Source organism: Tachypleus tridentatus, chromosome 1 (assembly GCF_004210375.1).
Source record: "Tachypleus tridentatus isolate NWPU-2018 chromosome 1, ASM421037v1, whole genome shotgun sequence".
In the NCBI taxonomy this organism is placed as follows: domain Eukaryota; kingdom Metazoa; phylum Arthropoda; class Merostomata; order Xiphosura; family Limulidae; genus Tachypleus; species Tachypleus tridentatus.
In genome coordinates, this window is record NC_134825.1 from 143936763 (window position 1) to 144008851 (window position 72089).

Below are 72089 nucleotides of genomic sequence, written 5' to 3' on the forward strand. Positions count from 1 at the left end.
GTAATCATCACCACTCACCGCCAACTCTTGGGCTACTCTTTTACCAACGAATAGTGGGATTGACCGTCACATATGACGCCTCCACGACTGAAACGACGTGCATGTGCCACCGGAATTCGAACCCACGACCCTCGGATTAGGAGTCGAATGCTTTAACACACTTGGCCATGCCGGGCCGTGCATCACAAGAAAGTATTAATGTTAGTGTACACTTCAGACCTTTCCTTCAGAGGGTATGTGAAGCTGGGTGGAATGAATTCAAGCTTAAAATTCACAAAATGGTAAACACTGTATTATAATTAAGATACCTGACTCCAGAAATAACAGTGATATATTTTGTTATTATTGGTTACGATACTTAAAGGTAATTTTTACGAATTAACACTGGCCCGGCATGGCGCTCGACTCGTAATCTGAGGGTTCGAATCCATGTCGTTCCAAATATGCTTGTCCTTTCAGCCGTGGGTGTGTCATAATGAGATGGTCAATTCCACTATTTGTTGGTAAAAGAGTAGCCCAAGAGTCGGCAGAGAGTGGTGATGACAAGCTGCCTTCCCTCTAGTCTTACACTGCTAAATTAGGAACGGCTAGCGCAGATAGCCCTCATGTAGCTTTACGCAAAATTCAAAGAGCAAACAAATAAAAACAAACTACTTGACAAAATTATAAAAAAAATTCTAAAAATACATTCGGCTACTTTTAGAAAAAACGAATGCATCTTGCTTTTATTCCGTGCGTATTAGACGATAACCCCTGACAACAAGGTGTCTGAAAGTACCCTAGGACCCTCGACAGTAATATACACGCAGCTTTGAAGCGTGTCTTAGCCCACCCACTTTCTTAGCTTATTTAAAATACAATTCATGCCGCTGAAAGAATGCTCAACTCCAGCATTCGAAACCAGCACCACCATTAAGCATTCAGTTATTTATCAGATTATCCTAGCCAATGTTTGTTTTCCACATGTGATCTAAAACTGTTTATTTTGATCTTCTTTTTCCCTCGCAACGTACTTAAAGAAGCTCAAGTCAGTCTACAAGTCATCAGAATCCAGTCCATCAAAGAAGCAATATCCTCTCTTCACATTGTAATACGTCAAACTGCAGGTTGATTGGACTATTTGGAAGGCCTCGCATGCGTTGATGAGGTAGATTGCTTGGTCATAGAATCGATGTTGCACTTGTTCTATCATAATGTCAACAAATGTTTTTTAAGGTTTTGATATGTTTGACTTTCTGGCTCATTTTCAAGAAACAGCCGATGACCATGTGTCTTCGTTTTGAAACCTATGACAACTACAGCAATAATCCCTATATCATTCAAATGTGCACTCGTTGACCTCGAGAAACTAAGACAGGTTTAGATTTTCTTTTTTTTTTAAATCTTTGTTGAGATTACATAGTACAAATAAAGCCTCATACAAAAGTTTTCTCTCCATTTCTAGCAAGGTATCTCCTGCTAACGATACTAAAAATGTACCATCTTTGTATACGTACCACAGGCCATTATAATTTACCTCTGATCTGAACCTCGTGCAAAGCTTTGATGATATGAATAACCCTATTTACAAACATGGTTTTATTTCTTGCGTTGTCTCAGCATGGCCAGTAGGTTAAGACAATCGACTCGTAATCTGAGGTTGCATATTTGGATCCCCGTCACACCAAGTCAAACATGCTAGCCCTCTCAGCCGTGAGAGCGTTAGTGATGACCAATCTCATTATTCATTGTTAGAAGAGCAGCCCAAGAATTGACAGGGGATGATGATGATGACTAGTTGTCTTCCCTCTAGTCTTACACTGCTAAATTACGGACGGCTAGTGCAATTAGCCCTCGTGTAGCTTTTAACCAGGGCTAGAAACTGTTTGTTGCCCTGGTTAAGGCTAAAGATAAAAGACGGGCCCTGCAATGTTCTCTTTCATCAGCAGCATAAATCATCCCCGTGATTAAGAGCCAATCTCATGCCAACAAATATGGAACATACTTCAGCTAATCCAGTGTTTGGCAGCCTGAATGGATCACTGCTTATATTCGTAGCTTAGTTCATACTATAGTGGTCTCTTCTAAAGAAAGCTCACACACAACAATCCCAGTAATCCAAGCAACCAAGTGAATAACTTAGTAATTCTATTTAGCGATTTTATAAACGAAAAATAGACCTTCAGCACGAAAAAATAAATACGTTATCTATCAGATCTGGGATACAAGACGTATGATACATTCACATGTCACACCTGGTTTTTCAGTGATTGTTTAAATAAACAGCGCCTTGATGACTTTGAGGCTATATACTGAAACTTATTATTCAAGCTCCAATGAACAATAGATACAAATTATTTTTAATAATTATGTAATCCTTGATTATGTTCTGTCAGATTAGTTCATATTTTTATGATGAGAAGAAAAGAAAATACCACATATAAAGACAATACTTAAACGAATACTTCAAACATTGTACGTTGTTTTAATTTCCTTTATACTTACGTGATTCTACGTTAAAGGCATTCGTAGTAGCAGACTGTTAACATCAGTTTTATAAACTGAATGTTGTTAGTTTGAATCCTGTTTTCCTATTTCTTATTTCAAATATGCATAATTCAGTTTTACCCAATAATGAGAGCTTTTGAATCGAATATGTACTTCTTGAAATTGGTCCCTTTACTTTCTTATATTATCATGGGGATAACATCCTAAAATTGTTTAGAGATACTGATTTTAGAGGTTACACTTATTTTCGTTTTTGGAAAACAGATGAAGCTTGGAAAACAATCCATTTTAAAACATGTAAATCAAACTAGAACTGAACCCGCCCCCCGCTACTACAGCGGTATGTCTCCGGATTTACAACGCTGAAATCAGGGGTTCGATTCCCCTCGGTGGGCTGAGCAGATAGTCCTTGGTGGCTTTGCTATATAAAAAACACACAGAACTGAACCTGGGCTTGGCATGATGTAGTGCTCAGGAATATCGATTCTCTCTTTTCGAATCGTGGTATAAAAATTTGTAGCCACATATGTTCGCCATTTCAGCAGTGGGGTTATTATAGCTCCAACGTCAGGGATAACTTGTTAAATTTGTTCTCGAGTAGCTTTGCATAAATCTGAACAAAACAAATAGAATTGCGCTTAAATTAAATCACAAAATGTATTAACATCAAAAACGTTTTAATAGTTTTATCATGTGTGCAGAGTTCTAAATATTAAGAAAGAAAAAAGTATATTTTCAGATATACTTAAAAAACATAGACAACTTTTTGTGAGAACATATTACATTTATTTGAAGTTGTTGCTTGGTAAATACATTAATTTGTGTCACTTGACTTACACAAGGAACTGTCTTGTTTTTTGGTAGATGGTGGTTTCTTTCTTAGAAAATAATTTAGATAAATATTGATGACCAAGACCCTATACATTAACTATCGTGCTTTTGAATCATCTGAAAAGTTGGACATTATATTTAACAGTGTATTTTTTACTTGGAATTATGTTTGTTTTGTACATTTGGTAGTTCAGAGGTGTTTAATTAAAATACAACTTACGTAAGTCGTGATTATATGTCATACACTTTTTAAATATAAAAATAAACCCAGTTTGGAAAATTCAGTAAACCATGGTATTGTTTGCTGTATACAGGCTATAATATAGCACTGGAACCCCTGAAAGCTACTACTTTGTTGATCCATTAGTCTTAAAGACACCTCAGTCAGGGAATGATTGAAATGTAACGATTGATATTTTCTGGCCATGGTCACAGCCCCACGACCAAGATGTAAATGTACACACATAAAAAAAAAGATCTAGACCATATCCTAAAGCAGTTCAGGCACATAACTGTATGGAATGTCTTGACTTCAAAACAGGATGTTCATAGCCTGGTCTTGACTTTAGATATTTTGGCTGTAGGCTTCATTCTGTACTTGGATAAAAAGCAACTTTGGAACTGTAAGAGAGTCATAACTAAGCTGTTTCAGAGGTTTAACCCAGTGGAAAACGGAACAATCTATCAAAATAAATTCAAAACTTGGAAGGGGATGTTTGAAAAAACTTAACTGTTTATGCAAATCATATGTGTTACTTTAATATTAGAGCTTATTCGGTAATAATCTTAGCAGATCACAAGGATATACTCGTGGACACGTTTGTGGACGAGATACTGGGCAAAGTAAGGTGTCACCACCTGGGTGTGAGAAACCTTCTCACCACTATGGAGGCAGTTTCTATAATAATAAAGTACGATATAGTTTATTTGATTTGGTTATCAGGGAGGAAGAATGACTGTTGCATGAAATTACTACCTTACCCAAACACACATGTGATACTACTCTGAAGTCTAATTAACAGTTAACTAACCATAAAACATCCATACTGGTGTCTAGTGAATGGTCAGGGCCATTGCAATTTTCAATGAAGACTTCTTGATGTTTTGAGACTAAATGTTGAGGAATCTACAGTACGGAAAGAACATTTTAAAAACAGAAAATAACAATAAATTTTCATATGAGAGTTATTGTTGTACAGGTTTATTTGAATAAGTCATTTATAACATCTTCTAGGTGGGTTACTTTGTAGCAAGGCATTTAAATACCAGCCAAAGTGGGTTAATTTTCAGTTTCTTGCAATAGAAGGCAAACATGAGCTAAAATGGTTTCCTTTTCAGTATCCTGCTAAAGAGAGCAAACATCAAACCAGTGTGCTACCAGTTGTTCATACTTACTTGTGGCATGTACTTTCTATGATATTAATACCACATTATTTGTAGTTGCCATTATTTTAATAGCGTTATAATTTATAGTCAGAGTAACACTTTAGTACTAAATGTACAATATCAAACTGATCAGCTATGTAGGTGTCATAATTACATAGTCATGTGATTAACGTCATCATTCAATGTTCTGTCAATAAAGGGGTTTATCTAATCTAACTTGTTCAGTGTCATACGTGAAAAATAAAGTTTGTAGTAAATGGGCTAGTTTTTGGAGTTATATATATGTGTCCAAACTGCATTGTTTGCATATATTTTTATCTTACGTTTATTTTTGAATGTTAGAATATCTCTCACTAATAAGAAATGAGCTATTTTGATAATTTGTTCATAGCTAAATGTACAGTCACATATTAGTCTTTTTATTGTGTTATGATAAATTGGAATGAATTGAATAAACAGTTTCTATCACCTTTTATATAGCTAATTGTATGTGGGTCTAGCGGTGTTAGATTAATATTTGGTTTACTTGGTATTTGATTTTATATTAAGAGTAGAATACGCATTGTGCTGTAATTTTTCAACTGACTAAAATCTTGTCTATATATTTTCCTTAAACGATTTATTTTTTTAAGGGTACTTCTACTAACTTTAATAGATTGAGGATCAAATGCAATTAAATAAACTATTGATAGTAATCTCACCCTTAACAATGTTACACATGCCATTCCTTCACTGAACATTTTATCTAAAAGGTCTCCTATCACATGGTTTATGGATATGCTTTAGTGTTTGTGAATGGTGACAGAAAATGCTACAATCACTCAAAATTACTTCCTGTAAATGTAATGTTTCTATAAGCATAAATCTACTTTTGCCTCTTTCTACGTAGCTTATAGTGATTGTAAGTTCACTACCAATGGTTCCATTATTATTTCCATTATCACACAATATTATGGTGTAGCATGATAAGTACCGCTACAACTAGTGAAATTCTGGCTTCTAGTGTTGCTGTCATGATGCATTCACTGTTATGTTTTTCTAATTGTTCAGTTGTATTTAATTCATTTACACACACTTATTTCAACTACTGAATAACTGCAGGTAATTTTATGTATTTCGGTAGATAGGCTTTTTGAGAATTTCCTTGTTAAAGCCAACATATGCTTTTCTAGTTGAAAATAAGCAAATGTTCTCTCCTGATTGCTAAAGCTCACAAAATTTTCTATTGCAGATGCATCAGTAACACGTTTTAGAAGTGTTTCAAGAGTTCGATAAATTGGATAGACATGTTTCACACAATCCAACATTATTTTTCTGTTGCTCACTGAAAAAAAGAGTTCATCATAGACTGCTCTGTTTCGCTTTTTTCTTAGCATCCACTGTGAATCTTAGTTCATAAATAACTTTTGAGCAATTCGCTTATGGATAAGAAAATTATTAATTAAAGAAAGTCACTAAGAAAAAGCATGTTCCTGGAACCAAATCATGCCTTTCTTTCTCTTCAAATATTTCTCTTACTATTACATGAATGTATAGCAAATTCAGACTGGACACACGGATACTTCATCTACAACTATTATTTTGACATTACGAAAAGCTTTTATCAATTTGTTTTTCGTAAACGATGTGCAGAGACAAATAATCCACTGGCTTACTGTCGTGTTTCATATGAAATTTAAGGATTCTACATTAAAAATCATCTAAGCTTGTTGGTGCTGCAATGGCACAGGCGAGGTAATCTGATAGCCGCATAGTATTAAATGAAACCTTGACTACTTCAAATAAGAATAATTTAATAGCACAACCTCCATCACTAAGAAACATTCTAAGAGGCTTACGTTTGTTGCACTGACATACATCTTTTCATGCATTTGTTGATGATGAAGGCGAGCACTTATTTTGTGAAAGACACACCTCTGATCAGTATTAATATTTCGCCCTTCAATTGTGAATCGTTATTATCTTCTTTGACACTGAGCCTGCCAGACTTCAATGACTGACTTAAGATTAGATGAGTTGCCAACATTTTCTACATTTTGTCACGATAAACAAACAGCAAAAATTTATTGTCAATAGTTGGTGGAATGCTTCTTCAGCTGTTTCCATGTAAAGAAGTAAGTTACAATAATCTGTAACAGAAACAAAGAGAAGTAAGAGAGAGTAGTAGTTGTTTGCTCTCTCACTTTCCTTTTCAGGATTGAAGAGCTTGTGATTGCGTAAGTGTAGTTTGTTAAGTTTTCTGTAATCTAACTCCTTTATAATCACGTTCATACAAATCGTATTTAGTTACAAAATCGAACAAATAAACAGTTTTTAACAAACCTCAAGATGACCTAAAAAGATTGAAACGTTGTTCTGTACTTTATTTTAATTAAAGTACTAATACCCATACCAGCAGCCTTGAGAATAGATTTTTACTTCAAGTGGATTTCGAGTCATTACGAATAGAATAAAGTTATAAATGTCGTCAAATGCCTTCCATTCTTTAACAATTGAATACTGTTGAAATTCTGTAGATTTTAGTCTCCCAGGGTTTTTCCACAACTGTTCTCCTGATCCTGATATATGTGTTCTATTTCACCTTAGTTAAATTAAAACATTGATAAGCATAGATTAAGAAAACTTTCCATTCAGCTCTCTAAGTGTGACCTCCATTAGACACTACAGATTGCCAGGAAGCATAGTTTGAGTTTCCTCTAACAAACAAATTCTTCTCTTAGTTATCCCTTCGGCTCTTCTTTCAACAACATACTTCCAAGAATGATCCTGGTGAATGACATTTAGCTTGAATCGCCTATCCTGCTCTGTAGACTATTGCCTATGTACATAATATTCTTATTAAGTCAATATTCAAACAACACAAAAAAATTCTCTTTGAGTTGAGCAATACCTCCTTTCTACAGCATTTATTGCCTTACTGTTTTCAGTTATATGTTCTTTATCATGTTGTAATTGAGAAAAACATTTTTCTTTGTAAAATCATTAGCATCTCTTTACAAAATGTGTGAATATTCCAGAGTTAGGTATGCTCAGTCTGTTAAATGTATCTTCACAGTTAGTAGTCAAAGAAATTTTTTTTGGTTATTCAAGTAATGATATATGTAAACAAAAAACGAGACATTATAAAATTACGATAGTAAGGCCCCCCGCTAGTACAGCAGAAAGGCTGAGCAGATAGCCTTTGTGGCTTTGCTAAAAGAAAACACACACGATAGTAAGAGCTTAGTACTTTTATCTCACACCGTTTCAGGTGTTGGCTTACTCTAGCCAAAGTCAATATTGAATGAGTAGATTGAAAAATACCATGAATACAGATCTTCTTGGTGATTGGTATATTTCTCTCTCTCTAACGAGTTTTACCATGTGCTAACTTTAAATAAATACTTTAAATTACCAAGAAACGAGGGTAAAATGTAAGAACAATTAATTAAAAATTAATTATGACCAACAGATTTCTAATTCGAAAAATTGCTTCCATATACATATATGTATTAAAAGGTGAAATGATTTAATAAGATGAATACATATATGTATATGGAAGCAATTTTTCGAATGTTACAATAATGAGCAAGTTAAGTAGAACCGTGACATTTGCGATTCGGTGTGACTGACATTTTGATGCATCTAGTAAAACTGGGGTGCTTTGTTCATCCGATAACTTCTTGGAATAGTTGAAAAAATACCAATTAATAAGATTATCCTGACAAAAACAGGACATTTGGCCACCCTAAGGCAAATTATGTTTATATTTTTACTATTCTTAGCTTATTAAATAGAACAGAATATTTTTCATCATCAAAATATTTTGTGAATAAAGCCCTAGTTTCACTCTCGTTTTTCATAATAAAACTTCTCATGATGCGTTTAGAACAAAAGTATATATTATATCCACTGGAAAATGTTTTTTATACTCATTATGAGTTCAGTAATTACCAGACTATTACATACTTTTGTAAACTTTGATGTATACCCAGTACTTCCTTTGAATATCGTTTTATGGAGAAACAATTTGACATATTGAACATTATTGTTTTTACCTTCCATTAGTTTGTCTTTAGCTAAGCCCATAGTTCTACAATGGGCTAACTTGTTTCGAGTACCACGCGTATTGAAACATAGTTCCTAGCATATATAACTCCGCAGACATAATGCTATGGCACAAAGGCTCCTTTCCGTTAGTTTAACTTACTATTATATATATAGTTAATATAAGTTATAAAACATTTTCATGTATTCTATGACATTGAGCTGTTAGTTTTCTTAAACTGTGTTTTAAGATTGTTTTCTTTATCACTCGAACGAGTGTTGTAACTTTATTTCCTATATTATTATTTAAATTTGTTACTTGTTGTAACAGTTGATCGTTGTTTTTGTCTTTAATTAAGCAGAAAGCTACACGAGTATTGAAACCCGATTTCTAGTGGTAGAAATCTGGAGACATGGCGCTGTGCCACTAGAGGACTTAAACAGTTGACAGTTATAGTGAGAATGCTAAAGATTTCAGACATACCACGTGTTATGTTTAGCATGTTTTATTTTTATTATCATTGTTTTCTGTACTACATTTGACACTGTTATGTTTTCAAGAACAGTTTAGGCGTTATTTTATCATTTACTTATTATTCTGTATATTCATAAACATTTTTACTACGTTAAAATTAATCTTAATAAGTCGACACATTTTTAACTATAATGTGTGTTTTAAATTGTCACATATGTAATTAACGTTTGACATTTTACTATAGGGGTGATTTAGTGTATAATTTATGGAAAGTCCAAGGGTTAGTGTATAGATTTACAACTGTAAAATCAGGGGTTAGATTCCTCTAGGTGGACACATTACATAGCCCGTTGTGGTTTTGTTATAAGCAAAACAACACAAACATATCTAGGGAGAAAAATTATGCATGAGGTAATAAGGTTATGGTTTCGACACGTTTTCGTTTTTTAAATAGTTTCAGTCGACAGGGTTATTTAAGTACTTTTATTTATTGTCACTTTCTTTCATTGCGTTTGCTATGCAAATTAATATAGCAAGTGTCATTAACTGATTATTATTATTATCTAAATTATTTTGGATTGTTAGCTTAATACATGTATTTAGAACTAACCTAAATCTCGTAAGATGCCCAAACCTCAAGAGATATTATTGGTATTACGGCCGAAAATATCCTTAAAAACAACGATATTCAATTAATGAAACAATATTTTCTAACTTTGCATGTAAAAACGTAAAAATAGTATATGTAATTCACTTACACTGATGGCCAGATTCGTGTGGAATTTCGCTCCAGTATGTAATTTTCTCTGATAGGAAGCTGTTATAATTTTTTAAGAAATGGTTTAACAGATTCACGATATTTCACTTTCATATGAAGTGTAGTTACCAAGAGCACTAACATAAAAAATTAGTATTTCAGTTAAATTATGATATATCCTCAGTCAGTTTCTCAAAGAACTGTTTCCACAACATACTTAGTGTCCTTAGTCAGTTGATAACATGCAACTTATCATTTAGACTATCCCATACATGGCTGATAGGACTGAAGTCTGAGAGCATGCACTTCATTGCTAATCTCTCTCTCTTCAAAGAATACACTAATCAGTGTAGATGGCGAAGGTGAGTGTTATCAATCACTCAGTTAAAATCAAAGCCAGCTATATCACATAAAACAGGCTGTAGGATGTGGTTCCTCTGAAGCATTTTTATCACCATTCCATAGGATGTAAATGTCAATACACCCACTACTGCTTATTCTTACCTTTACCATACTTCTAGTATATGGATAACATCACTGTACAAAAAATAATGACGTTGTTCCAGGTTATCTCTGAATTAGTTTATTTGATTCTAGGATTATAATATACTCATCTGTAAAATAAGTTGTTTTTTTTCTGTATCATTCGTCTCAGAGTTGTGAGTAAACTGTGTTGTGCTTTGCAGGAATTAATATTTGCATTACTGAGCGTCTAGCGTAAGAGTCTATGAAGCTTCTTTCTGAAATAACGTGTTTTGGCTGTCAAAATTTAATTCAGTGTCAGAAAATGTTTATTATAGTTGTAGAAAATCACAGTCAAGAGTTAGTACTCTTTCCTTGTGTTGTAGATGAAAGTTTCCTTTATTTAAAAATTCACATCATTTGTTTGGAAGTAGTTTTTCATTTGATAATAACACTTAAAAGTCTGGCAAATCCACAGTTGATTGCAATCAATAGCCAGCATTCTCTCATCTTATTGATTTATAGGCTTCAGAGACTCCACTGGCTAATGTGACAGTGAATGTAGCTTATTTATTTACTTTTCAAATGAATTTCAACTTCAAATATGAGTTTTTTATACAAGGTTTTCTGGTATTCCTACGATCTTCCAAGTAGTGTACACAACTACCTGATTGTACATCTGACATAAATGTGTTTTTCTTTGATCATTTCCTAATTCTCAAAACCAGAACCCAAACAACTGTTCATTGGCTACAGATAAAGCCAGTAAATCAGCAGCCTTCTTACTTATACCTTTAAACACTCTTTTCATATTGATACCACATAAAAGTTCTGACCTGTTTCTTTCTTGGTAAGTTTGTATGAGACAATTTAAACATTTCACCTAGCTTTATCGATGCTGTAGTGGTGCCAGTCTGTAGATAATTTAAAAATTCCACCTAGCTTTACCAATGCTGTAATTCTCTTTTAGTCCCCTGTATTATATCTCTTGTTGAGTCATTTATATCCTCCACCTGTGCTCTTGGGTAACATAATCTAATTATTTTCTCTCTATTTACCCCACAGATTATTCTAGCCACACTTCTCATCAAAGAATCATCTACAACGGTAACCTTATCATCCCACATTCTTTTCTGACCAATCTAGGTTTTTCCTCTGGAGGTTCTTCTCCAGAAGCCAAGGGCTGAAATTTGTTGCTCAACAGAATAGGTTAATTACAACTAAATTAATTACTTTTACCCCATTAGTACTCTTTCTTTCTAATATCATTGTAAGCAAATGTATCACTTGTATATAAAAGCTTAAGCTCCACCTAAAATCCTGCTTCCATTTCCTTATCTTTATACATTGTCTCTACTATAATTGTGATAGCCTCCAATCTTGAAAAGTAGAAACTATACACAAATTGTACATCTTCATTACTAGATTCAGTAAAAGTACTTAACACTGAAGTTGACAAAAATACACCAGTGAATACCAGAAGACTATTGTCAAAACTGTTACTGTTAAGGTGGCATTTAAAAACAATTTCTTTTATAACGAATTTTTCACTTTAAATAATGTTTACCTTCAGTTGTATAGAACGTGATTAGAAGTGACAATAACTAGTCTTTGATGTACACCCGCCGTTAAATAAGAGTACAATGTATTTGGCAAGTTTTACTATTTACCAGTAGACATAAGCCTAAAGTTCCGATGCACGTACTGTTTTTTAAAGTACAAGTAAAATTTACATTATCAAACTCTGACTTAAAACTATAACCGTATTACATTCATTTACTGATCTTTTCACTTCTAGTTAGTCCTGGGCTATTTAACCCAAATTCCTACAAATTATAGCATTAATATTAAATAAAGTTTCGAAATATGTAAAAGCTTAACTTTTCTATATCTTCTCTCTTCTGTAGTGCCCTTGAAGTCGCACATTAGACAATTATGAACAGATTAAAATAAACCCCAAGTGAGGTACTTGTCAACACGTTAGATCAGTTTGTTTGTTTGTTTTTGAATTTCGCACAAAGCTACTCGAGGGCTATCTGTGCTAGCTGCCCCTAATTTAGCAGTGTAAGACTAGAGGGAGGCAGCTAGTCATCACCACCCACCGCCAACTCTTGGGCTACTCTTTAACCCCCGAATAGTGGGATTGACCGTCACATTATAACGCCCCCATGGCTGAAAGGGCTAGTATGTTTGGCGCGATGGGGATGCGAACCCGCGACTCACAGATTACGAATCGCGCGCCTTAACACGCTTGGCCATGCCGGGCCCAGATCAGTCAAAGGACTTATATGCATGAAGACATTATACACAACCACAGGTTCAACACTTCTGAAGAGAATGTGATGAGTTACAGGTCAAACATCTGTAAAGAGATTTGGATGAGCAGTATATATCTAAAAATGTAAGATTCCATTACAGTTAAGATAGAGGTGGGGATAATGTTATTAACTACAAGTTACACACGTGTGAAGTGTTTGATATTATTCACAGTTCACACTCATGGAATATATGGTGGTCTCTAGAGGTGAGATATACTTATGTATAAATTACATTAAGGTGCACGTCAGACAAGTGAGAAGAATATGGCATTAGCGACAGGTTAAAACGCGAGAAAAGAAAGGAAAAACTAAAGGTCAGACACGTGTGAACAGAATGGGAACGTACATTATTTAATAGAATCTGATGAAACATAATTAAGACGCACATGAAGAAGCTGGGAATAGCCACAGGACACTTAGATGTATAGTAAATTGGATGAGCCACAGATAAGATACATGTTAAGATTACGATTAGTCACACGTCACTCAAGTGTAAAGACCATTGTATAATTCTAAGTTCAAGTTAGTGTTGAGAGAATGGGATAAACTACAGGTTAGACACGCATAAAAAGAAAAGAATCAGTGAAAGGTGAGTGACACGTGAAAAGAAATACATAAGTTATACCTCAGACATATGTGGTAGAAATGGGATGAGCCATACTTCAGACATTAGTTTAGGCACTGGAATCCACCCCAGTTGAAGATTGTGTAAGAAGAAAGGATCATTCTACTTCAGACATATGTTGTACAAATCAGGACAGGTTAATAGTAGAATGACTAATATTTGAACTCATCAAGCTTCTGCCCTTTGATATAAATATATTCATCATACATATTAAATCTATTATAATTTGATCTTCTTGAACGTTTTTGGGTAATATGAACTACATACTACAGGAGAATAGGATATGTGTTCATAACTTTTTGAGCGAAATAACATCAATTACAATCACATTTAACAATAGTGTGCAGATTACTAGCAACATTTTATATTAGAAATGATGAAATTACATTAAAAACTGTGTGCTGTTAATTCTAATTTTGGGCTGTGTGTACAGTGGAGCAAGGACTGATCTTGTAGAACTATATTACATAAATGAAAGCAATAGTAACTGTTTAATTTCGACTGTGGTTTAGAATGATAAACCAAATCTGCTCGTCTATAAAATTCTTGTATCAGCAGGTGATACTGTCTAGCTGCGTCCATTTTGTTCAGTAGTTCAAAATTAGGGACGGTTGTAACTGAATCATAGTCTCTGGTCTGGCTATTTAGTCCATTCAAGTTGAAAATTCCAAATCAGTGTTATTTCCATTCCCATTGTTATCCTAATTTTGTTACAATTGTGATAAACTATATTATTTTCAAAATGTAAAACTATATATATATATATATATATCAGACACGTATTCATGGAGGTTCAAGGGGTTTAAACGAACCCCCTATCTTTGTTATATAAGATATATATGTATATAGTTATGAGTAGCACAGCTACTTATTGTACTTAATATTTTCTACTGTGACGGATTTAATGTTATTTTAATATGTATATTAGTTGCAGTTTAATATATATGGTATTTAGAAATTTATGTAACTTTTATTGTTAAATGTGTATTGTGGAAGTCGTGCCTGTTCTGTACATTTGTAGAAGATTCTCGAGAATAAGAAACAACTATATATATTTTACGATGTACCAGCGTATTTCTAATATTGTTGGGTCAAGTAAACTATTCGTTTAACGTTTTTGCGAAGCATAAAAAGTTAAACAATTTTCTAATACACTTAACAAACAACTCCCTTCTAAAAAATTCAACGTAAAAGAATGTCAGTATACATTGACCATATATAGGCTTTTCTATGAGTATTTTAAAGGTCACCCACACTGACATCTGCATACATTGGAAATCAGCTCACCCAACTAAAAAACAAACAAACCCATGCACTTAAAATAATAATTATTTTTAATGCTACAGCCATTTGTAATTTCTAAGATATTCTGAGTTCAAGAACCCAACATCTTAAACCCTTTTTTCTTTGCATATATATATTTCCTACAACTATCACCAAAAACACAATTACCAACATTTACAAACATTCACTGTATTTTTCATCCATTGGAAATATTATGGTTTCGTCTACGTAAAATTCACAGTTTTAATATAAATGTTAAATTTGTATTTACTCCTGGCACAAAACTGGGACAGTGTTTTACCAAATAAATTCTAAGTATAAGAACTTGTGGATGAAAGTAAAGAGGAATCTCATAATGTGTCAACCACACAATATCCACCATATGAATAACGACGAGGCCTTTTCTACATCACTAGAGTCCGTCAGAACAACTTTGTTAGTAATGTTGTTTATTAATACAAATATCAGTGTAGTAGAAAAAGCCACATGAGAGAAACAGGGAGAAAAATGAATACCTGTATAAACGAGCACAAAAATAAACCTTGCATTGCTCAATATAAACAAAACTCTGGTCACAGCATTCCCTTTCATTCATTTCACACCTTATTCATAAGGACCCTTTGTAAACGAATATGTTGGTGTTTTTTATAATACTTGTTTACCAACGATATTTCAACTAATTTATGACGGATTCACTTAAGCTTTTATATTTCAAATGTAGTTTTCAAACAATCACTCGTACATTGGACGTCATACACTGCAGACGTGGAGTGGTAAATATTTTAACTGTCTCTTATGAATATTTCAAAAAAGTGTATTAAATCTTATTAATGGCAAAACTACGTTATAAATAATTTCCTGCACCAACTAAATTAGAAGTTCCCCGCTGGAACAGCGATAAATTTTCGGATTTACAATGCTGCAATTAGGAGATCGAATCCCCTCGGTGAACTCAGAAGATAACCCGATGTGGCTTTACGACAAGAAGAAACATCCCCACACACTTAATTAGAAATAACTTTACCTATATCGTGCACATAAAGACGTGTATATGTAGGGTGTTATTATCCGATGCAGCATGAGAAATCGACATGTGGTGTCCGATGAACCAAACAGATACTTTAGAGCTTTAATAAATAAATCAAGGAGAAAAGGAAGTGAATTAAAAGTATTGTTATCACTTGTGACTTGAGTACGATGGTGTTACCGAGCTTCTAATTCACATCAACTCTCACAACTCCACTGAAGTCATGAATGTTTTAATGTTTACTAATGTTTGAAACTATAACTATATTTTAAAAACTACAAAAGTCTTTACCTGCAACCAGAGTCAATATCTTCTAAAAACACGACTTTCAATTTTTCCTTCCTCTAAATTACTCCTCAATGAAGAATTAAAATAATATGTTACGTAAAATTTTCTTTGTATAAGATTCGTAATTATCAAAGTTAAGAATTAGTTTTATAGGCTGAATAATAAAATATTTTCTACTCCTACATTGTTTGTTAACGTAAGTCTCAGCTAGTAAATGGTTTTATAGTTTTAGCTTGAAAATTTCGTTCATTCTGTTGAATTACTTAAAACAAATCAAAGTTCGACATGAAGACAATTAGTACTTTCATAGAACTGTTCTATTTAAACTGTTGAGCTGCAATAGTTTCAAGTAGCTGTGCTTTTAACGTGTTCAAAGTGTTGGCTGTGATACTTTCACATCGGTAGGAATAAAATAATTCTGCAGGCATAAGTCTTTAGTCATTGTCGACAAAAGTACAGATAGACAGTATATATTGACATTTTCGAACCCTAATCTTTGTCTCTGATGTAATGTTTAACACCAAAGTAATTAAATTAATGATAAACCTTATTCACAGTTGTGTATGTAGCCTTAAAATAAATTTGAGAATAGATACTGTTAGTTACTAACAAAGAAGGATAAGCTAAATTTGGAAACACTAGTGACACATTTATGTAGGACAACATTTTTACTAAAGGTTCTAGATAGTTATGTGAAGAAGAATATACTCCAGAGTGTGGAAACAGGACATTTTATAAACGAAATCATAATTCTATTCTTTTGCATATATTATCAACGTCATTGTTGGTCATTCCATTCAAAGCATCATTGGTAGTAATAACCTCGAGGTTTCGCCTCACCTCAGAATGGAAAATTTCACAGTCTACCTTTGTAGAATTTGTTTTCAGTGATAGGACGCACATGATACTGTAGGTTTGACCCACAACAAGAGATAAGACATAATTAGGACGAAACGACGTTTGTTGTTTTCTTAACCAACAATATATAATCAAAACTACACACATGCCATGGAAAATTTCGACCCATAAAATTGAAAGAACGATAAAATATTCTCTTGTCCTAACAGTTTTCTTCAATACTATACGCTGATTAGCAAATGTATGGAAGCTCTGTCTCAAGCTCATTAGATCATAGTTCTATGAGATGACTCTCAATATACCACGTATCTTGTGCACTTAAGTTGATCTTTATGGAAGTAACGTGATCAGGGTTATGAGTATACCAGTTGTTAAAAGTTTTTCTTCTCAGTCTATAGCCACACTATGATAGAAGTCATAGAACATTAATAACTAACAAAAGTTTAATTTTTATGAAAATACTTTCTGAAGCCCCACAACTTTCTCAAACAGTTATTTACCCCTAGTGACTATCTCTTCATTCTGGTCACAAGTCTAACATATATTATTCTTAAATACAAAACCTTAAACTTAATAGAATAAAGAGCATTTGTCAGAACAAATATACATAACCCTACGCAAACAAATTACATGCATTTGGCACTAAACTTTTCTGCTAGTAACGTACTCTGTAGTATTTTCAGTAATCTGAGGTACATTATTTTCACTTGAGAGTAATTAAACAGGTTCAGTAGTGCAGCTGGATATTATACATATTCTTTGGACTTGAATAAATTGTTAAGAATGAAAGAGACTGAATCCAGTTTTTTACAACACAGAAAAATATTTATTAAACAAACAATCAGATGCAATGAGTGTGATGAAAGACACCACTTTTACAGGAACTTTCAGACGTCTCTGTGAAAAAAGAATCTATTAATTCTATAGCATAATATAAATTAAACGATACTGTTATTTTTTTTAAGGGTTCTTGTCATTTTACATCTCATGATGCACTTATAGAAAGTGCAGACTAATGATTACACAGTTATAACTTTAATTGTAATAGTTATCATTTTCGAGACGAGTTTTTAAATCGAAGTTTTTTTCATTAATCGAAGATTAGGTGGCTTCACAAAATGTATGGTTGGTTTTGAAAGAGAGAAAAAATAATGGTAATAAAATATAGGACGATTTTAGTTTGACTTATAGTGGAAACATCCCTTTATCAATTTAAATAAAAATAATAAATTAGTGTTAAAAGATCCTTTGTTTCTGCTATTAAAATATTTTATTCACACCAATAAAAAACATAAATTAAATAATATATTTTTGTTTTTGTACGTTAATTTAGTTATCTCGTTTTGGGTAAACTTCATCACGAGATTTGTTCCAGTCACGTGCTATATGTTCTATTTTTAATTTCGACTACAAACTATTCTAATAACGGTTTAAAGCTCGCTGGAGACTGGGTGGGTGTTTTTGGATGAAGCCTTTTCTCTTTAGGCTATTAGACTATTTTTATATATTACAATTTCATTTTCCATTTAATTGGTTTATTATTCTAACTGATATTGTTCGTTGATATACTGAAATTTTAAAAATAGTAAAATTAAATATCATCACAGCGAAACTGAAAACAAATGCGTTTACTGTGTTGGTTAAAAAAGGTTTGTTTTATGTAAATATTTTAAAGAATTGTGCGTGTAGCAGTGAAGAAGCTGAATTGAAAACAAATTTAGTTTTAAAATTTCTAATTTTATTTTTGGAAAACTATGCACTTTGGTTTAGGCTTTGTAAATTGCAATCCTACATAACGTCTTCACTTTAGGCTCAAGTACGATGAAAGTAATACTGTAGGCTCACTTTACTCGTTGTGACAAAGTTAACACTTTTATATTTATATTTTTTATAGTTGTTTGATGTAGTCTTTTGAGACTTGTTGATCTTGAAAAGTAAATATTACCAATTGAAAAGTATTAAGAAGGGAAACAGCTGATAAAAAACATTGGTTCAGTGATTAGAAAGAGAAAAACGAAGTGAAGGATGATCTGACAAATCGAGAAAGATCGGGAAAAATTTTACACAGGTGACCAAAAATGCATATTAATTTTAATTTAGATTTTCTAAAAAGTATTATATTAGGAGTGTAACTTATCTTTTACAATTCCAAGTACAGTGGTTAGAATTAAAATATCATTGGAACTGGTTTTATACATTTTGTTTCTTTTAAATAATAAAAATATAATGTTTTGTCAATCTTCACACTTTCTATCAACATGGCCTGGCATGGCTAGGTGGTTAAGGCACTCAACCCATAAACTGAGGGTTGCAGGTTCAAATCCCCTCCCTACTAAACATGCTTGCCCTTTTAGCTGTGGGGGCATTATAATGTGATGGTCAATCCTACTATTTGTTGGTAAAAGAGTAGCCCAAGAGTTGGCAGTGGATGGTGATGACTAGCTGCCTTCTCTCTAGTCTTACACTGCAAAATTAGGGATAGCTAGTGCACATATCCCTGAAGTAGCTTTGCACGAAATTCAAACCAAACTAAATTCTACCAGCATGTGAAATGTTATATGATTATAAATAGAACACTGTGCCAAAAACAGGCATGTAAAGTAGTATACGATAATGGACAGCTAATGTGTCTTGACAGAAAGCTTAATGTAATTTTGTAATTATATAAAATAGTGGACAGGTAAGTAGCATCTTATAATTTATGTTGATTAATAAACACAGTATATTCTCATGATATAAGAAAATGCACAGCTAAACACTATCTTCTTGTTACCTTTGATTTTTGTGTAAATTTGTGAATCTAGAAATGTGTGCAACTTTAAATAGTAATGCTGGAATGAGGAACTTAAGCAAATTCTAGGTCTATAAAGGACCTGTGCTTACAGTAATTATATGAATACTCAACACATGATGAGAAACAGTCAATTGAATTGTCACATGGTTGTATTAATCAAAACTGTTAATGACAATATAATGCAGTGGTGGAACATTATCAGGGGTATTGTATGAAGGAATTTGACATGTGATACTTCTGTGAATACTGTATGATGCATGTAGTTGTGGGTTGATATGGGCTAAAATTGTGAAGATGAAGTTTTGTGATGCTAAATTTATGAATGTTGTAAGCTGCTTTGACAAGAGTTTGGTGATTTTCAGATCAGTAATGGCTCAAGGTTCCACTGGCCACAGTATTATTATGTCACTAAATTTGTATGAATTACTTTATCCCTTTCTAGCTTTACGTTCATTCATCAGGTACAAAAACCACCAATCTCAGCTGATCAAGTTTTAGTTGTCTTGTGAAACATATCATCCTAGATATATAGAACTAAAAGTGCTACCTTAAACATTTATAAGTGCAACAGAATTTTAATAATGGATAACCTTACCTTTCATATATATATATCTTAATTTTTCTTTTAATTTCTTCACAAAAACAAGTAATAATGTTAGGCTCAGTTGTTCATATTATACTCAAACTTACAAAATTAATTTTTTCCTTTTCCAAAAGGAAAAAGTAAACTTTTGGTAATATGTAGTTCAAAACCCAAATTGCTATAACATGCTGCCAAATTGATAAAAATATATATGTAGAATAATGTGTTAGTTTCCTTATATCAAGATTTTATCTCAAAATGACATGAATATTGAAATAAAGCTCAGTTGTTTTACATTCTCCTGACAATCATTCAATCAAAACATCGCATATATATTTACATTCCTAGTTTGAAAAAAATGTACAAATAAGTGAATATTAATTATGTTAACAAAAGCATTAGGTGTATTGTCCTTAGAAAAAAGGTATTTTGTATTGTCACCAGTATTAGCATTTGATGTCTTTCAGCTGCTTTGGAGAGAGCTGTGTTTTGAAATCAGTGTTAATTTTATTTATGTTTGATCTTGACATTAATCCTATAAATAAACTGCATGCAATGGTTAAAGAAAAAGGTAAAAATTGTACAAGTTTAACACCTCGTGAAAAGCAAAATTTAACTCTGCGCAAGTATTTCACCAGACTATGGTTTGCTTATATTTCTTTATGATATTTAAAAATATTATACTTGTCAAGTATTGAGTGTTCAATGTATAATGTCTAAAATTCATTTCTAATGGATAAAAATTAATACACAGTCATGAATTTGTTGGGAGAATTAAACATTAAACCACAAAGATATTTTAGTGGCTTTTGATATTTCAATGTTCATTAAAGTGCCTGATAAAACAGCCATTTTATATTTCAAGAAGAAACTGAAAGAAATTAAGAATTTACTTTTACATTGGTATTATTGAAGTTCTATTAGTATGTTTCAAAGAATTTTTTTTCCAATGAATATTTTATAAGCAGAAAAAATGTTTAGCTGTGGAACCTTCTTTGTCTTCATTATTATTAAATTTATTTAGAAACTGAAGCATTAGAGATATTTGATAAAATACTGAAGTTTGGTTAAGATATATTGATGACACATTATTTACATGGCAGCATATTAAAGAGGATTTATCTGTTTTGTTAAATACCACAAAGCTGCCAATTCTATCAAATTTGCATATTAAAAATATCTTTACATTTCTTGAATGTCATGAGTCAAAGTTAATATGAAAAGTACCATTTATTAAAAACGTTATTAACATGACACAGCATGAAAAAGTATCACACAAAAAACCTAAAAAAAGTGCTGTTTTTTCATTCTTATATGGATAGGATACTAAAGTTATGCTGTTAATATACAAACATTAATGAGTTATTATTAATTAAGTGTACTGCACCAGAAACAAAATTTAATTATGGTATTGTTGACAGAGCTGGAAAAACTAATAAAAGCATTTAGCTATAACCAGTAAGATTTAGTATTATCATTTACACATGGTTCATCTTGTGAATAACAAAGAAATTTAGCAAATAAGATTTTTTTTTGATATATGAGCCAATAAACAAAATTAGCCAAATTTCTTAGTAAAACTAAAGAAAAAATTGATTTAATGGAAACAATAAAAGTAAGTGATTGTTTGATTAATTGGATAACTGTTGCTTTTAAGAATATTTTCAACCATAATCCTTATAATATCTCATAAGACTTGGCCAGCTTATAAGAGTTTGGTTAGTCCTAAATGCATACAGTAATCTAACAATGCAAAATACCTTAGATAACTATAAATTAATGACACTTGCTGTGTTAAGTTGCACAGCAAACAATGAAAGTAACAATAAATAGAAGTATTCAAGTAACAATGTGGACTGTAACTGCTTACATAAAAGTAAACATATCAAAACTGTAACTTTATTATATCATGCCTATTTGTTGAATCACATTTGAGTGTGTGTTTCTTATAGCAAAGCCATATCAGGCTATCAGCTGTGTCCAGCAAGGGTAATCAAAGCCATGATTTTAGAGTTGTAATTCTATGGGTCTCCCTAAATAATACAGTAAATAAAAACAAAGCCATATCAGGCTATCTGCTGTGTCCAGCAAGGGTAATCAAAGCCATGATTTTAGAGTTGTAATTCTATGGGTCTCCCTAAATAATACAGTAAATAACCTTGCACTTAGAAATGTGAATAATCATTTTTCAGAGTCTAATCCAATTGAAAGTATACAACATTGTACACAAGATGAAATGCACTTGTTTTGTTTGTTTGTTTTTTTGAATTTGGCACAAAGCTACTGGAGTGCCATCTCTGCTAGCTGTCCCTAATTTAGCAGTGTAAGACTAGAGAGAAAGCAGCTAGTCATCACCACCCACCACAAACTCTGGGGCTACTCTTTTACCAACGAATAGTGGGATTGATGGTCACATTATAATGCTCCCATGGCTGAAAGGTGTGACCAGGATTCGAACCCGCTACCCTTAAATTACGAGTCGAATGCATTAACCCACCTGGCCATGCCAGAACTAAATGTACTTGTTCTGTCAACTATTGTTTATATCAATTTCATTTTTTTGAATCACTAGTTAAAGTGAAGGAACTAGTAAATGATTTTTACTGATTTTTAAAATCAGTGATATACAGAGATATCAGAGATCTGATGATCTCTAGATAAAGGAAAGTATGGGAAACATTAAATCTACTATTTCATAATGTATGTAAAATCTATATTTTTATGTAGTTTGAACAACTTATTTTCAATATTAAATACAATATAAATATATGTATAAGGTTTATGTGCTAGTAATGAATGTATAATCATAGAGACTTATACTATGTATTATAACTAACTTATTTTACTTTTGTTTTCATAAAGTTTTCTTTTCTCATGTTTTAAAATTTGAATTCTATGAGCCTCCTCTCCTCTTAGTGAAAGGTTAACGTACCTGAACTGTGGCAAGTCAGCCCACACATGCAATTAGGTTTAAGTGTCCATATCTTTGCTGATGTTATGTTGTGTATACACCTTTTCATACTTTACATTAACTATTAATGACATGAACTAGAAGTGAAGAGAACATCTGTATCTAATAGTTTATTTCACTTCCAAAATGATAATATCAAAACATGGTAAGAATATAATTTTTTACAATAGCAAAGGTTTATCAGTTATTTTCATATATCCTGTAAATTTTAGCATAACAAATCAATTTATAATGCTAAACATGAAAATATTTGTACATTATTTGGAGAATTATGCAAGAATCCCTATCAGGTTAAATAGGTATAAAATATATTAATTATAGAAATGAATTACTTGAGTGTTTTCTTTATAAAATTTCAAAAATTCTAGAAAGTATATCATATAAATTAGATAGAGAAACAAAAACTATAATCAGCACATTAAATGTAATAGTAACTCAATCTAGCCCCTTGAATCATAGAAACGTATGTAATTCAAATTCAATGTAGAATCAAAAAGCTATAAACATAAGTTGATAAAAGTTGATAACTGTATTATGAAATCATACTATCTCACCATTAGAAACACCACCCACCTTCATAAATCACTCATAATAAAGGTAGTTTTATACAAATGAAAACTATAACCATATGATGAAATTTCTATTCAACCATACAGTAGTACAGTAACATCAACCTTGTCAAGTATTATCAGCCTTTACAAAACACACAAGGTATGTCTAGGAAGACTATCCACATGTAAAAACTGTGTAAGACCATCTGCTTATAAAAACTCAGTATTATAATTCAAGTAATGCTAACTGTCTTTGTTAAACATATGCAACTGAAAACTATAAAATAATTGTCAAGATGTGTAAAGTAACTCATTTAAAGTATCTTTTTAAACTCGATAAACTGCAACCACAACATATCAAACCAACACATACCAAAGGACAACCACCCTGTATAAACTGAAATACTGAGTTGAAGATGACCCCTATCCTGCAAAAGAAAGTATTTTCTCTTCCACTTCTACTAGTTTCACTGTTACTTAACAGAAAAAATGATGCATCTACAATATCATTTCACTTGACAATCTTAAACATCTCAATAACACCTATTCTTACACTTCTTTTTTGGAAGAAAAAATGGCTTCAGATATATTAAACCCTTACATCTTCAGTATCACTGTATTTGTGTTCCTTTGAGCCATTCTTCACTATTCAATGCCCTTTTTACAGTAAAGGGCTTAAGATACAACAGAATACTAAATATTAAGCCTAACCCATGACTTGAGTAATGAAATAATTCAACATTTCTATATCAATATCCTTTTCTCCCACTTTAAGGATCTTGGTTTTCTGGTTGATCAGTATCTTAAGACATCCAGCAGTGTAATGATATAATAAATATGTTATACTTCCAAAAAGGTTATAATTATATTCTAAATTATAATAACCTATAGTGCTGAAATGAAAAATTGTTATTTTTTGTAAAAATATAGCAGTTTCTTCATAGCCAGTAACACAAAAGACCTTAATTTATAAGATTATATTTTCCTTTCAGATCAGTATTCTCAAGTACTACACCATCCCTGATCAGATTTCCTAGAAGCACATAAACATTATCCCCCCTTGTTCTTTCATAAACTTGAAACTACCGTTAAATTCTCTAATTGGATTGTGTTTCAAATTCATTTTGAAGAGTCTTTCATTCCAACTACTTTTCTTTCCTTGATCCAAGTTATCGTTATACTTATTAGCTATGAAGTCAAAAGTTTTAAAATGTCAGGGCTTCAACAGTTCTATATTCCTGTTGTGCTTCAGTTCCTTGTTACATAGAAAATACATGGTAGAGTAAGATTTATAACAGGATCTGTGATAACATCCTTCTCCTTGAACATGGTCTGTGTTCAACTTGGTGAATATAGTTTTGTCTTGCAATTTACAGTCTATTTTATTAAACTTTTATTCTTTTCTTCTTCTCACACTTTCGTACCTTCTTACAAAAAATATACACTGAATCATAAACTGTGGTGGTAGTGGCTCGCTGTCTTGGTTCTGTGAAATCACCATATTGTTTTACCATATTCTGTAGTCCTTAACCAACTGCCCATTTTATACTAAGCAGATAAGAATACCAGTTCATTGTTGTAATGGGCCTACTTTGATTGTTAATGTATAAATTATCTTGTATTTTTTCACCAAACTCCATGAGGACATTGAGGTTTCTAACATGCATTCCTCTTCGTACGTTTTCCCATGACACACTAGATTTTGGTTTTACTAGTCCTGTACTGTAGACTGTGTAATAAATGACACAAAGTGCCCATGATAACATCACATGATTATTTTTTTTCTTGTTGAGGTTGGGTAGAATGTATGGTCCTAGTGTACAGATATGATCCAGATGGGAAAAAGTAAGATGGAAAATTTAATTACTGTGAGTCTTTGACTTCTCATACAATAGTAGATGTATACTTTTTGTAGTTCATGCACAGTCTGGTTGTATAAAATCCATTACTATTCATTTTATTATTAATTATCATGAAGTAGTAGTTTTCAATTTTGCATCAAGCTACACAATGGGCTATCTGTGCTGTGTCCATCACTGGTATCGTAAGCCGGTTTCTAGCAATGTGAGTCCACAGACATACCACTGTGTTACAGATGAAGGTTTCCTTTATTTAAAATCCATATCATTAGTATGAAAGTACTTTTTCATTTCGTGATAACATTCAAAAACGTGTTAAATTCATATCTATCTGCTATCAACAGCCAGTGTCTTCTCACCTTAGTGATATGTTTTTTAAAATATATACATACTTGATGACAAATTATTAGTACTTTATTTCAGAAATTTCAAATCAAACACAACTATCAGAGATCATTATATGTGGTATTAGCTGAATGAATAATTACTTACATTTAAAGGACTTGACTCATTTACATAACAGTGAACTTAGAAAGTTATAACACTGGTTTTTAAATTCTATGTGATATTAGAAATTCTGATAATTTTCTTTTTGTATCAAGTGAATCAGAGATACTAGTGTTGTGTTCCAAAACATTTATGTGCAGAAGATATACACAAAAAAAAACAATCTTGCATTGCATCTGGTTTTTGAAATAAAGCACGATGAAATATTATCATTAACAATAAATACCAGTTTTAACCAGCCATTATTTTCCCAAAATAACCAACTTACAAACATTTTCATCTACTTTCTACAACTAATTGTTAAAAAACTTAATGAAATCAGTGAAATACTTAAATAACTTCTATTTACTTTGACATAAGTTGTGTGTTGTAGCTGGTAGCAGTATTCCTTTTTACACCTATGAAAAGAGTCAGTTGTCAGGCTTTTCACATTTTGTAAAAGTATGATATTTTAAAAGACATTGTGATTTTATTCATGCACTTGTCATGTGTAATATGTAGACATATTTAGTCTTTCCTTCACTTAAAACAGCACTGATAAACCTTCAAATTATTAATAGATATAACTCCTGCTTTGACTCATTGAAATATCATCATATGGCAAATATCACTACTAAATATCCCACAATCTGAAAGTTTGCTGCAATGGAAAGTACAATATTAACACTAAAATTTGGATTGACTTGGATATTGTAGTTTCCTGATATTGGAATAAAGAAGTAATTTGGATAGTGTATACAAGTAAAATATAAAATTAAACCTAAATATACTATAATACATACACACAAATTATTTCTTTCTGCTTCCAAACTACAACATTGTAGGTGACATCTGAAGAATTACATCTTTGTTGGAATATGAACTGCAGTCACTGATGAAAGATAAGATAGGTTACCTATTCAGTTTTTATTGTTCAAGAGTTCTGTTATCACTGCTCGCTATTGGATGCTGTGGAAACCCTCATACTTTTCAATTCAGTCATTTTCTCCTTTAGATATCACTGATGGACAAAGTTTGTTTAATACAATTTTTCAATATTTATTATTTTGCTCCATACATCAGACAGATGCCACAGCACATCTTTAAGAGTAAACTACTTTTTTTTACATTCCTCTATTTCTTTACTACTTCAATAGCAATTAACAGATGATAAATCAAATTTTTGTTACACTTATAATCTTAGATATTTGATGACTCCCTGATTCATGGGTTAAAGCACAGTTTGGATGGAAGTATTTGAGCAAAATATTAACTACATCCATCAGCTCAACAGGTAAGATGTACTAATCATTGTAACCAAGACAGGGACAATTAGCTGGTGGTTCCATCTTATGATGATGGACACAAGCCTCTGGTAAAGTATTTTGTTTAAACCTTTCTAAGGTTTTTCTTCAGTGATCCTAGTCTGTCTGTTACACTTGATGATCACAGGAAGAACTTTTATGCTTTTAATAGTGCTAGGTTTTGCCCTCTTCCTTTTCACAAGAAAAATGCACTTATGTATGCCAGCTACACTTAAATAAATAAGGAGTGTAAGCCTATCCTTGGCACTTCCAATAAACATGTCTCATTTGTATTGTATATTTGTTTTGGACTGAGCTTTTCATCAGCGATTTACTTAGTAGGGTCTGTAACATAAGTCTTTCCTACTTTATAATTGGCAGAAAGTTTCTCACTGTGAGCTGTTTACATATTCATACCATGTGTAATCTTAAATATTTGCTTCCAACATTGTGAATATGAACATTCTTGACTCAAGTTTAATGCTTCGTGGCAAACTTTAGCTGTAAAATTATCATTGGACGAAAATGGGAACATGTTCAGTGCAGGCCTCAAATCCATTCATACAACACCTTAAAATGATCCAACAGTTTTGCTTGATACAGTGCCATGTGCAGATCTGTGCCTTTGTTTGATTCACTCTTAGCATAAAAGCCAAACATTTTTTTTTTCATGTTGCTTTATGTCATAAATAGTGGAATTTCGACCACCATAGTCTACATATAAACAACCCAACATTTCTTTTTCTAGTCGTGTAGGCATTTTTATTATTTATTGTAACAAACGTCTGATTACAGTCCTAACCACTGACTTTTTTGAAAGCACCATCAGGAACTTTTTTCTGAGTGAGAACCATAATAAGGGCTAATAAAACAAAATATGAAGGACACTTCAATGGAAAGCACAAGGCTGTAGCAGTGTAACATCAAGCACATAAATTTACCACTGGACAAGCAGAGAGCATAAGGACTCGCATCTCTGAATAACTCATTTGCCAGATTTACAGCAGACAATTCTTGTTGTACACCTTGAAAATTTGCTTTTTTTAAATTTGTAACCAATATATCATTCATTATTTCCATATGCAGCAAAATAATACTAAACCTAAGAGAGAAAAGTTCATTTGCACCCAGATATTCCCCAATTTCCATGCTCCTAATCATTTATTGATTTGAAATTAAGAATAAATCCAAAATAGCAATGTTACTGGTAAGTTCCTTGACTAATTGGTGAAGAAAACCATCATGAAAAGTTTCCAAAAACCTTAATTCCTAACAGTTCAAATCTCAACATTCTAACTATATATATATATATATATACCCGAACTTAATATTATCTGTAATTTTAATTTCATTAAAAGCTGCAATCTTAATCTCAGTGTAAAATTTTTCACTAATTTCATCAGTATCAATTAATGGTCTGTAACACATTTTGAATAAGAACATTTTCCCTTTATATTCATTTATAGAAACCCAAATGGATTCAATCTCTTTACCATTGTATTTGATATCCTTAACTTGCATGAGACAAAGCTCACGTTGCACATGTAAAACCTCTCTTCCCACTTTAATAATCTGTCCATATTAAATAGCTTCTAACACAAAACTTTTTTGTTATTAAAATCACATATATTTAATGATGTTTCAGTTATTTCCACAGCATAAAAATCCATTCCTACCAGTGTACCAGCCACCAAATCCATATCTCAAACTTCTAGCATTACTACAGTAACAAGTAAGCCTACCCTAATAACTACTTCTAAATTTATTTTTTCTGCTAAACATTTCTCAGACTCTTATTCTTTTTGCATTAAGCTTATCCTTGCCCTCACCTCTTGTTTATAGCTTCCCTTACAGCTGAATTAATCAAAGGGCTCCCTTCTTTCATTGAACTAATTCTACAAAACAAACCAATCTACTCATTTTTGCATACTAATCTAATCCCAGTATTTAACCCCACTGATGTACTAACAACTTTACCCTTACACTTAACTCTTGGCAGAATCCCCCCAAAAATGATGTTTTGGAATTTTACTTTAAATCCATTTATCTAACTAACTCGTGTGATAAGCTCATCCTAACCACCTTTCCCAACATCATCAGCAAATACATGCACCACAAAAACTACATCTCTTCTAGTTCCCTTATTATTCCTCCTATTCTGTTATTATTATCCTCAACTGTGTTTTTTGGTAGGATAATCTGATTCTTTTCTTCCTATCTGCCCTACAGATTAGTCTATCCACACGTCTTATCAAAGAATCATTTACAAAAATAATCTTATCATCCCACGTCCTTCTCTGGGGTTTTCTTCACTCCAGTAGTTCTTCTCTGGAAGATAAAGGCTGAAATTTGTTGCACAACAGCATGGGCTAATTACAACTAAATTCACCACTTTTACTCTATTGGTACTCTTACTAGCTTCTTAATATCATTGTTAACATAGGTATCACTTGTATATAAAAGCTTAAACTCCTCCTGTAATCCTGTTTCCATTTCTCACCGTCTTCACTTCTCTTTATATGTTGCCTTTAACTGTGATATCCTCTAGCCTTCAAACGTAGAAACTATATATAAAAATTGTACATCTTTATTACCAGATTCAGTAAAAGTAGAAGTACTACTTTTCTACTAAAGTAGAAAATAAATAACGAACAGAAGACTTATTGTCAAAACTGTTGTTATTAAGCCTAAAATTCAAGTATAAGTTGTTTTTAACCAGTTTGTCTTCATAGTAAATGAAGATTATCTATAAGTATATAGAACTTAATTAGTAGTGACAAGAACTAGTCTTTGATGTACACCCGTTATTAATTAAAGAATAAAAGCCTGTTTTACGATCTACCAGTACACGAAAACTTAAAATTCCGATGCATGAACTGAACTTAATTTGAAGGATAAGTAAAATTTGAACTTTAAAAATTTAACTTCAAACTTTAACCATCTTACATTTATTTACCAATCTCTCTGAATCTAGTTATTCCTTTGCAATTTATTCGATTTCCTACAAAGTGTGTAAGATTAATATCAAATATCTCTTAAAAGTTCTTCAAAAAACTAACTACAAATATCTACTCTCTTCCACAATGCTCTCTAAATTAATACATTTAAACTATCAGGTGGAAAACAAAAGGTTTAGTATATAATATAAGAAAACAATATATTTTTTATAACAAGATAGAGAGTCAAATAACTACACGAGTATCAGTTTTTCCCGCTTCCTTTCATCATTAAATCTTAACACAAAATACGGTTTCTGCAGCCCTTTATTTATATTTTTCTTTTAAAGGGAAAAGACTAAACCTTGTTAAAACGTATACTACTGGTTGTATTTTCGGCTTTTTCAACCACCCCCCAACCTAATTCTAGTAATTTTCGTTATTAACCGAATGTAACGTGTTCATCAAATTGAAATAATCATGGAACACCTCACTAACAAAAACTACTCAAACTTTGCAAATTAGCACCCTTCCTACAAACAAGAATAAATTATTATAAAAAACCTTTTAGCTTATCTTTTGAATTTATACAACTTTATTTCTTAGTACTACGATTACGCTGCCATAAGATATGAGTTCCTTATACGATGTTAGCATACGAGAGAATAACATATGATCGGACAAACACAACTACGTATTATTATAAAATGATTTCGAAATTTTCGTCATAAGTATTTAAGAGACTTCATAAATTATGGTAATTGATCTATTTTACACCAATATTTTTATTTTGTCATGTAGATTTATCAGTTTAAGTCCAAAGTTATACAGTGGGCTATTTAAGAATTGCCCACTGCGAGGAATACAGCCCAGAGAAGCTAGTTTTGTAAAGACATCCATTATGTTAAGTTTATGTGATTCTTAAACCAATTAAATAAGCAAGCTGCTCCAGTATTATCGAGGCAACAATACCTTTGTCAACTAATAGTACTGCATAAACAATATTCTATCTACATTACCTAATAAGATTTGTATTGTCGAAAGAAATTGTAAAGCGAACCTAAATAAGTATTATATTTGTTTTCATCTGAGCTTCAGTCTGAAATCTTAAGGCAGTTTCCTTATTGTTTATTACATCTAATTTACTTGAGTTGGAACTCCAACCACTTTGTATTTTTTCCAGGTGACGTGTCTTGCACCCTGCGAAATGTTTGATTACTACTTTTAACCATAAAAAAAACATAATTGAATTTATAATCACTATTGTCAGTAAGTCTTTTTTACCTAACAATGTTTTAACAGTTCTTGACGTCACACACGCAACAATACCTTGTGCGCATTGTAACAATGGTATTTTACTTAGAATCGAATAAAAAACTGTCTTAGAATGTACAGTGGAGACAAGAAGGAATGGTTATTGCTATTTTTTTCGGAGTTTTTCATATTGACGTTAGTTCAATCTTGTTTCAGGGAATAAAGTAATCGACAAAATTGAACGTGGTTATACTCTCACACTTTTGTGCTCAAATGAAAATTACTTGGTATACGCCTCTTTGTGAAATAGTGAGTAGCAGTGAGAAGCGAATGCGAGGGTAAGATGGCGAATTAGTGTTAACAGAAATACAGTTTGAAGATTCTGGAAGATACAAATGTGAAAATAATGAAGGAGAGCAGAAACATGATGTCACAGGTGAATTCAAAGTTTTTGTTTTTAGATCTTATTTTCGTTTATTAAAGTATATTAATTTAACAGCAAAACCTCTTGAATGAAAATTGCCCAACTCACTTTTAAATGTATTGCAACCATAACATTTTCGTTTGACTTTGATTTTTCACCCACCATGAGTATTTATTACAAAATAATTGCTATTGCCGATGTATACAAAAGATTTTGAATATTACGAAAATAGTATCACTTTTCTCTTAAGTATTTGTCATCACAGTTTGTATGTGTTTTTATTTAGCGCAAAGCTACACAAGGGCTATCTGTGCTAACCATCCCTAATTTAGCTGTGTAAGACTAGCGAGAAGGCAGCTAGTCATCACCACCCACCGCCAACTCTTGGGCTACTCTTTTACCAACGAAGAGTGGGATTGACTGTATTTTATAACGCGCACACAGCTGAAAGGGCGAGATAGTTTGGTGCGACCGGGATACAAATCCGCATACCTCAGATTTCGAGTCAAACGCCATGCTGTAAGCTGATGAAGCGTTTTGGTTAACATTGTTAAATGTGGGTTCAGTCTGTTAATACTATTTTCCTACGAGTCTTGTTCTCTAGGTTAGCTCTACACACATTTATATCTATAGAAATGAGATATTTTCATTTTAAACTTAATTTTTACCATAAACGAATGTTTCTTTACTCGTATAAAGTTTTGTTGGAGAGGCTGGTGAAGTCTAATAATTATGCTTAAAATCACACTTGCTTGTAGATATTTATGCATTATTATTCTCAGCTCTTTACGAACTTTACATCAGTAGTGTGCAAATATCACGTTTCAGGTCTGATGTTTTCTTTAATGTTAGAACTCCTCAGTAGGGCTTCACTTTAGCAACCAAAAAAAATTTTTTTATGCAACGTAAATATATAGCATGGGTTTTAAATGTTTAAGTTGGTGAAGCAATAAAGCTCTTTGGTTAACAAAAGAGTTAAAAAATCACTTCAAACGATGATGTTCTTTTACCATATTTCTCCCAAAATGATTTTACACGCTCTTTGATTTATGTCTGTATTAGACTGAGTATGTCAAAACAAGTTTTAATTGAAACGTGTAATTTAACTTTCATTTGTTTCAAGAATTTTTTCTTTTGCACTTATTCTAGAGAAACCTTATATTCCAGCGGTAACAGTAAAGATGCTAATATAGATTAATGCTTTGTTCATATATTTTCCAGTGTATGCTCCAGTGAAGAACCTCGCCTGCACTCGAAGATACAGAAAAAATGCTGACAGGTGTTGTAAGTATATGGTTTGTTTTGATTTTCTCGCAAAGCTGAACAAGGGCTATCTATGCTAGCCGTTCCTAATTATGCAGTTTAAGACTAGAGTCGAAGTTGATTTAACTAATTGTATCATACGGAACTGTATAGTAAGTTAAAAAATTAGTGAGATTTTTGTTCACTGAAATAATCCTACTAGTGAGGAGCTCAAATAACGTAATAGTTGTTATTTTTTTAGGTACCAGTTAACTGTAAAAATATATAAATTGGCGAATTTTAAAATTTTCGTTATGAAACTGCATTATAAATGCAAGAATTATCATGCTTATTCACGTAAAATATTAACTCTAGATTATCGTTGAACATACAGAATTGTACCACTTTTCCATTATTATTGTCTTCCATTAGAAATTTTCTTTCGGTCTTGCGTAATCGATACGATATGTAAATTTCGTTTACATACGACGTTCCCTCTCAAGATCAAACTGAAGTGGTTCTCGAGTTTACGTTCCCCTCTTCTTCACACCTGCAGTTACAAAATATCCTGGGTGGGTGAAAGACGTATCAGTCATTTTGATCTGTTTTATTGCTTTATGGTAAGTTTGTGTTATCTTCCAGTTTTTATAATTAACGTGTGTAGAACACAAGAATTAATCATTTGATCATATTGGGGTGGGAGAGTACCTGGCCTCAATACCCAATTATGTTTGAACTGAATATTGGAATTGGGTGTTCAGTTACAGCGCTACCACATTTGAAAATGTCATGTGTGTTGAGTGGCCCTTTAATATATAACAGGATTGGGCCAAACTTGCTTAACGTAGGAACCATATATGATAAACTTCAGATGTTTGAGAGCCACCAGACATGAACAAATATTACAAACACGTTTTTATTGTTACATGCGCATTTTGTTACATACATTTTATATAAATATTAAAAAAAACATATGGCCGTAAAAATATTTATTCATGTATGTAGTTTGTAAACTGTTAATTTGTATTAGTTACAAGAATCACAAAGTACACATACACTGTTGGCCCAAATCTTAAGATCAATGAAAATAAAGAGAAAAATATGCATTTTGCATTGTTAGACTCGACCGCTTATTTGAGTAGAACTTCGAAAGATAGAAATAAGAAAAGGGAAAGTAAAATTAAAACGTTTTCAGCATTTAATAGGGCAAATGTGAACACTATGAACTTAGCCTGAATACTAGCTGGTTAAAAGTTTAAGACCATATCCAAAGGAAGTCTTAAACAGGGTAGGAATGACCAACAAGAGGTCTTCTTTCACAGTTACATCAGAGGAAACATAACGAATAAATATCGCCAGTCATGGTTTGTCTTCTATGTCTGTAGTTTCAACAAGGGAATTTTTTAAAATAATTTGCATTTTACCTGTGAAAAGAAACAACAAGCCCCAATACGCGCCACGCAATCAAACTATAGAGCGCCCAGTATCACATTAACTCTCTATTAATTTAATTTCCCGCAACACAGCCACACACGCCATAATGACGCCCACTAAAACTAACATTGTCAGCACTGGCTTGTACAATTACTGATTCTCCAGCACAATTCCTCTGTAATCTTTGCGGATCCAAAAATTCTTTAATTTCTGACTTTAATATAGTATTAGAATTAGGATTTAAATTCTTAACTATAATTACCCATGATGAATATTAAACTTACGTTTTAATCCAGCGAGCTCTTGGTTTATACCCGATACATAATTATAAATCTTGAAAATTTTTATTTACCTTTTATATTAATTGTGATGGAAAAAGGAGCTCAGCAAACATATTTCCGCGAGCCACACACTATGTGTAAAAGAGCCGCAATTTGACCACCCTTTGTATATAACGTGTGAAAATAACAATGTGGGCCTACTAAGGTTAAATATATGTAATGAAACAAAGGAATAAGGAGGAAACAAGTTGATATTTATGGTTTTTAATACTTACCGAACATCAATATGATGATTTTTTCTAGTATTTTTGTGGATCTTTAAAAGTGAATAAACAACAAAACATGTAGCTATTTAGAACCAATAGTTATTAGTATTGTGTTTATATAGGAAATTGAAGGGAAGAAAATAACGTGTTTTTTTTTTTTTTCGTTTTGTTGCACAAGATTCTTATTTATGTTACTTTCAATAAATTTTGCTTTCTTTACAAACAATACTGTTAGAAAAATGTTCCTTCATATGAGATAGTATATTCATACACCTCTCTTCATAAGAGATATTGTGTTGTTACTCCTAATGTTAGCCGAGGTATTAATTTGGGGTCACTGCCTTCAACTATGTGATTCTTGATTACTTAAGCATAAGAGTGCTTTTACAGTTATATCTATAGCTAGATCCAATTTATAAATAAACGCGTTACCCATTATCCCTAGCGTACTTTATAAGAATGTGTGTTTTATTGGTCTTGAAACGCGTATTTTTGTAATGATTTTGCAGCTTCATTTTTGTTTTCTCTACCGGGTTGAAAAACACTGAAGAAAACGGAAATATCTAGAAGCCAAATCTCCTGCTTATGAAAATATGACTCCTGGAGAAGAAGATATTTTAAAGTTTAATTCCAATTTCTTGAAATTTAGTTTTTCATAGAACAGTTGTATTTGAACCGTTAAAGACTTTATACTTTCATAGAACTGTTCTGCTTAAACTTCTAAGATGTAATTTTTTGATAGAACTATTCCATTTAACCGTTTAAGATATAGTACTTCCTTAGAAGTGTTCCAAATAAACAGCTGAGGTGTGGTACTTTCATGGACGTTTTGTACTTAAACATTTTAGGTGCATTAGTTTTATAGAATGTTCTCTTTAGACTTAAGATGTAGTACTTTTGTGGAACTCTTCTTTTTAAACTATTCAAATGTAGTAATTTCATAGAAGTGTTTCAAATCAGCAGATGAGTTAGGTTTTGTATCTTCACAGAAGTTTCATATTTAAACTGTTTAGGTGTATTACTTTTATAGAACTGTTGTATTTAGACTGTTGAGATGTAATTTTTTCATAGACCTGTTCTTTTCAATCCGTTAAATATGGTAATTTCATACAAATGTGCCTAATAGATTGTTGAGGTGTAGTACTTTGATAAAAAATGATCTATTTAAACCATTATGATGTTGTACTTCCTTAGAACCGTTCTAGATAAACTTTTGAACTTTAGAAGCTTCATAGAACTGTTCTATTTAACCGTTTAAGATGTAGTACTTTTGGGGAACTAATCTTTTTAAACTATTCAGTTGTAGTACATTCTTAGAAGTGTTCCAATTAACTCGCTGAAATGGGGTATTTTCATAGAAATTTTCTATTTAAACAGTTTAGGTGTCTTACTTTTATAGAACTGTATTCTTGATACTGTTGATATGTAATTTCTTGATAGGACAGTTCTATTTAAACGGTTAAGATAAGGTACTTTGATAGAACTGTTCCATTTAGAGTGTTGAGGAGTAGTGCTTTCCTAAATATGTTCTGTTTAAACCGTTGAGTTGTCGGACTTTCACAGATTTGTTTTCGGTAAACATTTGAACCATAGGATCTCAAATACTGTTCCATTTAAACTCTTGAGATGAAAATTTTTGATAGAACTCTTTTTTATATGTCGTTATATTTTCTATCATTGAACTGTTCCATTGAATTTCTTTAAATTAAGTTATAGATTGAACTGTGAATTTTAAACAGTTAAGATGTTGCACTTAGAACTTTCTATTTAAACCTTTTTTGATGTAGTAGTTTTATAAAACCAGTCTTTTTAACCTATTTAGGTGTAGTAATTTCAAAGAAGTTTTTCAAATAAGCAAATGAGTACCTTAATAGATGTTTTTTAGTAAAACCGTTTAGGTGAATTATTTTTATAGAACTGTTCAATTTTAGACTGTTGAGATGTAATTTTTTTCGTAGACCAGTTCTATTTAAACCGTTAAATATGATATTTTCATAGAACTGTTCGTCTGAGACTGTTGAGGTGTAGTGCTTTCACAAAAATATTCCATTTGAACCATTAAGATGTTGTACTTCCTTCGAACCGTTCTAGATAAAGTTTTGAACTGTAGAATATTAATAGAACTGTTCAATTTAAACTGTTGAGATATAATTCTTCGATAGAAATCTTCTAATTAACCGTTTGAGATGTAGTATTTTTGTAGAACTCGTCTTTTTCAGCTTTTAAGAGTAGTTCTTTCTTAGTTGTGTTTCAAATAAACAGATGAGGTGTATCACGTTTACAGAACTGTTGTCTTTAGACTGTTGTGATGTAATGTTTTGTAGGCCAGATCTATTTAAGTCGTTAAGAGATGGTAATTTGATAGAACCTTCTATTTAGACTGTTGAGGTGCAGTACTCTCATAAAACTATTCCATTTAGAGTGTTGAGGTGTAGTACTCTCACAGAACTGTTCCATTTAGAGTGTTCAGGTGTAGTGCTTTTTTATATATGTTCTATTTAAGTCGTTAAGATGTCGTACTTTCGGAGAACTGTTCTATTTAAACGCTTGAGATGTACATTTTTGATTGAACTCTCCGTTATAAGTCGGTGTATGTTCTTTAATTGAGCTGTTCTATTGACTTTCATCAAATTTAGATTTTGATCGTACGGTGCTATTTAAACAGTTAAGATGTTGGTATTTCTTATTACTTTCTACATAAACATTTTTTAGTAGCAGGTTTATAAAACCAATCTTGTTAAACTATTCAGGTGTTGTAATTTCGTTGAAGTGTTTGAAATAAGCAGATGAGGTTTTGTACCGTTATAGAAGTTTTCTATTTAAACCGTTTATGTGTATTAATTTTTTGTAGAACTGTTATATTTGGACTGTTGATATGTAATTTTCTAATATATCTGTTCTATCCAATTCGTTAAAAGTGTTACCTCTATAGAACTGTGTCTCACAGATTGTTGAGATGTAGTACTTTGATGAAAATGTTCTATTTAAACTATTAAGATGCTGTACTTCTTTAGAACCGTGTAGATAAACTTTTGAACTTTAGTAGATTCATAGAACTGTTCTATTTAAACTGTTGAGGTGTAATTTTTTAATAGAACTCTTTAATGTCATCGTTTAAGATTTAGTGCTTTTGAAGAACTCTTCTCTTTAGACTATTCATTTGTCGTACTTTCTTAGAAGTGTTCCAAATATAAAGCAGAAGTGTGGTACTTTGATGGAAGTTTTCGACTTAAACATTTTGGTGTATTACTTTTATAGAACTGTTATTTTTAGCGTTATGATGTAGTAGATTTATAGAAGTGTTCTTTTTAAATTATTCAGCTGTAGTACTTCTTTAGAAGTGTTCCAAATAAACAAGTGAGGTGTTGTACTTTCATAGAAATTTTCTATTTAAAGAGTTTAGGTGTATTACGTTTAGAGAACTGTTGTCTTTAGACTGTTGAGATGTAATGTTTTGTAGGCCAGATCTATTTAAGTCGTTAAGAGGTTGTAATTTGATAGAACCTTCCATTTAGAGTGTTAAAGTGTAGTATTCTCATAGAACTGTTCCATTTAGAGTGTTGAGGTGTAGTGCTTTCTTTTATATGTTTTGTTTAAATCGTTAAGATGTCGTACTTTCACAGAACTGTTCTTGGTAAACATTTGAACAGTATGATATCACAGAACTGTTCTATTTAAACTCTTCAGATTAAATTTTTGATAGAATTCTCCGTTATAAGTCGGTATATGTTCTTTGATTTTACTGTTCCATTGAATTTCTTCAAATTTAGTTTTTGATCGTTCGGTGCTATTTAAACAGTTAAGATGTTGATCTTTAAAGATTTTTCAGTAGTAGGTTTATAAGACCAATCCTTTTAAGCTATTCAGCTGTTCTAACTTCGTAGAAGTGTTTGAAATAAGCAGATGAGGTTTTGTACCTTAATAGAAGTTTTCTATTTAAACCGTTTCTGTGTATTACTTGTATAGAACTGTTGTATTTGGACTGTTGAGATGTAATTTTCTAATTGACCTATTCTATCCAATCCGTTAAATATGGTTCCTTCTTAGGACTGTGTCTCATAGATTGTTGAGGTGTAGTACTTTGATGAAAATGTTCTATTTAAAGTATTAAGATGTGTACTTCTTTAGAACCGTTGTAGATAATCTTTTGAACTTTAGAAGATTCATAGAACTGTTTTATTTAAACTGTTTAGGTGTAAAATTTTGATAGAACTGTTTTATGTAACCGTTTAAGATTTAGTGGTATTGACGAACTCTTCTTTTAAACTATTCAGTTGCATTACATTCTTCGAAGTGTTCCAAATAAACCCTGATTTGTGTTTCATGAATGGAAGTTTTCTACTTAAACATTTTGGTGTATTACTTTTATAGAACTATTCTTTTTTAGCGTTATGATGTAGTAGGTTTATAGAAGTGTTCTTTTAAACTATTCAGCTGTAGTACTTCTTTAGAAGTGTTCCAAATAAACAAGTGAGGTGTGGTACTTTCATAGAAATTTTCTATTTAAAGAGTTTAGGTGTATAACGTTTGCAGAACCGTTGTCTATAGACTGTTGAGATGTAATGTTTTGTAGGCCAGATCTATTTAAACCGTTAAGAGGTGGTAATTTGATAGAAACTTCCATTTAGACTTTTGAGGTGCAGTACTCTCATAGAACTGTTCCATTTAGTCTGTTGAGGTGTAGTACTGTCATAGAACTGTTCCATTTAGAGTGTTATGGTGTAGAGCTTTTTTATGTATGTTCTTTTAAATCGTTAAGATGTCTTACTTTCACAGAACTGTTCTAGGTAAACATTTGAACAGTAGGATTTCACAGAACTGTTCTATTTAAACTCTTGAGATGTAAATTTTTAATAGAATTCTCCCTTTTAAGTCGGTGTATGTTCTTTGATTGAATTGTTCTATTGAATTTATTGAAATTTAGTTTTTGATCGTACGGTGCTATTTAAACAGTTAAGATGTTGATTTGATTTCTTTCTACATAAACATTTTTCAGTAGTAGGTTTATAAGACCAATCTTTTTAAACTATTCAGGTGTTGTAATTTCGTAGAAGTGTTTGAAATAAGCAGATGAGGTTTTGTACCTTTATAGAAGTTTTCTATTTTAACCGTTTATGTGTATTACTTTCATAGAACTGTTGTATTTGGATCGTTGAGATGTAATTTTCTAATATATCTGTTCTATTCATTTCCTTAAAAGTGTTACCTTTATAAAACTGTGTCTCATAGATTTTTGAGATGTAATACTTTTATCAAAATGTTCTATTTAAAGTATTAAGATGTTGTACTTTTTTAGAACCGTTGTAGATAAACTTTTGAACTTTAGAAGATTCATAGAACTGTTTTATTTAAACTGTTTAGGTGTAATTTTTTGATAGAACTGTTTTATATAACCGTTTTAGATTTAGTGCTTTTGAGGAACTCTTCTTTTTCAACTATTCAGTTGCAGTACATTCTTCAAAGTGTTCCAAATAAACCCCTGAGTTGTGTATCATGAATGGAAGTTTTATACTTAAACATTTTTGGTGTATTACTTTTGTATAACTATTTTATTTAGCGTTATGATGTAGTAGGTTTATAGAAGTGTTCTTTTAAACTATTCAGCTGTAGTAGTTCTTTAGAAGTGTTCCAAATAAACAAGTGAGGTGTGGTATTTTCATAGAAATTTTCTATTTAAAGAGTTTAGGTGTATAACGTTTGCAGAACCGTTGTCTATAGACTGTTGAGATGTAATGTTTTGTAGGCCAGATCTATTTAAACCGTTAAGAGGTGGTAATTTGATAGAAACTTCCATTTAGACTTTTGAGGTGCAGTACTCTCATAGAACTGTTCCATTTAGTCTGTTGAGGTGTAGTACTGTCATAGAACTGTTTCATTTAGAGTGTTATGGTGTAGAGCTTTTTTATGTATGTTCTTTTAAATCGTTAAGATGTCTTACTTTCACAGAACTGTTCTAGGTAAACATTTGAACAGTAGGATTTCACAGAACTGTTCTATTTAAACTCTTGAGATGTAAATTTTTAATAGAATTCTCCGTTTTAAGTCGGTGTATGTTCTTTGATTGAATTGTTCTATTGAATTTATTGAAATTTAGTTTTTGATCGTACGGTGCTATTTAAACAGTTAAGATGTTGATCTTATTACTTTCTACATAAACATTTTTCAGTAGTAGGTTTATAAGACCAATCTTTTTAAACTATTCAGGTGTTGTAATTTCGTAGAAGTGTTTGAAATAAGCAGATGAGGTTTTGTAACTTTATAGAAGTTTTCTATTTAAACCGTTTATGTGTATTAATTTTTTATAGAACTGTTGTATTTGAACTGTTGAGATATAATTTTCTAATATATCTGTTCTATCCAATTCGTTAAAAGTGTTACCTTTATAAAACTGTGTCTCATAGATTTTTGAGATGTAATACTTTTATCAAAATGTTCTATTTAAAGTATTAAGATGTTGTACTTTTTTAGAACCGTTGACGATAAACTTTTGAACTTTAGAAGATTCATGGATCTGTTTTATTTAAACTGTTTAGGTGTAATTTTTTGATAGAACTGTTTTATGTAACCGTTTTAGATTTAGTGCTTTTGAGGAACTCTTCTTTTAAACTATTCAGTTGCAGTACATTCTTCGAAGTGTTTTAAAGAAACAGCTTAGGTGTGGTACTTTGATAAATGTTTTCCACTTAAACATTTTTGGTGTATTACTTTTATAGAACTATTCTTTTAGCGTTATGATGTAGTAGATTTATAGCAGTGTTCTTTTTAAACTATTCAGCTGTAGTACTTCTTTAGAAGTGTTCCAAATAAACAAGTGAGGTGTGGTACTTTCATAGAAATTTTCTATTTAAAGAGTTTAGGTGTATTACGTTTACAGAACTGTTGTCTTTAGACTGTTGAGATGTAATGTGTTGTAGGCCAGATCTATTTAAGTCGTTAAGAGGTTGTAATTTGATAGAACCTTCCATTTATAGTGTTAAAGTGCAGTACTCTCATAGAACTGTTCCATTTAGAGTGTTGAGGTGTTGTGCTTTCTTGTGTATGTTCTGTTTAAATCGTTACGATGTCGTACTTTCACAGAACTGTTCTAGGTAAACATTTGAACAGTATGATATCACAGAACTGTTATATTTAAACTCTTGAGATGTAAATTTTGATAGAATTCTCCTTTATAAGTCGGTATATGTTCTTTGATTGAACTGTTCTACTGAATTTCTTGAAATTTAGTTTTGATCGTACGGTGCTATTTGAAGAGTTAAGATGTACTTTCTTATAACTTTGTACATAAACATTTTTATGTAGTAGGTTTATAAAACCAATCCTTTTAAGCTATTTAGCTGTTCTAACTTCGTAGAAGTGTTTGAAATAAGCAGATGAGGTTTTGTACCTTAATAGAAGTTTTCTATTTAAACCGTTTCTGTGTATTACTTGTATAGAACTGTTGTATTTGGACTGTTGAGATGTAATTTTCTAATTGACCTGTTCTATCCAATCCGTTAAATATGGTTCCTTCTTAGGACTGTGTCTCATAGATTGTTGAGGTGTAGTACTTTGATGAAAATGTTCTATTTAAAGTATTAAGATGTGTACTTCTTTAGAACCGTTGTAGATAAACTTTTGAACTTTAGAAGATTCATAGAACTGTTTTATTTAAACTGTTTAGGTGTAATTTTTTGATAGAACTGTTTTATGTAACCGTTTAAGATGTAGTGGTATTGACGAACTCTTCTTTTTAAACTATTCAGTTGCAGTACATTCTTCGAAGTGTTCCAAATAAACCCCTGAGTTGTGTTTGATGAATGGAAGTTTTCTACTTAAACATTTTTGGTGTATTACTTTTATAGAACTATTCTTTTAGCGTTATGATGTAGTAGGTTTATAGAAGTGTTCTTTTAAACTATTCAGCTGTAGTACTTCTTTAGAAGTGTTCCAAATAAACAAGTGAGGTGTGGTACTTTCATAGAAATTTTCTATTTAAAGAGTTTAGGTGTATTACGTTTACAGAACTGTTGTCTTTAGACTGTTGAGATATAATGTTTTATAGGCCACATCTATTTAAGTCGTTAAGATGTGGTAATTTGATAGAACCTTCCATTTAGACTGTTGAGGTGCAGTACTCTCATAGAACTGTTCCATTTAGAGTGTTGAGGTGTAGTGCTTTTTTTATATATGTTCTTTTTAAATCGTTAAGATGTCGTACTTTCACAGAACTGTTCTAGGTAAACATTTGAACAGTAGGATTTCACAGAACTGTTCTATTTAAACTCTTGAGATGTAAATTTTTAATAGAATTCTCCGTTATAAGTCGGTGTATGTTCTTTGATTGAATTGTTCTATTGAATTTATTGAAATTTAGTTTTGATCGTACGGTGCTATTTAAACAGTTAAGATGTTGATCTTTCTTTTACTTTCTACATAAACATTTTTTCAGTAGTAGGTTTATAAGACCAATCTTTTAAACTATTCAGGTGTTGTAATTTTGTAGAAGTGTTTGAAATAAGCAGATGAGGTTTTGTACCTTATAGAAGTTTTCTATTTAAACCGTTTATTTGTATTAATTTTTTACAGAACTGTTGTATTTGGACTGTTGAGATGTAATTTTCTAATATATCTGTTCTATCCAATTCGTTAAAAGTGTTACCTTTATAAAACTGTGTCTCATAGATTGTTGAGATGTAGTACTTTGATGAAAAAGTCCTATTTAAAGTATTAAGATGTTGTACTTTTTTAGATACGTTGTAGAGAAACTTTTGAACTTTAGAAGATTCATAGAACTGTTATATTTAAACTGTTTAGATGTAATTTTTTGATAGAACTGTTCTATTTATCCGTTTAAGATGTAGTGCTATTGAGGAACACTTCTTTTTAAACTATTCAGTTGCAGTACATTCTTCGAAGTGTTCCAAATAAACAGCTGAGGTGTGTCTCATGCATGGAAGTTTTCTACTTAAACATCTTTTGTGTATTACTTTTATAGAACTGTTCTTTTTAGCGTTATGATGTAGTAGTTTTATATAAGTGTTTTTTTTTAAACTATTCAGGTGTAGTACTTTCTTAGAAGTGTTCCAAATAAACAAGTGAGGTGTGGTACTTTCATCGAAATTTTCTATTTAAAGAGTTTAGGTGTATTACGTTTACATAACCGTTGTCTTTAGACTGTTGAGATGTAATGTTTTTTAAGCCAGATCTATTTAACCCGTTAAGAGGTGGTAATTTGATAGAACCTTCCATTTAGAGTGTTGAGGTGCAATACTCTCATAGAACTGTTCCATTTAGTGTGTTGAGGTGCAGTACTCTCATAGAACTGTTCCATTTAGAGTGTTGAGGTGTAGTGCTTTCTTATATATGTTCTATTTAAATCGTTAAGATCTCGTACTTCACAGAACTATTCTGGGTAAACATTTGAACAGTAGGATTTCACAGAACTATTCTATTTAAACTCTTGAGATGTAAATTTTTAATAGAATTCTCCGTTATAAGTCGGTGTATGTTCTTTGATTGAATTGTTCTATTGAATTTATTGAAATTTAGTTTTTGATCGTACGGTGCTATTTAAACAGTTAAGATGTTGATCTTTCTTATTACTTTCTACATAAACATTTTTCAGTAGTAGGTTTATAAGACCAATCATTTTAAACTATTCAGGTGTTGTAATTTCGTAGAAGTGTTTGAAATAAGGAGATGAGGTTTTGTGTCTTTATAGAAGTTTTCTATTTAAAACGTTTATATGTAATTTTTTTTTATAGAACTGTTGTATTTCGACTATGGAAATGTAATTTTCTGATAGACCTGTTCTATCCAATACGTTAAATGTGGTACCTTCATAGAACTGTGGCTTCTATATTGTTGAGGTGTAGTACTTTGATAAAAATGTTCTATTTAAACTATTAAGATGTTGTACTTCTTTTGAACCGTTGTAGATAAACTTTTGAACTTTAGAAGATTCATAGAACTGTTCTATTTAATCTGTTGAGGTGTAATTTTTTGATAGAACTGTTCTATTTATCCGTTTATGTTCCATATAGTGCTATCGAGGAACTCTTTTTTTTAAAAAACTATTCAGCTGTAGTACTTCTTTAGAAGTGTTCCAAATAAACAAGTGAGGTGTGGTACTTTCATAGAAATTTTCTATTTAAAGAGTTTAGGTGTATTACGTTTGCAGAACCGTTGTATTTAGACTGTTGAGATGTAATGTTTTGTAGGCCAGATCTATTTAAGCCGTTAAGAGGTGGTAATTTGATAGAACCTTCCATTTAGAGTGTTGAGGTGCAGTACTCTCATAGAACTGTTCCATTTAGAGTGTTGAGGTGTAGTGCTTTCTTATATATGTTCTGTTTAAATCGTTAAGATGTCGTACTTTCACAGAACTGTTCTAGGTAAACATTTGAACAGTATGATATCACAGAACTGTTCTATTTAAACTCTGAGATGTAAATTTTTGATAGAATTCTCCATTATAAGTCGGTATATGTTCTTTGATTGAACTGTTCTATTGAATTTCTTGAAATTTAGTTTTGATCGTTTGGTGCTATTTAAACAGTTAAGATGTTGTACTTTCTTATAACTTTCTACATAAACATTTTTCAGTAGTAGGTTTATAAGACCAATCTTTTAAACTATTCAGGTGTTGTAATTTCGTAGAAGTGTTTGAAATAAGCAGATGAGGTTTTGTAACTTTATAGAAGTTTTCTATTTAAACCGTTTATGTGTATTAATTTTGATAGAACTGTTGTATTTGGACTGTTGAGATGTAATTTTCTAATATATCTGTTCTATCCAATTTGTTAAAAGTGTTACTTTTATAGAACTGTGTCTCATAGATTGTTGAGTTGTAGTACTTTGATGAAAATGTTTTATTTAAAGTATTAAGATGTGTACTTCTTTAGAACCGTTGTAGATAAACTTTTGAACTTTAGAAGATTCATAGAACTGTTCTATTTAAACTATTTAGGTGTAATTTTTTTATAGAACTGTTTTATGTAACCGTTTTAGATTTAGTGGTTTTCAGGAACTCTTCTTTTTAAACTATTCAGTTGCAGTACATTCTTCGAAGTGTTTTAAAGAAACAGCTTAGGTGTGGTACTTTGATGGATGTTTTCCACTTTAACATTTTTGGTGTATTACTTTTATAGAACTGTTCTTTTAGCGTTATGATGTAGTAGATTTATAGAAGTGTTCTTTTAAACTATTCAGCTGTAGTATTCTTTAGAAGTGTTCCAAATAAACAAGTGAGGTGTGGTACTTTCATAGAAATTTTCTATTTAAAGAGTTTAGGTGTATTACGTTTACATAACCGTTGTCTTTAGACTGTTGAGATGTAATGTTTTTTAAGCCAGATCTATTTAACCCGTTAAGAGGTGGTAATTTGATAGAACCTTCCATTTAGACTGTTGAGGTGCAGTAATCTCATAGAACTGTTCCATTTAGTCTGTTGAGGTGTAGTACTGTCATAGAACTGTTCCATTTAGAGTGTTATGGTGTAGTGCTTTTTTATGTATGTTGTTTTAAATCGTTAAGATCTCGTACTTTCACAGAACTATTCTGGGTAAACATTTGAACAGTAGGATTTCACACAACTGTTCTATTTAAACTCTTGAGATGTAAATTTTTTAATAGAATTCTCCGTTATAAGTCGGTGTATGTTCTTTGATTGAATTGTTCTATTGAATTTATACAAATTTAGTTTTTGATCGTACGGTGCTATTTAAACAGTTAAGATGTTGATCTTTCTTTTTACTTTCTACATAAACATTTTTCAGTAGTAGGTTTATAAGAGCAATAGTTTTAAACTATTCAGGTGTTGTAATTTTGTAGAAGTGTTTGAAATAAGCAGATGAGGTTTTGTACTATTATAGAAGTTTTCTATTTAAACAGTTTATTTGTATTAATTTTTTACAGAACTGTTGTATTTGGACTGTTGAGATGTAATTTTCTAATATATCTGTTCTATCCAATTCGTTAAAAGTGTTACCTTTATAGAACTGTGTCTCATAGATTGTTGAGATGTAGTACTTTGATGAAAATGTTCTATTTAAAGTATTAAGATGTTGTACTTTTTTTGAACCGTTGTAGAGAAACTTTTGAACTTTAGAAGATTCATAGAACTGTTCTATTTAAACTGTTTAGATGTAATTTTTTGATAGAACTGTTCTATTTATCCGTTTAAGATGTAGTGCTATTGAGGAACTCTTCTTTTAAACTATTCAGTTGCAGTACATTTTTCGAAGTGTTCCAAATAAACAGCTGAGGTGTGTCTCATGCATGGAAGTTTTCTACTTAAACATTTTTGTGTATTACTTTTATAGAACTGTTCTTTTAGCGTTATGATGTAGTAGTTTTATAGAAGTGTTTTTTTTAAACTATTCAGCTGTAGTACTTTCTTAGAAGTGTTCCAAATAAACAAGTGAGGTGTGGTACTTTCATAGAAATTTTCTATTTAAAGAGTTTAGGTGTATTACGTTTACAGAACTGTTGTCTTTAGACTGTTGAGATGTAATGTTTTGTAGGCCAGATCTATTTAAGTCGTTAAGAGGTGGTAATTTGATAGAACCTTCCATTTAGAGTGTTGAGGTGCAGTACTCTCATAGAACTGTTCCATTTAGAGTGTTGAGGTGTAGTGCTTTCTTATATATGTTCTGTTTAAATCGTTAAGATGTCGTACTTTCACAGAACTGTTCTAGGTAAACATTTGAACAGTAGGATTTCACAGAACTGTTCTATTTAAACTCTTGAGATGTAAATTTTGATAGAATTCTCCGTTATAAGTCGGTATATGTTCTTTGATTGAATTGTTCTATTGAATTTATTGAAATTTAGTTTTGATCGTACGGTGCTATTTAAACAGTTAAGATGTTGATCTTTCTACATAAACATTTTCAGTAGTAGGTTTATAAGACCAATCTTTTAAACTATTCAGGTGTTGTAATTTCGTAGAAGTGTTTGAAATAAGCAGATGAGGTTTTGTACCTTTATAGAAGTTTTCTATTTAAACCGTTTATGTGTATTATTTTTTATAGAACTGTTGTACTTGGACTGTTGAGATGTAATTTTTTATATATCTGTTCTATCCAATTCGTTAAAAGTGTTACCTTTATAAAACTGTGTCTCATAGATTGTTGAGATGTAGTACTTTGATAAAAATGTTCTATTTAAACTATTAAGATGTACTTTTTTAGAACCGTTGTAGATAAACTTTTGAACTTTCGATGATTGATAGAACTGTGTTATTTAAACTGTTTAGGTGTAATTTTTTGATAGAACTGTTTTATGTAACCGTTTTAGATTTAGTGCTTTTGAGGAACTCTTCTTTTAAACTATTCAGTTGCAGTACATTCTTCGAAGTGTTCCAAATAAAAGCTGAGGTGTGGTATTTTGATGAAAGTTTTCGACTTAAACATTTTTGGTGTATTACTTTTATAGAACTGTTCTTTTAGCGTTATGATGTAGTAGATTTATAGAAGTGTTCTTTTTAAACTATTCAGCTGTAGTACTTCTTTAGAAGTGTTCCAAATAAACAAGTGAGGTGTGGTACTTTCATAGAAATTTTCTATTTAAAGAGTTTAGGTGTATTACGTTTACAGAACTGTTGTCTTTAGACTGTTGAGATGTAATGTTTTGTAGGCCAATCTATTTAACCCGTTAAGAGGTGGTAATTTGATAGAACCTTCAATTTAGACTGTTGAGGTGCAGTACTCTCATAGAACTGTTCCATTTAGTCTGTTGAGGTGTAGTACTGTCATAGAACTGTTCCATTTAGAGTGTTATGGTGTAGTGCTTTTTTATGTATGTTCTTTTAAATCGTTAAGATGTCTTACTTTCACAGATCTGTTCTGGGTAAACATTTGAACAGTAGGATTTCGCAGAACTGTTCTATTTAAACTCTTGAGATGTAAATTTTAATAGAATTCTCCGTTATAAGTCGGTGTATGTTCTTTGATGGAATTGTTCTATTGAATTTATTGAAATTTAGTTTTTGTTCGTACGGTGCTATTTAAACAGTTAAGATGTTGATCTTTCTTATTACTTTCTACATAAACATTTTTATGTAGTAGGTTTATAAACCAATCCTTTTAAACTATTCAGGTGTTGTAATTTCGTAGAAGTGTTTGAAATAAGCAGATGAGGTTTTGTACCTTTATAGAAGTTTTCTATTTAAACCGTTTCTGTGTATTACTTTTATAGAACTGTTGTATTTGGACTGTTGAGATGTAATTTTGTAATAGACCTGTTCTATCCAATACGTTAAATGTGTTACCTTCATAGAACTGTGTCTCATAGATTGTTGAGGTGTAGTACTTTGATAAAAATGTTTTATTTAAACTATTAAGATGTTGTACTTTTTTTGAACCGTTGTAGATAAACTTTTGAAGTTTAGAAGATTCATAGAACTGTTCTATTTAAACTGTTTAGATGTAATTTTTTGATAGAACTGTTCTATTTATCCGTTTAAGATGTAGTGCTATTGAGGAACACTTCTTTTAAACTATTCAGTTGCAGTACATTCTTCGAAGTGTTCCAAATAAACAGCTGAGGTGTGTCTCATGCATGGAAGTTTTCTACTTAAACATTTTTTGTGTATTACTTTTATAGAACTGTTCTTTTAGCGTTATGATGTAGTAGTTTTATAGAAGTGTTTTTTTTAAACTATTCAGCTGTAGTACTTTCTTAGAAGTGTTCCAAATAAACAAGTGAGGTGTGGTACTTTTATAGAAATTTTCTATTTAAAGAGTTTAGGTGTATTACGTTTACAGAACTGTTGTCTTTAGACTGTTGAGATGTAATGTTTTGTAGGCCAGATCTATTTAAGTCGTTAAGATGTGGTAATTTGATAGAACCATCCATTTAGAGTGTTGAGGTGCAGTACTCTCATAGAACTGTTCCATTTAGAGTGTTGAGGTGTAGTGCTTTCTTATATATGTTCTATTTAAATCGTTAAGATCTCGTACTTCACAGAACTGTTCTAGGTAAACATTTGAACAGTAGGATTTCACAGAACTGTTCTATTTAAACTCTTGAGATGTAAATTTTTAATAGAATTCTCCGTTATAAGTCGGTGTATGTTCTTTGATTGAATTGTTCTATTGAATTTCTTCAAATTTAGTTTTTGATCGTTCGGTGCTATTTAAACAGTTAAGATGTTGATCTTTCTTTCTACTTTCTACATAAACGTTTTTCAGTAGTAGGTTTATAAGACCAATCTTTTTAAACTATTCAGGTGTTGTAATTTCGTAGAAGTGTTTGAAATAAACAGATGAGGTTTTGTACCTTTATAGAAGTTTTCTATTTAAACCGTTTATTTGTATTCATTTTTTATAGAACTGTTGTATTTGGACTGTTGAGATGTAATTTTCTAATATATCTGTTCTATCCAATTCGTTAAAAGTGTTACCTTTATAAAACTGTGTCTCATAGATTGTTGAGATGTAGTACTTTGATGAAATGTTCTATTTAAACTATTAAGATGTTGTACTTTTTTTGAACCGTTGTAGAGAAACTTTTGAACTTTAGAAGATTCATAGAACTGTTCTATTTAAACTGTTTAGGTGTAATTTTTTGATAGAACTGTTTTATTTAACCGTTTAAGATGTAGTGCTATTGAGGAACTCTTCTTTTAAACTATTCAGTTGCAGTACATTTTTCGAAGTGTTCCAAATAAACAGCTGAGGTGTGTCTCATGATGGAAGTTTTCTACTTAAACATTTTTGTGTATTACTTTTATAGAACTGTTCTTTTAGCGTTATGATGTAGTAGTTTTATAGAAGTGTTTTTTTAAACTATTCAGCTGTAGTACTTTCTTTTAGAAGTGTTCCAAATAAACAAGTGAGGTGTGGTACTTTTATAGAAATTTTCTATTTAAAGAGTTTAGGTGTATTACGTTTACAGAACTGTTGTCTTTAGACTGTTGAGATGTAATGTTTTGTAGGCCAGATCTATTTAAGTCGTTAAGAGGTGGTAATTTGATAGAACCTTCCATTTAGAGTGTTGAGGTGCAGTACTCTCATAGAACTGTTCCATTTAGAGTGTTGAGGTGTAGTGCTTTCTTATATATGTTCTGTTTAAATCGTTAAGATCTCGTACTTCACAGAACTATTCTGGGTAAACATTTGAACAGTAGGATTTCACAGAACTGTTCTATTTAAACTCTTGAGATGTAAATTTTTAATAGAATTCTCCGTTATAAGTCGGTGTATGTTCTTTGATTGAATTGTTCTATTGAATTTATTGAAATTTAGTTTTTGATCGTACGATGCTGTTTAAACAGTTAAGATGTTGATCTTTAAATATTTTTCAGTAGTAGGTTTATAAGACCAATCTTTTTAAACTATTCAGGTGTTGTAATTTCGTAGAAGTGTTTGAAATAAGCAGATGAGGTTTTGTACCTTTATAGAAGTTTTCTATTTAAACCGTTTATGTGTATTAATTTTTTATAGAACTGTTGTATTTGGACTGTTGAGATGTAATTTTCTAATATATCTGTTCTATCCAATTCGTTAAAAGTGTTACCTTTATAAAACTGTGTCTCATAGATTGTTGAGATGTAGTACTTTGATGAAAATGTTCTATTTAAACTATTAAGATGTTGTACTTTTTTAGAACCGTTGTAGATAAACTTTTGAACTTTAGAAGATTCATAGAACTGTTCTATTTAAACTGTTTAGGTGTAATTTTTTGATAGAACTGTTTTATGTAACCGTTTTAGATTTAGTGCTTTTGAGGAACTCTTCTTTTTAAACTATTCATTTGTCGTACTTTCTTAGATGTGTTCCAAATATAAAGCTGAGGTGTGGTATTTTGATGAAAGTTTTCGACTTAAAATTTTTGGTGTATTACATTTATAGAACTGTTCTTTTTAGCGTTATGATGTAGTAGATTTATAGAAGTGTTCTTTTTAAACTATTCAGCTGTAGTACTTTTTAGAAGTGTTCCAAATAAACAAGTGAGGTGTGGTACTTTCATAGAAATTTTCTATTTAAAGAGTTTAGGTGTATTACGTTTACCGAACTGTTGTCTTTAGACTGTTGAGATGTAATGTTTTGTAGGCCAATCTATTTCACCCGTTAAGAGGTGGTAATTTGATAGAACCTTCAATTTAGACTGTTGAGGTGCAGTACTCTCATAGAACTGTTCCATTTAGTCTGTTGAGGTGTAGTAGTCATAGAACTGTTCCATTTAGAGTGTTATGGTGTAGTGCTTTTTTATGTAAAATCGTTAAGATGTCTTACTTTCACAGATCTGTTCTGGGTAAACATTTGAACAGTAGGATTTCGCAGAACTGTTCTATTTAAACTCTTGAGATGTAAATTTTTAATAGAATTCTCCGTTATAAGTCGGTGTATGTTCTTTGATGGAATTGTTCTATTGAATTTATTGAAATTTAGTTTTTGTTCGTACGGTGCTATTTAAACAGTTAAGATGTTGATCTTTCTTATTACTTTCTACATAAACATTTTTATGTAGTAGGTTTATAAACCAATCCTTTTAAACTATTCAGGTGTTGTAATTTCGTAGAAGTGTTTGAAATAAGCAGATGAGGTTTTGTACCTTTATAGAAGTTTTCTATTTAAACCGTTTCTGTGTATTACTTTTATAGAACTGTTGTATTTGGACTGTTGAGATGTAATTTTGTAATAGACCTGTTGTATCCAATACGTTAAATGTCGTACCTTCATAGAACTGTGACTTCTAGATTGTTGAGGTGTAGTACTTTGATAAAAATGTTTTATTTAAACTATTAAGATGTTGTACTTTTTTTGAACCGTTGTAGATAAACTTTTGAAGTTTAGAAAATTCATAGAACTGTTCTATTTAAACTGTTTAGGTGTAATTTTTTTGATGGAACTGTTCTATTTAGAGTTATGATGTAGTAGTTTTATAGAAGTGTTCCAAATAAACAAGTGAGGTGTGGTACTTTCATAGAAATTTTCTATTTAAATAGTTTAGGTGTATTACGTTTGCAGAACCGTTGTCTTTAGACTGTTGAGATGTACTGTTTTGTACGTCAGATGTATTTAAGCCCTTAAGAGGTAGTAATTTGATAGAACCTTCCATTTAGACTGTTGAGGAGCAGTATTCTCACAGAACTGTTCCGTTTAGAGTGTTGAGGTGCAGTACTCTCATAGAACTGTTCCATTTAGAGTGTTATGGTGTAGTGCTTTTTTATGTATGTTCTTTTAAATCGTTAAGAACTCTTACTTTCACGGAACTGTTCTGGGTAAACATTTGAACAGTAGGATTTCACAGAACTGTTCTATTTAAACTCTTGAGATGTAAATTTTTAATAGAATTCTCCGTTATAAGTCGGTGTATATTCTCTGATTGAACTGTTCTATTGAATTTATTCAAATTTAGTTTTTGATAGTACGGTGAATTTTAACAGTTAAGATGTTGATCTTTAAACATATTTCAGTAGTAGGTTTATAAGACCAATCTTTTTAAACTATTCAGGTGTTGTAATTTCGTAGAAGTGTTTGAAATAAACAGATGAGGTTTTGTACCTTTATAGAAGTTTTCTATTTAAACCGTTTATTTGTATTAATTTTTTACAGAACTGTTGTATTTGGACTGTTGAGATGTAATTTTCTAATATATCTGTCCTATCCAATTCGTTAAAAATGTTACTTTTATAAAACTGTGTCTCATAGATTTTTGAGATGTAGTACTTTGATCAAAATGTTCTATTTAAAGTATTAAGATGTTGTACTTTTTTAGAACCGTTGTAGATAAACTTTGGGACTTTCGATAATTCATGGAACTGTTTTATTTAAACTGTTTAGGTGTAATTTTTTGATAGAACTGTTTTATGTAACCGTTTTAGATTTAGTGCTTTTGAGGAACTTTTCTTTTTAAACTATTCATTTGTCGTACTTTCTTAGATGTGTTCCAAATATAAAGCTGAGGTGTGGTATTTGGATGAAAGTTTTCGAGTTAAACATTTTTGGTGTATTACTTTTATAGAACTGTTTTTTTTCGCGTTATGATGTAGTAGATTTATAGAAGTGTTCTTTTTAAAATATTCAGCTGTAGTACTTCTTTAGGTGTGTTCCAAATAAAGAAGTGAGGTGTGGTACTTTCATAGAAATTTTCTATTTAAAGAGTTTAGGTGTATTACGTTTATTGAATTGTTGTCTTTAGACTGTTGAGATGTAATGTTTTGTAGGCCAGATCTATTTAAGTCGTTAAGAGGTTGTAATTTGATAGAACCTTCTATTTAGAGTGTTAAAGTGCAGTACTCTCATAGAACTCTTCCATTTAGAGTGTCGAGGTGTAGTGCTTTCTTTTTATGTTCTGATTAAATCGTTAAGATGTCGTACTTTCACAGAACTGTTCTAGGTAAACATTTGAACAGTAGGATTTCACAGAAGTGTTCTATTTAAACTCTTGAGATATAAATTTCTGATAGAACCTTTCTTTATAAGTCGGTATATGTTCTTTGATTGAACTGTTCTATTGAATTTCTTGAAATTTAGTTTTTGATCGTACTGTGCTATTTGAACAGTTAAGATGTTGTAATTTCTTATAACTCCCTACATAAACATTTATATGTTGTAGGTTTATAAAACCAATTTTTTAAAACTATTCTTGTGTTGTAATTTTGTAGAAGTGTTTCAAAAAAGTAGATGAGATTTTGTATTTTTATAGCAGTTTTCTTTTTAAACCGTTTATGTGTATTACTTTTATAGAACTGTTGTATTTGGACTGTTGAGATGTAATTTTCTAATGGACCTGTTCTATCTATTCCGCTAAATATGGTTCCTTCATAGAACTGTGTCTCATAGATTGTTGAGGTGTAGTACTTTGATAAAAATGTTCCATTTAAACTATTAAGGTGTTCTACTTCTTTTGAACCGTTGTAGATAAACTTTTGAACTTTAGAAGATTCATAGAACTGTTCTATTTAAACTGTTTGGGTGTAATTTTTTGATAGAACTGTTCTATTTATCCGTTTAAGATGTGGTGCTGTTGAGGAACTCTTCTTTTTGAATTATTGATGTGTGTGGTACTTTCTTGGAAGTTATAGTTTTGAGGTTAAGTACTCTCATAGAACCGTTCCATTTAGTGTTGAGTTGTAGAGATTTCTTAAATATGTTCTATTATAACCGTTAAGGCTCGTATTTTCACAGAACTGTTGTAGGTAAACATTTGAGATGTAGGATCTCACAGAACTGTTCTATTTAAACTCTTGAGATGTAAATTTTGATAGAACTGTCCATCATAAGTCGCTACATCTTCTTTGATTGAACTGGTCTATTGAATATCCTCAAATTTAGTTATTGATTGAAGTTTCTTTTTATACAGTTAAAATGTTGTGCTTTCTTAGAACTTTCTATATAAACATTTTAATGTAGTAGTTTTATAAAACCAATCTATTTTGAACTATTTAGGTGTTGTAATTTCTTAGAAGTGTTTCAAATAAGCTGATGAGGTTTTGTACCTTCATAGAAGTTTTCTATTTAAATCGTTTAGGTGAATTATTTTAATAAAACTGTTCTATTTTGACTGTTGAGATGTAACTTTTTCATAGAACCGTTCTTCTTAGGCTGTTGAGGTGTAGAACTTTCATTAAAGTCTTTTATTTAAACCATTAAGATGTTGTACTTCGTTAGAACCTTTCTAGATAAACTTTTGTACTTTAGTAGATTCAAAGAACTGTTCTATTTAAACTTTTCAGGTGTAAATTTTTGTTAGAACTATTCTATTGAAACTGTTGAGGTTGAGTAGTTTCAGAGAACTGTTTTGTTTATATCTTTTGGGTATTTAAACAGATGACGTGTATTACTGAGTACTCTCTTAGAAGTGTTCTATTTAAATCGTTAACATATTCTTTGTTCATAGAACTGTTCTAGTTAAACCGTCAAAATGTTTTAATTTTATGGAACGATTCTGTTTAAATTGTATATTTAATTTTGTTGATAGAATTGTTCTATTAAAACTGTTGAAGTGTAGTTGTTTCTCAGTATTTTTCTTTTTAAAATATTAGAGTGTATTACTTTTATGGAAATGTTCTATTTGAATAGTTGATTTGTAGTACTTTTATGGAACTCTTCTGTTAACCGTTAAGATGTAGAACTTCAATAGAACTTGATGTTCGATATAAATTCTTGAAATGTAGTATTTTTTTCATAGAACTGTTCCATTGAACCGTGAAGATGTACTTTCATTGAACTATCTTATTTAAAACGTTAAGATGTAATAATTTCGTACAATTGTTCTTTTTAAACTGTCTAGGTGTAGTACTCTCATAGAACTGTTCGGTTTAAACTTTTCAGTTGCAGTACTTTCATGGAGCTGTTCCATTTTTAGTGCTGATGTGTAGTACCTTTATAGAACTTCTGTGTTTGTACAGCCTAAGTGTAGTACTTTCATAGAACTGTTAAGATGGAATTTTTTGATAGAATAGGTTTATTAAAACTGTTAAGATGTTCTACTTTTGTGGAAATGTTCTATTTAAACTGTTCAAGTATAGTTCTTTCATAGAACTGTTCCATTTATAGTGCTGAGGTGTAGTACGTTCATAGAAACGTTCTTTTTAAATTTTTGAGGCGTGGTACTTTTGTAGAACTGCTTTGTTTAAACTGTTAAGGTGTATTACTTTAATTGAATTGTTGTTTTTAAAGTGTTGAGATGTAATTTCTTGATAGAACTGTTCTGTTGAAACCGTTGAGGTGTAGTTCTTTTATACAACTGTTCTGTTTAAACTGTTAACGTGTGTTACTTGTATAAAACTGTTCTAGTTAAACTGTGCTATTTGCGTTTCAGAGAACTGTTCTGTTTAAACTCTTGAGAAGTAAAATTTTGATAGAACTGTTATATATAAACCATTATGATGTTGTACTTATATCGAACTGTACATTATTGTAATTACTTAGTACATTGTACATTTTTGTATACTTAGTGTTTTGTTTTTTGTACTATTATCGTGAATAATAAATTAAGAATTGAGTATTGTGCACTTTACTGCTTTCGTGTTAATTTATTGCCAGAATCAGATACATGGTGCGGTTTTCACTTTACTGTTAATCAGAGCAGTAATGCTCTTCTTTTCTATAAGTACAGTTGTTATAAAATCAAGTTATAAACAGAAAACTGAATAGCCATTTGTAAACGCGCAACAATTACTTACAGTATCAGATTTTAAAACTTATTATTGTAGTTAGATAAATTACCCATAAAACTCATTAGAAAAATACTAACATAAGAGAGAACCTTATTCATTCCTTGGTCTTAACTTTCTACGTAGTATTATAATCCTGTTACTTAAAATTAAACGTCGTGTTTCGACGTTATACAGCATCTTTTTCTAACAAATATCTTAAATTTCTTCAGTTCTGTTTTATTCAATCCACTATTATAAACTATTAACAAGACATCTGGTAACAGGCATTATAATGTTTTTCCTATAATATGTGTTTATGTTGTTCTTTTGAATTAAGCACAAATCTACACAATGGGCTATCTATGCTCTGCCCACCACGGGTATCGAAACCTGGTTTTAAGCGTTGTATGTCCCCAGACATACCGCTGAGCCACTGGGGGCATGAATTTATGAAAACGTCATTCTCACATTTACATTTTATTTACAAAACTGTTACAATCAAATTATAAAACGTCATATTTGCTACACTGAAATGTGACTCAGTGTCAGTATAGAACGATATAACTTCTTTTGTATAGTCGCCTATAAAAGACTTAGCCGATCCTTTGTCGTTAATTTCAAAATGGTTCTTGTGCTTTTTCTTGGCAGCGGTTTATTTGTCACCAGGTGCTATTTAAAACATTGCTTCCAAATAGAGCATCTTACATTCTCATCCAACTCATTAGCGTACAGTGTAGTTGAAAGACACCTTTTTATTTTCGATACTTGTAAGTTAAGTATTTTCAATGATAAAAGTAAATTAGACTTATCGGTTTATTGCGTACCATATGGTTTTCGAATAATACATTAAGACACTGTATGTGTTGTTACAATAACTTGTTGTTTTCATTGATAAAAACATTAAATCCTTTCACTGTTAATTATTGCACGATTAACTTTACTCTAAATGTCATTGTGTTCACAACAGATCATTTGCACCTAACTTTTTTAAAATTGTCCTTTAGAATAGTCCCTAACGTTTAAGTACTCACTATATGTTTACCAACTGCTACTCGTACACAAATCATGACTACTACGTACAAATAATCCACAAACCTAAGTTCGCACAGATGGAACTTTCGAAAGAGTTTGGCAGGAAGAGAGCAGGTGCTACAATAATGAACAGATCAGGTAGAATCACATTTGTGATTTGGTGTCACTAATATTTTGATGTCGGTGTTAATGTAACACCAGAGTATTATAGCCTTGTATAAGATAGGTAGTTCACTCATTACTTATTTGGGATATTAATTTATGAAAGATCAATTTGATATGTATAACATCACTGTTTTTACTTCCCATTAATTTGATTTCATCTAAGCCCATAGCTCTACAATGGTCTGTGATGATACATACTACGGATATCGAAACCCGGTTCTTAGCATACAAGATTGCACACGTACCATTTTGCTACAAAAGAGCCTTTCCTTTAATTTAAACTACTATTTAATACATAGTTAATATATGGTGTATAAATTTTCATATATTCTATCACATTAAGCAGATTCTGGTGTTGGCTTATTGTGGTTCAAATCAATATTGAATTAACCTGTAGATTGAAATATACCATGAATACAGATATTCTCGGTCTATATCTGTCTCTTTATTGCCGCTTTAACTATTTACAGAGTGCTAACATTAACTGAGTTCCTTCAAATTCTCGGAAACTAGGGTAAAATGTGATATTAGTTAATTAAAAATTAATTTGTCTCTTCGTTATGACCAGCTGGTTTCTAATCTCGAAAAATTGCTTACAGATATATGTATATATTAAACGGTGAAGTAATATATTTAGATTGATATACCTTCTGAATTAATTCAAAGTTCTTTAAAATTGGCTCATGTAATCTAAATTCACGGCACAAACAAATATGTAGAATTGTATCTTTGCTTTATACTATCTTGGTAAACAATCACATTTCATTAATAACGTATAGCCCTCGCTATAGTACAGCGGATTTACAACGCTAAAATCAGGGGTTCGATTCACCTCTATGGGCTGAGCGGAGAACCCGATGTGGCTTTGCTATAAGAAAAAACACACAAAATAAAAATAACGTATAACAGGTGAACGATTGCAGTTTCGTATACACTTGTCTGTTCCTGGTGCTTTAAAAGTAAATCATCATGTATTAAAGTATCCAATTTCATTATGTAACAATAAATGTCACATGTGACATAAGTCTATGAGATCCCTGTTAAACTGTTCACACATTTTATAGTAATATTCTTTTACACACGTGAAAGAACGTAATTTACCGTCTTTGTTCATTTACTGTTACGCGTTAGCTAATAGTATTTTCATATTTACAATAATGTTCTTTAAAAGAAACGAAACAAAAATTCTAGAAAATAATTATATTTTACAAAATTAATTTAACACTTTTTAAAAAAAATTTTGCTACATCGGTAAGAGAAGAAAATATATACTGACGATATAAGTTTCTCTTGAACTTCATGTTAAAGAAAGAATACACTTATATTTATACTCATTTATAACATTAATGAGGCTATCAAATATATAAAATTGTTATATATTTCTTCAGAGAGATGTCGTTCTTCGCTCTTTTTAATTCCATTATTTTGAAGGTTCGACTTAAAAATCACAACAAAATATTTCTAAAAATGGTCAAATGATTTTATTTGTTTTGATGAAATGTATTGACATGGAAAACGAGTAATGTTTATTCACGAAACATTATCCCAATATACGGAAGTCTGTTTGTTTTTTAGAAGTTCGCACAAACCTACTCTACGGCTATCTGTGCTAGCCGTCCCTAATTTAGTAATGTAAGACTAGAGGGAAGGTAGCTAGTCATTACCACCCACCGCCAAATCTAGGGCTACTCTTTTACCAACGAATAGTGTAATTTACCGTCACATTATAACGCCCCCACGGCTGATAGGGCGAATATGTTTGGTGCGACCGGGATTAGAACCCACGAAACTCAGATTACCAGTCAAACGCCTTAACCAACCTGGCCATGTCGGACCACAGAAGTCAGAATCAGATACATGATCAGGTTTTCACTTTACTGTTAAAAATACTGTGTTATATCTTATATAGGTAACGTATTACTATTCCATATAAAAGGAAAGTTTGATATAGAAGTTAATTAAGTATTAATATCTTTTAAAATTATGAATTTAGTCGAAAAGACTGATACACCCAATTTTATTTCTCAACAAAATATATTTAAATATACAAAAACTATACACTTTATGATAAAGATAACTAATAGTTATTACATATGATGAATTATATACTAAAGTTTTACAAACGTACTAAAACCACTGTCTAATATCTGGTCTTTCTTCAGTGTTCATGTAGAGCACATTAATTATTTGTTAACACACCTGTACAATTTTTTTGATGGGTGACTATCCATGAAGCAAGTATCCACAAGTTGCATTTGGGGCAATACGTAATATCCTTGTAGAAATAATAGTGTCCGAAGTAATTCACAGAAATTGAATGCTTGTAGTGTTCGAAATCTATACACGTTCCTGATTAAATACTGTTAAACGCAATTACAGCTTCTGAGACCTACAGCATACTGAATGTAGCTGTCTAATAATACTCTTCTTCTAATATCTCTCCACTAGCTGCTTTTATACGATTCACGTGCTTTTCTCTAAGTTTCAACAATTTTCCAAAATGAGCTAAGAGTTTTCTGAACACAAATATTGTTAATTTTTACTCTCAAGAATCTTCTATAAATTTAGATAACAAGCGGGTCTTCCGCAATACATAATCAACAATACACGTCACATGCAAATACAAAATACAGAAACAAGCGAAGGCATTAAAATAAATGTATAAAGGTAAATTCGTTACAGATTACAGGGATTTGTTTCAACCTGAAGAGTTTGATAAAGTACTAAATTCCACCCAAGGTAAACTAGTAACTTAATGAGAGATTCGGACCATTTCAATGTATTATTTAAAATTTTGGGTTCCAGAGTTTGGACTAAGAACTTACTTTCTTCTCGAACATCATTTTGCTGGTGCAGAAACTATGAGGACTTTATAACAAAATTATTGGAAGAAGATTAACTAATTTACCATAAAAGTATTGCCGAATTAATACCAATGACAGGATCTGCAGTCTATGAACTAAATGATTATTCAATGATTCCTGCAAAAGAAATGTTAAATGTGTTTTCCATCACAATGATAGCATACATACATTTGTTCCTATTGTTTATTTGGTTTACTTGAATAAAATGTACGAAAATCATGAACTTCTTCATAACAAATTCAAATACAAATACCTCGGTTGGTCACTTTATAGAGATTTAAAAGTCCTTTCCATGATGTTGGGTGAACAATGCAATTATAAAAAAATTCACGTTTTTCTAATTTGAATACGACACGAAATCAACACTGGATAAAGAAAGAATGGCGATGCAGAGTCAGTCAGGATCGAAAATGTTTGAGCATGATGTTTTGTTGACACAAAGAAAACCCTATAACCTGCACTCCATATAAAACTGCGTCGATGAAACAGTTTATAAAGCCTAAGATAAAGATAGGCAACTTCATAAGCAAAACTTAAAGAATTGATTTTAGATGGTATCATATAGGGAAAGTGAAAGCGTATGAAATATTTGATAGGACAATGCGGAAAGTTGAAAAGAAGCTTGGATTGCCTTTAAAGATGTTATTTAATTGTTTTAGAAAAGAAGAAAGACTCAAAATACGAGCAGTTATTAGGTAATTTCGAACTATGATGACTGATTACTGCTGGTTATAGAAATGAGATGTTCCACGTGCAACACATCGAAAAGTCTATAACAATAACGTAGATTACTTATAAACAAAAAATCCGAATTAATCAGAATGCACACTGGTTTGACATCGATGTTCTTTTAATTTTAATAAAAGTGCTGACTATGTTAAATGAAATAATAATTTGTTCAAAATAATACCGTTATATTCATCTGATTTGTAAAATTCCTTATGAAAAACGGATTGTTTCGAAATAAGCTTAGCTGAATTAAAAACAAAAGAATCAACGTTTGAATTCCACATGATCAGGCTGATTTTATAACGGATGGAACAGGGTTTAAGGGTCCGTTGGCTACAACATAATTATGCTTGTAAAATTACATGAATTACTTTATCCCCTTCTTTTTTGCTTCACTTTGTCTCATCAGCTACAAAAGCAGCACCAATCTCATCTGATAAAGTTTTGGATATTTAGTGAAACATATCATCCTAGATATTTAGCACTGAAAGTACTATCTTAAACATTTATTAAACAGAATTCCATTAATGCTGAGCTTTACCTATTATGTATGTTTTCATATTTGTTATTTCTTCACAACAACAAGTAATAATGTTAGGCTTGGTTGAACATATTGATCTCAAAGTGAAAAAGTTATCTTTTCTTCTAAGAATGAAATGAAACTTCTGATAATGTTTTGTTCAAAACACCGAATTCCTATGAAATACTGACAAAATGAAGATATACATATATGTACAATAATGTGTTAACTTTCATGGGTATTATTACTGTATTTGTAAATAAACTATAAATGTTCAAATAAACACCCTAACAAACAAATATATGTAACTATAGTTAAATTATGAACATGACAACAATCGGCAGTTACTACTTGAATTCTCTACCAGTAATGTAAACATTTATATATGTTAAAAAGAACAAGAAAAATAAAATGAGCTATGTTATAGGTCAAATCAACAATGAATTAATTACATGTACATATATTTTATTATTTATTTTATTTTCCAGAATGATATAATTTATTTTGCCACCATTTAACATAGAAAACAGTTTAGTGTATTGTACAGGAGTAAAACAAGTAAATAAGTATAAATCACGGTTACATTCGAGGAAACTATTCAACTTATAATAGATATTGTAAGACCTATAAAATTCTTTAAAGTAGAGATTTAGTTTTATTTTTGAAATAAAAATAATGACAGATACTGATATTATTTTCCATATACAATACTTGGTCAGTATCCACTGGTTTTTACATTCACTTAGCAAACATTATCAATCATAACATCTTCACGTACGATATATATTTCACAGTATGAATTATAAAACAAAATATAAAAGTAAATGAATATTGACAAATTCAGAACTTTGTAATTATTTAGGATTTTCTCCGTAAAGTAGGTGGTGATATGATGTTCAAATAACAAATTTAAGTTTACATGAAAGTAGTTAATTATATTAGCATGCAATACACAAATCTAATGTGTATTTACTTCTTCGAACAGTATGTTGTTTCTTCTCGTATTAGAATTCATATTGTTTGATAAAGAAGTAAGAAAAACAATCATTCAAGAAAAAATGTATACACTGATATGTTGATTAATTGATGACTACCTATTCAACAAGTACTGAAAAAGAACATTAGCTTAGGAAAGCCTTGCTATCCTTAATGAAACTGGATATGAAAGTTAAAATTCTTTAATTTACTATAAATTATTTAATGACTGAATTATTATTTGATTTAATATGACAACTAAAAATGAACAAAAAATTGTACCTAAGTAATTTTTATTAAAAGTAATAAAATATATTAATTAAAGATACAACAAGGCACTCATAATAGCAGAAAAAGAGAGTGAGGATAATACTGTTCCTTTAAAGACATTTTGTTTGGTTTGAATTTCGCACAAAATTATTCAAAGGCTATTTGTGCTAGCCGTCCCTAATTTAGTAACTAGACGGAAAGCAACTAGTCATTACCACCACAGCCAACTCTTCAGTTACTCTTTTACTAACGAATAGTAGGATTGACCGTCACGTACTAACATATTCACGGCTGAAAGGATGAGCATGTTTGGTGTGACTGAGATTCGAACCCGCTCACTCATAGGTTAGCCACGTTTCAAGAAGATGTGTGAAGACCATAAGAAACCCCTGAAATAGAGAGGTGTGAAGAGAATGGGATCAGCCAAAGATCTCGCACCTTTAAAGACAACTTGATATGCCCCAATGAAGAATGTGTTACAAGATAAGATCAGCTAAAGGTCAGACGTACACTGCCGGCCAATATCTTAAGGCCAATGAACATAAAGAAAAAATATGCATTTTGTGTTGTTAGACTCATCCATTTATTTCAGTAGAGCTTCGAAAGATAAAAAATAAGAAAAAGGAAAATAAAAAATTTTTTAGCATTTAATAGGAAAATGTAAACACTATGAAATTAGCATAAATACCAGCTGGTCAAAGGTTTAACGCCATACCAAAAAAAACAACCCAGTTTTAGCGTTGTAAGTCCGCAGAAATACCGCTGAGACATTGGGGGGGGGGCACTGGCTAATGCCAAATTTTACCTCCGGTGGCGAGGGTTATAAAAAAAATTAAATCCGAGAAAAGAAATCAAGAGAAAACGAAATTTGTTTGATAATTATTATGAATGTCAGTACATAAGTATAGAAAGTCGAATATTCATATTCAGGAATCATCTAATTCATTGTTATACTGGTTCTTAGCCTTGCTAGCTATTTACCGGTAATTTAAGTATGCTACTTAGGTTTATGAAAAGGTTACTTGTAATAGGGTAAGACGCTAAATTTGTTTCGCTGCTACAGATTTCCGACATTTATGTTTAGATATTCCACTATGTAAAATGGATAATATAAATTCTCTATTCACTTGCGGTCTATATGGTCTTAAATACACTGCTGGACAAAATTTTAAGGCCAATAAACATCAAGAAAAAATATGCATTTTGCGTTGTGAGACTCAACCACTTATTTGAGTAGAGCATCTAAAGATGAAAATAGGAAAGGGAAAAAAAAAACAAAACTTTTGACATTTAATAGGGAAAATGTGAACACTATGAAATTAGCCTAAATACTAGCTGGTCAAAGTTTATGACCATACCAAAAGAAGAAGTCCTAAACAAGGAAGGAAATTCCCAACAAGAAGTCTCAGTAGTGAATTGCACGGCCGTCATTGCGAATAACTTCAAACATTCTCTTTGGCATGGTCGATATAAGAGTTTGCAGAAGGCTGGCTGGAATGTTATTCTAAGTGGTGGAGATGGCTTCACGAAGATCGTGCACTGTTTGGAATTGACGTCCATTTCTAAAGATTTCCCTTGCCATCCACCCCGAAACATTTTCAATGGAGTTCAGTTCGGGCGAACACGCTGGATGGTCCAAAAGAATCACGTTATTTGCAATGAAAAAGTCCTCTGTCCTGCAAGCACTGTGGATTGCAGCATTGTTATGCTGAAAGATCCAGTCATTTCCACACAAGCGAGGACCTTCAATCAATAAGGATGCTCTCACCAACGTGCTAATGTAGCCAGCTGCTGTTTGATGCCCCTGTATAACCTGAAGCTCCATTGTTCCATGGAAGGAGAAAACACCCCTAGATCATGATGGAACCTCCTCCACTGTGTCGTGTAGAAAATGTCTCAAGTGGGATATCATTATCATGCCAGTAACGTTGGAAGCCATCTGGACCATCCAGGTTAATTTTTTTTTCTCATCAGAGAACAAAACCTTCGTTCACTTTTCTATGTCCCATGTTTAGTGCTTCTCAGCAAAGTTTAACCGAGCTGTTTAGTGGTGTGGTCTTTGAAGACGTTTACGGTTTTTTAAAGCCTTTCTCTCGTAGATGCCATCTTATTGTTCTTGAGCTGAATTCTGCGTCCATAAGGGCCTTAATCTGGTTCGACGATCAGCTGGTGTCTTGCCAGACAACCCGTCGAATCCTCATGTTCAATGGCGATGAAATTTTCTTCGGCTGCCCACTTGAAATTTTTGTTCCATATCCCTCAGAGTCATTTAAGAAATTTGCAACAGCATATATATATGTGAAAACGGCTCATTTGGGTTGAGAAAATTTATATGTGGAAGAGCAAACAACAGGTTCACAAAGAAAGAAAGAGGTAACTGACCAATAGCACATGTTTGAAGGGGTTTGTGTAATTGAGTGTAGGAATGTAGAAGGCGTGCGTAGATGTTTGAATATATATATATTTTATTCTTGTTTATTTTACAAATTGACTGTTTTTTCCATTTTATGTTTCTTACAATCCCCACTTAACGTGGAAACATTATCACTTGATGTGAAATGTTTGTATATAATTGATAAAAGTTCGAAATAGAATTTATATTAGACAAGTCTTACTTCTCACATCACCAGCTTTCCCTCTTTTGCCCCTCGGTGTGGATTCCTGTACGTGGTGAATGGTCTCCCAGGGAAGGTTCTGTTCTTTCAGTTTACCTCCTCCGGATCTAAACATCCACCCGTGTCTGCGTGCGTGGCAAACCCGTGAAGGGGAGGAGAGGATCCTGTGGTTGAGGGTCCAACCCTAACACACCACTTTGGCCTTGAATTCCTGTAGACGGGCGGCCTTGGGGTGGACCCCCTTGGGTCAATTGGCTGGTCCACTCGGGCTAGGATCAACCAGGTACCAGTGTTGGATGTTCTCAACAGGTGTTGTGGACATTATATCTGACACTGGTGTTTGGGTATAGTGCTCACGAAACCCTGGCATTGCTGCAGCGTCCTTATTTGACATTGTAGTGCATCCCTTCGTCGATCTCCATGGTGAGTGGGTACCGAAATTTCACTTTCTTTATTGTTGACACTCAATTAAATATCTTAATAAAATAGTGAAAAAATCTATAGGTCAACGACCACGTCTTGAAGATTCTGAGCAGCAATCCTCACTATTCGTAATATCTGTTGTACCTCATTTTCTTACATTGCTCTCACTGTCAGACAATCCTTTAGGGCAATTGTCTCCCTTTTTCATTTAGAATGGACTAGTGGGACTTACTGGCTCTCCAAAGTCAGTAAAAAAGCTTCGATTTGGTGACATACTTGTAGAAACATCCACATCTCAACACAGTGAACTCCTGTTACATTCAAAGGCAATTGGGGATATGCCTATAGAGGTTACATCTCATGCTACTATGAATTTATCACGAGGAGTTATTGTTGAGAAGGATTTGAAGACTATCCCAGAGTCGGAGATTCTCGCTGGTTTCTCCACCCAAGGAGTTTTTTGCAGTGAGGCGTATCTCCACTCCCAAAGATGGAATTATGGTGCCGACCAATGTCCTTATTCCGACATTTATGTCACCAAGTCCGCTTGCCTCAATGAAGGCAGGTTATCTTAATTGTAGAGTATGGCTATACATTCCAAACCCCTCCGATATTTCCAGTGTCAACGGTTCAGTCACTCGTATACATAGGGTCGTGGTTCCTTGATGTCTGCTCGTTGCAGTGGCAAGGACCATGATACCTGTGAGGGTGAAACGAACCCTCATTGCATCACTTGTAACGGGCTCTCACCTGTCATACTTTCGTTCTGCCCCACAAATGGCTTGGAAAAAAAGAGGTACAGAGTTTGAAAACGATTCATAACATTGCCTATCCTGAAGCTCGAAAATTGTTGTCCATCACCTCATATCAGACTATGCTGCTGCACTGCGTTCCAAAGCTACTGGGAGTGTGGAGACAGATCTTTCTGTGCCTCCTAAAGAATCATTCTCCAAAAAATGTCTTCTTTTGACCTCCACGCTTAAAAAGTTAATTAATCAAATTCAACACCTATCTCTGTCCCTGATATACATTTCACCAAACCCCAAGATCCATATCCTTTGGTTCCAGGTACATGCATTTCCTCGAATCCATCCCTTCTCTCTCACCCCAAGATGCAAAACAATCATTCGTTCACATCCTCAGTCTCTGGATTCCCTTCCAACAGCAAAGACCTGCCCAATCGACCCAGGACAGGATCCATGGAGGTCGATAGACCTCCCTCGAATAAGAGGAGAGTAGGGAAAAGACGTGGTCGTAAACAGAAAGGTTCTCTGCCCAATTCGCCTACACGTAAATAAAATGGCCACTATGACACAATGGAACTGTAGAGGTTCCAATCTGGATGACATCATAAAACACTGATTGCTTCCTTCCATCCTGTTTGTTTCTCCTTACAGGAAACATTTATGAAATTTGCTGATACAGTCACCTTACAGCAGTTTCTTTTTGTACAGAAAGCCAGCCGTGTTTCATTGGGTCATACCACCACTGTTTGTTCATCTCACCTGGAGAGACATGATCAATCATGATGCTCTCATTTAACACTTGCCGTCTCCCTTTTTGTAGTCTGGAGGATTTAAATGGACATCATCCCCTCTGTGTAAGTACTTGATATTGATAGTAGGGGTCGCTCTGTAGAGCATATGCTCCCCTGATCGCAACTTCTCAGTTTAATACTGGTTCTTCCACCTACTTCCACGCACCTAGTCAGTCTTTTACTGCTATTGATTTCTCAATTTGATCCTCTTTATTATTTTCCCATTTTTCATGGAGGATTGACAATAATCCACGAGGCAGTGATCATTTTCTTATAATCTAGAGACACTGGCTGTGGTCAATACCACCTGACCTGCGTGCTCCGGTGGAATCTGGATCAGACAAACTGGCCCTCTATCACTGCTCTCGCAGAATCCTGATCCCGCCATTGTCTGTAAGCCATCAATAAACGACTGTGTGGCAGCAGTAACTGACTGTATTATACAAGCAGCTACTCAATGTATTCCTAAAACCTCGACACGTTTTCCACTGTATCTTCGTTCATGGTGGAATCCCCTGCCTGCCACATGGCACGGAAGGCTCAAGAACGAGCCTGGGATACTTCCTGTAGATATCCCACACTCCCAAACCGCATCCCTTTCCAGTGAGCCCGTGCACATGCTCGACTGTTAAGACGTCAAAGCTAAAGGAATCTTGGATTAAGTTCACAACCAGCATATCCTCTGCTACCAGTTCTAAAGTCATTTGAGACAAGATTCAAAAAAGGTCAGTGGGCAATATCATCACTCTCTCCTCTCGATTTTGCTCTCTGATGGCCAGGAACTAACTGATACCCAGAAAATCGCCCATACTCTAGGTGAAAGCTTTCGCCGGGTATCTAGCACCTCTAACTCTTCTTCCACTTTCTTAGCCATCAAGACTGGGCAGAGCAATCACCTCTTTCCTTTCGAGCTGATTGTCTCTATGACTATAATGGTACCTTTACACTGATGGAACTCAAACTGGCATTTCATCGGTTGGACCTGATGATATACACTGTGGGATGCTGTGCTCTCTCTATCTCCTGCTTTTTCTTGCTATCCTTCTAGTTGTTTATAACCAGATCTGGCAGGAGAATATTTTTCGTGATGCCTGGCACCAGTCTATTGTCCTGCATTTCTCCAAACCTGGAAAGGATCCCAAGATTCTTTCAAACTACCATTCAATTGCTTTGACGAGCTGTCTCTGTTAGACCTTAGAGAGGATGCTTAATACTCGTCTTGTTTGGTTCCTCGAATCAAACAACCTCCTCTAACACACCTCAGTGTGGGTTCCGACGACAGTGCTCCACCATGGACCACCTGATCTCGACTTGAAACGTCAATCAGAGAAGCCTTTCTCAAACGACAACATCTTGTATCAATATCCTTGACATTGAGAAGTCTTATGATACAAGATGAAGGTATGACATTTTGCGAGACCTCCAAATATATGGGTTACGTGGCCATTTGCCTATTTTTATTAAATTTTTAATGGACAGGAGATTCTGAGTTCATGTAGGTTCGACACTTTCCCGTTCTTTTCTACAGGAGCTTGGAGTCCCTCAGGGTTATGTTCTGAGTGTCTCAGTTTTCAGTGTGTAAAAATTAATGCCATTACTAAACAACTTCTCACTGTTGCAAACGGGCACTATGTCGACGACTTTCACATCTCATGTCAGTTGTCGAACATGAGATATATTCAGCGGCAGCTACAGAATGCCCTCAATTGTTTATTGAAGTGTACCACAGCAAACGGCTTTACTTTCTCTCTCTCTATGGCCTGGCATGGCCAAGCATCGTAAGGCGTGCGACTCTGTAATCCGAGGGTCGCGGGTTCGCGCCCGCGTCGCGCTAAACATGCTCGCCTTCCCAGCCGTGGGGCGTTATAATGTGACGGTCAATCCCACTATTCGTTGGTAAAAGAGTAGCCCAACAGTTGGCGGTGGGTGGTGATGACTAGTTGCCTTCCCCCTCAGTCTTACACTGCTGCTAAATTAGGGACGGCTAGCACAGATAGCCCTCGAGTAGCTTTTGTGCGAAATTCCAAAAAACAAACAAACAAACTCTCTCTAAAACCGTTTGCAAGTTATAAAAAATACCGCCGCCCACCAATTAAATTGTCTAAAGCAGGGTGTGCAACATTTTTCGTCGGTGGGCCATATAACCAACTTCATCAATCAAGCAGGGCCACTTAAAAACAAGCTTTATTCGTGTACATGCACAATAAATTAAAAAAATTCTAAAATGCAAGCAATAATATTTTATATTTTTGCATGAGTGATCATTTTAGTGCGACACTTGAAATTTAGAGTCCTTGCAGAGCTTGTCAATATCAGCTTTGACAGAAGTGGGTTGCCACTCTTAACTGACTGGTCAAATGTTCATCAGTCAGCTGACTTCTACATTTGGTTTTGATGAGCTTCATTTGGAGAAAAATTGCTCACAGCAGTAGGTGCTACCAAAAAGGGGAGGCAATTCTTTGTGCATGACAGGACAAATTGGGAAACTTTTCACATACACAGAGTTTGTAAAAGTCTAGCAAACTGTTTTCAGAGAATTTCCTTTTGTGTCCATGTCAGCCTGCAGTTCAATGAGTTCCATTTGGCAATCATCAGGACTGTCTTCCACTGCCAAATCAAAGGTTGAGCGAACAATTTCAATCTAATTTCAGTTTGTCTGAAATCTGGAAATCTGTTTGCAAACTCATCACGCAGCTTTGTACACTGGTTCCATATTTGGTGCAATCCAGATTAGGAAATTCCAGTTTCCTGGTTGCAGGACATGTAAATGGGTCAATATGGCTCTTTGTCAACTGAACCTGGAAAAGTTCCAATTTCTTCTCAAAAGCACAAATATGCTCAAACAACTCATTCACAAGTTGACTTTTCCCTTGTAGTTTTAAGTTTAAATCAGACAGATGCTGTGTAATGTCTGTGAGGAATGCTAAGTCATTCAGTCAGTTCTCATTGCTCAAGAAGTCCACATTCTGACGTTTGCTCTCCATGAAGAACTTAATCTCCTCTCGCAGATTCCAGAATCTCTTCAAAGTAGCAGCTCTACTAAGCCAACGTACAGTAGAGAAGTACAAAACATCTGAATACTCACTGTCCAGCTCATCTAAAAAGTTTTAAATTGTCGATGATTTAATCCTCGTGTTCGAATATAATTTTACGCATTGGACGACATTTTTCTTCACTTCTGCAAAATCCAGAACTTTGGTGCACAAGCTCTCTTGGTGAATAATGCAATGGCTTACAACTACGTCTTGTGCTCCAATTGCAGTTAGAAATTTCTTGGTGAATCCAATTGTCCTACCTGTCATGGAAGGAAAGCACCATCTCTTGTAACACCACATAATTTATAAGGATTCAGTTCAAACTTTTCTACAACCTTAAGCACTTGTTCACAAATATCCTGTCCTGTGGTTGTGGAGGAAAGATTGGCCATATCTAAAACTCTTCGAAAACATCAAAGCCTGCAGTAACAGCTCATGATGAAAATGACAAGTTGGGATGTGTCATTGATATCAGTGCTTTCATCAAAAGTCAGACTGAAAGCTTCACACGAATTCAATCTCTCTTTCAAAGTTTCTTTGATGTCCTCTGGAAGATCTTTTGTCCTGCGTGAGACAGTAAAGTGGGAAAGGCAAGTTTGCTCCACCAAATATTTTTTCTCTGGAC

General features: G+C 32.3%; 2 long non-coding RNA genes across 2 annotated transcripts; one reads left to right on the plus strand and one right to left on the minus strand.

The window, feature by feature from the left end:
- Positions 1 to 18249: 18249 nt before the first annotated feature.
- LOC143225989 (uncharacterized) lies at positions 18250 to 36331 on the plus strand. The gene is made up of 3 exons (XR_013014245.1): positions 18250 to 18892; positions 31779 to 31998; positions 35719 to 36331. It is a non-coding gene; the product is annotated as an uncharacterized LOC143225989 (long non-coding RNA).
- Positions 23270 to 30982, minus strand: LOC143225994 (uncharacterized). The gene is made up of 2 exons (XR_013014246.1): positions 30873 to 30982; positions 23270 to 29936 (listed from the first exon to the last, which is right to left on the minus strand). It is a non-coding gene; the product is annotated as an uncharacterized LOC143225994 (long non-coding RNA).
- Positions 36332 to 72089: the final 35758 nt, after the last annotated feature.